Source organism: Dermochelys coriacea, chromosome 1 (genome assembly GCF_009764565.3).
Source record: "Dermochelys coriacea isolate rDerCor1 chromosome 1, rDerCor1.pri.v4, whole genome shotgun sequence".
NCBI classification, from domain to species: Eukaryota; Metazoa; Chordata; order Testudines; family Dermochelyidae; genus Dermochelys; species Dermochelys coriacea.
In genome coordinates, this window is record NC_050068.2 from 2,471,353 (window position 1) to 2,532,300 (window position 60,948).

Sequence of the window (60,948 nt, forward strand, 5' to 3'; positions counted from 1 at the left end):
TTTCTGACCTCCAAGGGTAGCTTTCTTTGCTGATCCGTCCCATCTTCCATTCCTTGTAGGCTTTCTCTTTTCTCTTACTCACCTCTTTGAGAGGCTTGGTCATCCAGCTTGGTCAGCAGCCCTTCCCTAGGAATGTTTTCCCCTTGCTTGGGATGCAGGATCCAGAGAGTTTCTGCAGCTTTGCCTTAAGGCTTTGAGCCTTGGGATGTCTGTGTCTGTTTGAAGCGTGAATGGTTCCCAGCATTCACACTTGGCTTAGCTCAGTGGTTTAGCTTTGTTCTCCATCCAAACTAGCAATGCCTCATACTGATACCACCCTGATATATCAATCCTCACCACAAGGGCTGGCGGCAGGTGGCCCTGCTTCACAGGACGCAGTGCGCGCTGTGGGTAGAGCATTGGACTGAAACTCAGGCTTTCTGCCGAGCCCTTCCACTGAATTGCTGAGCGACCTTGGGCAAGTCACTCCCTTTCTCTGTGCCTCAGTTTCTCCATCTGTACAATAGGGATAATGATACACGCACATACCAAGCAATTAGAGATCTCCTGACGAAAGTGCTGCGTGAGAACTTGGTATTAGCACTCACTACAGCTTGCAGACCTATAGATCACCTGCTGAGTGCCCACACTGTCCTCCTTTGCCATGCCCCCACATGCTCTGTGCCCTCTGGCCTCCAGCAATGCCTTTGGCTGATAGTAATGCAGTGAGGGCAAGTTCTATGTCCCCAAGTTGTGGCCCCCCGGACCTGCTCACCAGCGTGTTCCCTCACTTCAGTGAGTGTCCTCTCCCCATCACATCTCCAGCCGGGGCACCGGCTGCCAGGCCTGCTCTGAACTGGGGGAGAGCTCAGCATAGGGGTTTGCTCAACGAACTCGTTCCGGGCTCCGGCACATGCAGGAGGGGAACCCTGCCTGACGTCTCAGAGGAGGAGGGCTGTGAGGGAATGCGCCAGGCATGGCCGCTGCCCACGCAGTGATCTGGAGAGAACGTGAAGGGAGCTTTTCTGTGGCTCGGAGACCCGTGGGACGTTGATATAACCTCCCTGGTCAGTGCCTTGGGGAGAGACAGGCCTGGGGGGAGGTGGAAGGGGGGTGCATGGGTGGTCAAAGCAGCCAGGCTGGGATTGGATAGTACGTCTACACAGGGACCCGGGCCAGCCATGGGTTTTTTATCCCTGTGTAGATGTAGCCTTTGTGTGGCCTGTTGGCACAGGAGAGATAACCAGCAACCCCCTTATCTCACCAGCGCCACATTCCTCCACTCTCCTTCTTGCTGGCTCGTGCCTTTTGTCTCTTTCTCCGTTTTAATATTAATTATAAACAATAATGAATTGGGAGCACTGGGGATGGAATTCCTCCCCGCCCCACACACACACACCATCGACCATGCAGAGGGCCGGGACAGACCTATGCATCTTATACAGGCCTCATGCCAACCTCTCCTTGCCCGGGCTGGGTTCCTGAGGCCCACGCCCCACTCCCGTGGCCCAGACTGCTGCCTGTCCCCCCGCTGTTCACACAAGTGCAATCTGAGTGTCCGGCCAACACAAGGAGGCTGCTGGATCCTGCCAGCTGGAAATAGACCCTGGCACCAGGAGTCCTGAGTGTTGTCCAGCGCAACATCCCCTGGAGTGGGGGGCGTGAGGATGAGGATGTGACTGGGGGGAGGGGAACAACCAGGGGGACCCGGCAGCCAGGTGCAAGTGAGGGCACCCTCAACTGCATAGGCCACAAAAAACCCTGGGCCAAGGGAGGCATGAAGCTGGTGTTAAAGCCCCCGGTTCCTGCAGCATGCAGTGCCTGGCTGGAAGGCAGACTCAGGATCTGTTTCTCCGCTGGGCTGAATTTCTCCCTGGGGCAAGCTCACTCCTGACATTGGGCTTTACGCCAGATATGCCAACAAGATAAAAAAGTATGGATTGGATGAATAGACAAAAAGGCAGATAGAAAGCTGGCTAGATTGTCAGGCTCAACGGGTAGTGATCAATGGCTCCATGTCTAGTAGGCAGCCGGTATGAAGCGGAGTGCCCCAGGGGTCAATCCTGGGGCTGGTTTTGTTCAACATCTTAATGAATGATCTGGATGATGGGATGGATTGCACCTTCAGCAAGTTTGCAGGTGACACTAAGTTGCAGGAGAGAGGTAGATACGCTGGAGTGTAGGGATAGGGTCCAGAGTGACCCAGACAAATTGGAGGATTGGGCCAAAAGAAATCTGATGAGGTTCAATAGTCCTGCACTTAGGATGGAAGAATCCCATGCACTGCTACAGGCTGGGGACTGACTGGCTAAGCAGCAGTTCTGCAGAAAAGGACCTGGGGGTTACAGTGGACGAGAAGCTGGGTATGAGTCAGCAGTGTGCCTCATTGCCAAGAAGGCCAATGGCATATTGGGCTGCATTACTAGGAGCATAGCCAGCAGATCTAGGGACGTGATTATTCCCCTCTATTCAGCACTGGTGAGGCCACATCTGGAGTATTGCCTCCAGTTTTGGGCCCCCCACTACAGAAGGGATGTGGACAAATTGGAGAGTTCAGCAGAGGGCAACGAAAATGATAGGGGGCTGGGGCACATAACTTAAGAGAAGAGGCTGAGGGAACTGGGCTTATTTAATTTATAGAAGAGAAGAGTGAGGGGGGATTTGATAGCAGCCTTCAACTACCAGAAGGGGGGGGGTCCAAAGAGGATGGAGCTCAGCTGTTCTCAGTGGTATCAGATGACAGAACAAGGAGCAATGGTCTCAAGTTGCAGTGGGGGAGATCTAGGTTGGATATTAGTGTGATGTTATTGACATAAACTGTGATCGTATAAATCATTGTTGCAACCACTGTTATATATTTGCCGCAAAGTTTGTACAAAGGTTGTCATGTGAGGTGTTTATAAAAAGGTTCTGACTTGCTGGTTATGGTTGTGCTATCTGTATGTGTATATCATTTTTGTAGTTGAAGTTATGAATATTGGCTATGTACCTGCATCTCAATGTGTTTTGATTCTAAGTAGCCTCAGTGAAGCATTTGGTCAGCTTTTTGAGAAAGAAATTTGCAAATTAGGTGCCCAGTCAAGAAACACTTAATTGATAATGAACCTTGGGAGACTCCAATCCACACGAGAAGTCTTCCTGGGAAGATTCAAGGTAGCATGTGGGCAATGGATGCTGCCTGTAAAGAACTGAGTCATGCATGGACATGTGACTTGCCCATGTGACTCTAAACTCCATCTTGCTGGGGTGATTTTCCACAGTAAGAACAAAGGGGTGTCCTTCCACAGGGCAGAGGATATAAAAGGCTCTGGAAACCCCTCCATTTTTTCTTCAATCCTGCTTCTTATTTCTGGAGGAATCTTGCTACAAACTGAAGCTCTGAACAAAGGACTGAAAGACCCATCCCAGCTGTGGATGGACTCCAGAGACTTGATTTGAACCTGCAGTTTATTCCATCACTGCTACAAGCCTGAACCAAGAACTTTGCCATTACTGTATGTATTTGAATCCATTTAACCAATTCTAGCTCTCATCTATATTTTTTTTCTTTTATGAATAAACCTTTAGATTTTAGATTCTAAAGGATTAGGAACAGTGTGATTTGTGGGTAAGATCTAACTTGTATATTGACCTGGGTCTGGGGCTTGGTCCCTTTGGGATAGAGAGAAACTCTTTTTTCTTTTCCTGGAGTATTGGTTTTCATAACTGGTCATCCCCATAACGAGTGGCCCTGGTGGTGATACTGGGAAACTGGAGTGTCTAAGGGAATTGCTTGTGTGACTTATGGTTAGCCAGTGGGGTGAGACCTCTCTGTTTGGCTGGTTTGGTGTGCAAAGGACCCCGCCCCTGGGCTGTAACTGCCCTGCTCTAAGTAATTTGTCCTGAATTGATATTCTCAGTTGTGCCCCACCAGGGGCTGTTCTCAGAGGTGGCAGATCACAGAACAAGGACCAATGGTCTCAAGTTGCAGTGGGGGAGGTCTAGGTTGGATATTAGGAAAAACTTTTTCACTGGGAGGGTGGTGAAGCACTGGAATGGGTTCCCTAGGGGGGTGGTGGAATCTCCTTCCTTAGAGGTTTTTAAGGCCTGGCTTGACAAAGCCCTGGCTGGGATGATTTAGCTGGGGTTGGTCCTGCTTTGAGCAGGGGGTTCGACTAGATGACCTCCTGAGGTCCCTTCCAGCCCTAATCTTCCATGTCATGGCTCATCCAGGTGCGATTGCTTTACCTCAGCAAAATGCACCGTGGGGTTTCCCCACTTCTTGAGCCCGGTCTCAGATTGTTCCGAGCCCTATCCAGCGCCCTTCCTTGCCATGCAGACAGGAGTCTGGTGTAAGGAGTGGTAAGGGGCTGAGCTGCTGTCTGATCCACTGGTTGGGCGTACTCCGGGATGGGCTCTTTGGGACAGGGGCAGCGTAGGTGCAGTGCCCTGCACAACAGGGGCCCTGACTTGACGGGAGCCTTTGGCACTTCTGCACTATAAATGATTGATTTCACCCGCTCACACAAGGTGTATGAGGGGGTGGGGGGAGGGTATGCTCCCAGCACACCAAAGTACCAGGGCCATATTCTCATCTCGGTGAAGCTCGTGTCAATCCAGAACTGCTATCCTGATGCTGGATTTACACCACTGCAACAGAGATCAGAATTCCACCCCGACGTCAGTAGTTGCTTGTTCTTGTTCCCATGGGATTCAGCTTCTCTGCAGGTGTAATTCCACCCCAGTCATTCCAGGCCAGTGAAGAATTTGGCTCGGGGAGTTTTTCCACAATGTAGCAGAGTCCGACCTTCCTTTCTCCACCCGGGGATCTACTGCTACAAAGAGCAGGCCGGGCTCTGGAGAGGAGGCGAGTCAGAGATGGGTAATGCACCCGGGGGAGCATTCAGGGGTGTCTGCCCCAGGCAGCTTGCACCTAGGGCTAATTCCATTCTGAAGGGGCTGTTTAAGATGGTGCCACTCCTGCGCCAGTCCGAGGGCCCTCTTCCAAAGAGCAGAGGGGAGAGCGAGGGAGAAGCAACGAGGGAGGGAAGGAAGGAAAGAAAAACAGACTGGGAAATTGACCTGCATCGATAAGGGAGCCCTTGCTTATCTGTTAGTGCATGGTTGGGTGTGGGAAGGGGGCTAGCTAGCCATACAAAAGAGCAGCCACATGGCTTAGAGGATGGGTTCCCACAGGAGCCAGGCAGAGTTTTCACAAGGTGGGAATTAGGGACACAAAACTAACCCAGCAACGTGGGAAATCAGTCCAGGCAGGCGGGTCTCGCAGTGTAAGGCAGGCTTATGGACTGCGGGGGAGAGTGGCTCTACCAGTGCTCACATGGGCAATCTGCTGCCTGGTCAGGTAAAGGGCCCAGCACAGTGGCTTCGTGCCTGGGCCCACATTTCAGAGCCAGCATCCAGCTGGTGACGCACGTTTTACCCAGCAGCAGCCTGACTCCTCCTGCCTGAGCGGTTTCTCCTAGAGCTAGGGGCCAGTGACACCAGGAGAGCACAGGGCTCCGGGCCCAGGCTGCATGAGCCCTGCCTTCCCAAACCGCAGCCGAGCTGCTGCCCAGTGCAGAAACACAGCCCTGGCTGCTTGGGTGTGCGGCACCCCGCCTCGAGACACACGCGGCTCATTCCTCGCTGGCGTGCACCGGGGTGGGGGGGAGGCTCCCCGGCAGCTGACGAGCGCTCGGCACGGCTGAGGCGAGGGTGTGTTAAAGTCTTGGGCAGGGGGCTGGGGCCCTGTTGTACGATACAGCCGCTGCCAGGCGGCCCTGAAGGTCTGTGCTGGCAGCTGGGGACAGCGAGGACAAGGCAGCCACGTTCCCTTTCCCCAGTGCGCGCCCTAGGATAGAGGGAGGAGCAGGAGCCACTGGGATGGCTCTTCACCACCAGACGATGCCCTCGCGGCTGGCTAAGCTTGCATTAGGAGGGAGGGTCTGGCTCCGTGTGGTTGTTTACACCTGGGCGGTCATGGGTCTAAAACACTATTCGTCTGCGTAGAGAGTGTCTGTCACTAACTTTGCACAGGTGCAAATGACAGCGCCAGGCAGGAGGGAACCAGGCCTGTCGTCATTATTGTTAGGATACAGATATTCAGGCTTCAGAGTAGCAGCCGTGTTAGTCTGTATTCGCAAAAAGAAAAGGAGGACTTGTGGCACCTTAGAGACTAACACATTTATTAGAGCATAAGCTTCGTGAGCTACAGCTCACTTCATAGCTCATGAAAGCTTATGCTCTAGTAAATTTGTTAGTCTCTAAGGTGCCACAAGTCCTCCTTTTCTTTTTGAGATATTCAGGCCTGTCTGTAAAGGCCTAGACTCTAAGAATGTAGGTGCATCCTTATCACTTGGCTAGTTCTAGAGGGATAAAAGAAAGAATCGAAATCACTGTCTGCCGGTGCAAGGGCCTCGTCTCACTGCGACAGTCGGAGGCCCGGTGCTCAGGCTAAGATCTCTGGCTAAGCAGCAGGAGCAGCCATAAGCTGGGAAGCGACCGGTCATCTCCTCACATCCCAACCTAGTCACCCTGAAATCAGGTGCGATGGGGCTGTTAGGATACAATCCTGTCCTGATAATGCCCATCGCCTCCAGAGAAAGGGAAGAGCCTAGAAGATGTAAAAGAAAACTTAGTTTGACAGCATCCTGTCTGGCAAGAACTCACTTATCAATAGCTGGGATGTGAAATCCTCATTTCTGTGTTGTTCTATCATCTACCATTTCCCTATTGTTTGTCTGTATAATCTCTGTCTGGTTCTGTGATTGTTTCTGTTTGCTGTGTAATTAATTTTGCTGGGTGTAAACTAATTAAGGTGGTGGGATATAATTGGTTAAATAATCGTAACAATATGTTAGGATTGGTTAGTTAAATGTCAGTAAAATGATTGGTTAAGGTATAGCTAAGCAGAACTCACGTTTTACTATATACTCTGCAGTCAATCAGGAAATGGGGGGGATGGGAACAGGGAATGGGGGTGGGGAAATTGGAATCAGGTTTTGCTAAGGGGAGATATGGGAACAGGGACACAGGTGTAAGGCTCTGTGGTGTCACAGCTGGGAAGGGGGACACTAAGGAAGGAAACTGGAATCATGCTTGCTGGAAGTTCACCCCAATAATCATTGAATTGTTTGCACCTTTGGACTTCGGGTATTGTTGCTCTCTGTTCATGTGAGAAGGATCAGGGAAGTAAGTGGGTGAAGGAATAAGCCCCCTAACAATTAAGCTTCAGAGTCAACACCCCAATGAGCTCTATAGGGCCACCAAAACCTCCTGGCTCACATGCACAAACTGAGATGTGTGCAGAATGCAATGCTTTGATTGTTCCCCTCTCACCTGTCCCCTTGCTGGGTAAAGTCACTGGCAGTAGGAGCTCAGTCAATAATACTTTGTTCTTCTATGGTGCCTTCCATCCACAGATCCTGGCCCCTTGGGAGACAGCATGGCCTAATGGCTGGGGCAGTAGGGAGAGCTGGGAGAACCTGACTCAGCTGCCAACCCGCTGTGGGTTCTGGGTCCAAATCTCTGCATGCCTCTATTTCCACAACAGGGCCCTGTTCAGCACTCGAGGTCTCCAGGTGTTACTGCACTGTAAATGACAAAAAGAAAAGGGAGTACTTGTGGCACCTTGGGGACTAACACATTTATTTGAGTATAAGCTTTCCTGAGCTACAGCTCACTTGATGAAGTGAGCTGTAGCTCATGAAAACTTATTCTCAAATAAATTTGTTAGTCTCCAAGGTGCCACAAGTACTCCTTTTCTTTTTGCGAAAACAGACTAGCACAGCTGCTACTCTGAAACCTGTAAATAACAGTGAATAATACTCCAGATCCCTGTGCCAATCTCAGCCCTTGGTTGGGTGGGCTAAGTTTGACCTCAAACGCCTTGTGATGCATTGCAGGCACGTCCCGGGAGCTTGCAGTCCTTGTGCCACTAGAGGGTGCCCAGACTGTTCTGGGAATGCGAGAGCAACCTGCCGAGGGCTCAGAAACACTGCGGGTTTATTGCATGTTCAGATTGCTGCCCCTGAAAATACTTTCCTCTGTTTTGCAGAGAGACAAAGCAACAAGGAATCCAGAAGCAAGCAGCTTCCTGCCACTTGGGAGGAATATTACAGTGCTCTAGCCAGTCTGGGGTCGATGTGGGCTGGTGGATCGGCACTAGGGAGGCCGGGTAGTTCTTTTGACTGGGAGGAAAGGGAGCAGCAGTGAAGAGTGCCAGACAGATTGCTCAGCCCCTTCTGCTCCTCCTTTGTTCTGCCCTCTACTCGGAAAGATCAGAACTTGGCTTGGTAACGCCACAGCCCATACCTAAGCCTTACGCAGGAGGCAGCGTGGTCTGGCAGTTAGATCATGAAATGAGGACTGCAAATGCCTGATGGTCTAGTTGTGTCTCTGTCACAGCCTCTTGCAGGATGACCTTGGGCCAGCCGTGTCCCTGCTTTGTGCCTCAGTTTCCCCATCTGGGATAGTGGAAGTTGCCATAATGGTAAAGGGCTTACAAATCTACAGCCAAAAAGTGCTTCATACGAGCTGAGCTTTACTAGTGGCATGGAAAACCAGTACGTCACACCGCCCCCAGGCTCTTCAATCATGAAAGTTTTATTCCAGCTCATTAAAACACTGCTGGCATGAACCAGCAAAGAGCATTTCCACAGACACAGAAGCCAACTGGCCCAGGGCCGGCACGATTCCTCTGTGTTGACTCCGCAGGAAAAAAGCACAAGTTATTTGGAGCAGTACAAGGTTGCCCAAAAGACCAGATTCTGCTCTCTATGAAATGGGTGTAAATCCGGAGCATTGCCATTCAAGTCAGTGGGGTTACTCCAGTTTACGCCAGGCTACGAGAGCAGTTTAGTTCCAAGATTGCAGAGCCTTTGAAATTCAGCCCCATGCAAAGGCCAAGGCAAGGTCTGGGCGCAACTTAATTCGGTGAGGGCTTAACATGCCTCGGGCTCGGGCTGGGCTTCTGCCCCAGGGTCAAGCTCACTCTGCATGAAGATTCCTCCCCCCACTTGTCCTAAAATCCCAAGGCCAGAAGGGACCACTGTGATCAGCTCATCTGACCCCCTGTATGACACAGGCCAGAGACTTGACTAGGAGAGGGAGAGGAATTATTTAAGCTCAGCACCAATGTGGACACAAGAACAAATGGGTATAAACTGGCCACCAGGAAGTTTAGACTTGAAATCAGACGAAGGTTTTTAACCATCAGAGGAGTGAAGTTTTGGAATAACCTTCCAAGGGAAGCAGTGGGGGCAAAAGATCTATCTGGTTTTAAGATTCTACTCGATAAGTTTATGGAGGAGATGGTATGATGGGATAATGGGATTTTGGTAAGTAATTGATCTTTAAATATTCAGGGTAAATAGGCCAAATCCCCTGAGATGGGATATTAGATGGATGGGATCTGATTTACTATAGAAAATTCTTTCCTGGGTATCTGGCTGGTGAATCTTGCCCATGTGCTCAGGGTTTAGCTGATTGCCATATTTGGGGTCGGGAGGAAGTTTTCCTCCAGGGCAGATTGGAGAGGCCCTGGAGGTTTTTTTTTTTTTTTTTTTTTTCCTTCCTCTGTAGCATGGGGCATGGTTGACTGAGGGAGGCTTCTCTGCGCCTTGAAGTCTTTAAACCACGATTTGAGGACTTCAATAGCTCAGACATAGGTGAGGTTTTTCGTAGGAGTGGGTGGGTGACATTCTGTGGCCTGCGCTGTGCAGGAGGTCGGACTAGATGATCAGAGTGGTCCCTTCTGACCTTAGTATCTATGAATCTATGAATCTTTGTTACACTAAATACATTGAGCTCCTGGAGTCTATCACTGTAAGGCAGGTTTTCCAAGCCTCTAATCATTCTCCTGGCTCTTCTCTGAACCCCTTGCCAGTGTATCAACGTCCTTCTTGAGTTGTGGACACCAGAGCTGGACACAGGATTCCAGCAGCGGTGGCACAAGTGCTAAACACCCTGGTAAAATAACCTCTCTGCTCCTACTTGAGCTTTCCCTGTTCATGCATCTCAGGCTCACGTTAGCTCTTTTGGCCACAGCGTCATGCTGGGGGCTTATGGTCAGCAGATTATACGTAATAAACCCCAAATCTTTTCCAGAGTCCCTGCTTCCCAGGAGAGAGCCCCCCACTATGGAAGTATGGCCTGCATGCTTTGTTACTAGATGTAGACATGCAAATACTTTTATCCAAAAGAAGATCTAGAATACACTTGATCACAGTTTATAAGCGTCTTCCAGGGGAGAACATACCAGGTACTAGAAGCCTTGTAATGTCCTGGAGAAAGACAGAACAAAAGCCAGTGGCTGGAAGGAAAAGCCAGACACATTCACCTCAGAAATAATGCTAACAGTGAAGGTGACTAGCCGTTGAATCAAACCACCCAAGGGAGTGGTGGGGTGTCCAACTCTTGCTGGTTTCCGATCCAGCCTGCTCACCTTTCTGGGGGACCTGCTTTGGCCAGACACAAACTCTTGGGCTCAATGCAGAAGGAACTGGGTGAAAGTTACTGGTATGTGATATACAGGAGGTCAGACTGGATGGGTTAATTATCCCTTCTGGCTTTAAACTCCACAAAAGACTTGAATGCCCATAAGGCAGGCCGGGGCAACCCCAAAAGTTCCCAAGGAGACCAGGGCTTCAGGATTTTCAGTCAGCTCGAGTGCTCGCAAGGGGGCTCAGCTGCAGCCATCCAGATGTGAGGACCATTTGCAAGAGCGAAATGAAACAATAACGTTCGCCACATTCATACAGCATAAGCGACTGGCTAAGCAGCAGTTCTGCAGAAAAGGACCTGGGGATTACAGTGGACGAGAAGCTGGATAAGAGTCAGCAGTGTGCTCTTGTTGCCAAGAAGGCTAATGGCATATTGGGCTGCATTAGTAGGAGCATTGCCAGCAGATTGAGGGAAGTGATTATTCCCCTCTATTCAGCACTGGTGAGGCCACATCTGGAGTATTGCCTCCAGTTTTGGGCCCCCCACTACAGAAGCTATGTGGAGAAATTGGAGAGAGTCCAGTAAAGGGCAACGAAAATGATCAGGGGGTTGGGGCACATGACTTATGAGGAGAGGCTGAGGGAACTGGTCTTGTTTAGTCTGCAGAAGAGAAGAGCGAGGGGGGATTTGATAGCAGCCTTCAACTACCTGAAGGGGGGCTCCAAAGAAGATGGAGCTCAGCTGTTCTCAGTGGTGACAGATGACAGAATAAGGAGCAATGGTCTCAAGTCACAGTGCGGGAGGTCTGGGTTGGATATTAGGAAATGCTATTTCACTAGGAGGGTGGTGAAGCACTGGACTGGGTTCCCTAGGGAGCTGGTGGAATCTCCTTCCTTAGAGGTTTTCCAGGTCAGGCTTGACAAAGCCCTGGCTGGGATGATTTAATTGGGGATTGGTCCTGCTTTGAGCAGGGGGTTGGACTAGATGCCTCCTGAGGTCCCTTCCAACCCTGATATTCTAGGATTCTATGACAAGAGGTCAAAAGACCACTTGACATACAGACATGTGGTTAAAATCAATTGCTACCCCACATACGGCTCAGCCTGGGCTAGGGGGATTATACCCTGACCTACAGCTGGTATAAGGAGAAGGCCGTGTGATTAAAGCATAGGACCACGAGCCTGGAAGTCTGGATTCTTTTCACAGGTCTGCCCTGGGATTTCTGGGTGACCGGGCAAGTCAGTACCCCACTCTGTGCCTCGATTTCCCTATCTGTGAAATGGAAGTGATCACCCACCTACAACCACAGGGGGTATCCTCCTCTACTCTGGGCTCATTGGCCATGGCTGTGAGGTCTGTGGCGGGCAGGCCATGCAGAGGGGGAGAGAAGTCAGTCTGTCAGACCTTGGCTCTGGTTGGTGGAGATGGGACAGTTTCTTTGCTTTCTTCTGAAATTAGGCCAAGATGCTCACCTCACGGGAGGAGGGGGTGATTTTCAGACAGTGCTGAGCACCCACCTTCTGAAAATCAGGCCCCTTTAAGGTTTACCAAGCTCGGCTCCCTGAAAGTGGAGCATCTCAAATCACCAGCCACTTCTGCAACCCCTGCTCTTACACTCGATAAATCAATCCATTGATCAATCAGCCATTGGAATAACAGCAGCAGCTGTGGGTGAGCAGCAGATTCTAGCTGAGCCCGGGGCCTCTCGCTTTGCAAGCCCTGGGTCCAATTGCTGAAAAATATTTGGGATGTTATGTGACCTCGATTTCTGCCGTGTCAGAATTCTGACACAGCAGGAAGAGCAGCAGCGTTTCCAAGGCAGGGCCTTATCTGGGTCGCAGTCACTTTCCTGTTCGCGCAGGCTTTATTATCACGCTGCCCCAGCCCTGCAGCCCTCTAACCTAGGTGGTGTGTTTGCAGCAGGGGGGTTACGTGACTCAGCAGATCTGGGAGCCAGAGTTTGCAAAGTCATGGCACGCAGCGCTGACACCCTGTGCTGGTCAGAGCGGCTGGGGGATGGGGAGCCAGCGTGCCTCCAGCCCAACCTCTCGCAAACAAAGAGCAGGAATAAATAAAAGATCCCAATGCAGAAGGAGGCGTGAGTTGGGGGCATCACTGGGACGGTCCCAGCTGAGTCTCCTGGCTCCAGAGCGACAGTCTCCCCCGATCTCTTTGTCAAAGTCCCAGAATAAGGTGACCGTCTGGCCTTATGCAGGATGGAGTCGGTGGGCCAGATTCTGTGGTCAACCTCAGCTTAAGTGAGAGCACAGCGATTCCCATGGAGCGGGGTCTGGGAAGAAATGGGACCCTCTGTGATCTGGCTATTCCCAGCAGTCAGAATGATCCTCTGGGGCCATGGGCAGCTGGGTATAAAAACGAGCAACCTTCAGGCCAGTCCCCAGTTTGCCTCAAGATCTAGGGACCACACAGATGGCTCACATCCCTCTCCCATCCATCAGACCTTCTGCAGATGCAGCTCAGTATCTGGGGATCTAGCCCCCAGAGGTTATGAAGGTTTCATCTGAAGAGCTCCTCCTGGAGCACAGAAGACCTGAGAGTTGAACAAGGACATTCTGAATGCTCAGGATGAGACCCTGGGGGTCCCAGCAGCTGTGATGTGCGTTTCAAGGCCAGACCTCGCTCTCAAATGCCTCTTCTGTGGATTGCAGAGTTCCCTTAATTGGTGAGGGCGTCCTTCTGCTAGGAAGTAGTATTAAGGAGCAGATTAAACAAAGAGACCATCGCAGATACAAAAAGAAAAGGAGTACTTGTGGCACCTTAGAGACTAACAAATAGTCTCTAAGATCGCAGATACAATCCATCATCAGACAATTCAGTTAGCACATGAACCAGGGTCACACAGGCAGGGAATCACATTTACCCTTTGTCTTCTGAGAAACTCCAGACACAAAAGGCCAGATCCAGCTATGCAGGGCACTGGTGGAAATTGGGTCGGTGCAGTTAGTGTTTGTCTTTAGGGGTTAGGAGGCAAAGCCTGTTCTCATTTACACTGGTGCTGATCAGGAGTGACTCCACTGGCTGTCTTGGTGTTACTGCTGTCAATCCAGAGTGTCAGTGACAGCAGCATGAGACTCGAACTCCGAGAGGGTCTCATCTGCCAACATGGGTAGCATTTATACTTAGCCACCTAGGAATTGCCAAACCGGGTCAGACCAGGGGCCTTCTACCCCACACCCTGCTTCTAACCATGACCAGCACCAACTGTTCCAGAGGAATAGACAACAGCCCTGTAGTAGAGAATTATAGGCTAGCTGCCCCACAGAGAAAATGATTCCTGACCCCCAGGAATGAGAGGTGGGCTAGTGTCCTGAAGCATGAGGATGTGCGACCTAGATTCACAGAGCTACTTATGTGTTGCAATGCTGAGTGTTATAGCAGCCAACCCTATGGCGTCCCTTGTCAGGTGCTCGGGATCTCCAGGCACTTAAGAAAGGGGCTTTCAGAAACCAACCCCATAGCCCTTCCCAGACTCAGCAATGCAGGTTCCCCAGCCCCCAGGATAGAACCCCTCTCATTGGTGCACATGGCTCAGCCTGCTATGGGGAAAGCTGGCTTTAATGAGCAAAGGGCAGCTTGTGTTAGGGCTGGAGGATGCTGCTCAGGAAAAGGCTTAAGCCCCTGCTTCATGGGAAAGCAAGTGACCAGAGCAGGCAGCCTGGGGGCTCTGTGTCCCAGAAAGGCTGCTAGACTCTCCCAAAGGGAAGCCAGGCTGCGATTCAGTCTGCCTTCTCCATCACGTGCCCCTGGTGCATCTGTGCAAAGATGCAGGATTGGTTGTGTCTAAAGAATCCAGAGACCAGGGAAATAACAGGGTCCCCTTTCCCACTGTGCAACCCCAAATTTACACTGGTGTAACTCAGCCAGAATCAAGGGAGTCAGACCCCCTGGAAATGAGCAATGCGGGGGCGACCCCAGCCCACAGTGGGTAGCCTGTCTGCAGGCGAAGCTGGGCTCTGCTGGCTTGTGAAGCCCCCGAGCAAACAAACAGGCTGAGCCACAGTGTATCTCTGAGGGCAGTTGTGCATCTTGTCCTGACACCTTTATCGAAGCGGACAGTTAGGGCGGAATGGGGTTCACGCTTTCTGGGCGTGTGGCCCGGCCGCGCTGCTCTGGGGAGATAGGGAGGGAGCCAAGAGAACATGCACCCCCCCAGCCAAGACTTCAGGGCGTGTTCCAGGGCGCTTTGCAGCTGATAGTTTGTCTCTGTTGCTAAAGTTGGGCTGAAAGGCAGCTGCTCTGCTGTGCTACACCAACCTGGCAATGACAAAGGGACAAGGAGGACTCTGGGGCAAGTTGCACCAGCTGAGAATCTGGCCTGATATAGCTGCACAGTTCTGAAAAGAAGAAACCTTTCCTCAGACATGATAGAGAAGGACAATCCCACTGGGGTTCCCAGCCTTTTGTCCCCTTAGAATCATAGACTATCAGGGTTGGAAGAGACCTCAGGAGGCATCTAGTCCAACCCCCTGCTCCAAGCAGGACCAATCCCCAACTAAATCATCCCAGCCAGGGCTTTGTCAAGCCTGACCCTAAAAACCTCTAAGGATGGAGATTCCAGCACCTCCCTAGGGAACCCATTCCCGTGCTTCACCGCCCTCCTAGTGAAATATCATTTCCTAATATCCAACCTAGACCTCCCCCACTGCAACTTGAGACCATTGCTCCTTGTTCTGTCATCTGTCACCACTGAGAACAGTGGAGATCCATCTTCTGTGGAACTCCCCTTCAGGTAGTTGAAGTCTGCTATCAAATCCCGCCTCACTCTTCTCTTTTGCAAACTAAATAACCTCAGTTCCCTCAGCCTCTCCTCGTAAGTCATGTCCCCCAGCCCCCCAATTATTTGCATTGCCCTCTGTTAGACTCTCTCCAATTTCTCCACATAGCTTCTGTATTGGGGGGCCCAAAACTGGAGGCAATACTCCAGATGTGGCCTCACCAGTGCTGAATAGAGGGGAATAATCACTTCCCTCGATCTGCTGGCAATGCCCCTACTAATACAGCCCAATATGCCGTTAGCCTTCGTGGCTAAAAGGGCACACTGCTGACTCACCTCCAGCTTCTCGTCCACTGTAATCCCCAGGTCCTTTTCTGCAGAACGGCTGCTTAGCCTGTTGGTCCCCGTGACAGGTCAGGGCCTGGCCTGGGCTAGTTTGAGGAGATTTCCAGGCACCGAAAAAACAACCCGTCGGGTGGACGTTTGGTTATGCTGGTTCTCTGCCCAAAGATGGGATTGCTGGTGGAATCCCATAGGCCTGTGCCCCCCCGCTTGTACCTTGTCTCGTCATTCACGCCTGTGCAGAGTGCAATACGCTGTCCTAGCCGAAGGGTAAGGGTTTTCTACGCCCTTTGCACAGTTGTAAATGATGACACAAGGTGCCAGGAAGATGGGAATCAGCCCAACGAGTAACTGAAAAGTGACTTAATTTATTAAACCCTAAGCCTGCCCCTGAAAGCACGTCCAGGTCTTTAAACTTGCCAAGGGATCGGTTGTCAGCCTAGTCAGGTATTTGAAGGGAATTTGGGTTAGGTCTGAGCACAACCTGGTGAGGCCCTGTGGCCCAGGAATTCCCATGCGGGGTCCAGTCAGAGCTTCTTTAGGCACTGCTTTCACGTGGGCCCCAGGGCCATAGTCAGTGGGAGCTGTGGGTGAAAATCAAGCCAGGTGTCTTGGTGCTGAATAGGGGCTTAGGCCAGAGTTCTCCAAGTTGGGTGCCTGAAGTTAGACACCTAAATAGAAGCAACCCAGGGTTTCTGTTGCCTTCAGTGCTAGGTAGCAGGGTGCAGGATGGGGCCTGTGCATTGCTCCTCTGAGGCTCCATTGCTCTCTTATCGGCCCATCGGTTATTAACAGGTCGTGGTGCAGAGGCCAGCGCCAGCTTCATAGCTTTGGTATCCCCTGGGGTGGAAACAGCCAAGCAAACATCTGTGGCCGTAAAGTCCACAGCACGCTCTGGGCTTCAGTAATAGCACGGGGCTGGCCTGGATCTTCGAAGAACAAGGAAAAAGGGTCACACGTCAGGTCAGTCTTTGTGCTGAAAGAATGTAGCTCCCGTGCAGTGCATCCGTGCCTTCAGCTGGGGGCTGTATTCTGCGCTCAGTGACACCCCTGCAGCCCGGCCGACTGCCGGGGGCAGGGCCTGAGAGTTGCATTGAGTCCTGGGAGCTCTGGACTTGAACTTGAAATGTTACCCTTCCTCCTGCTTTATTGCTGAGCTCCACATACAGTGTGAGCGGCCTAGTGGGGAGAGCATAGGGCTTGGAGCAATGGTTAAAAACTGAAACCTCTCGGCGCTCTTGCTGTAACACAGAGCCGATTCTGCTCCCACTCTGCCACAGGCCTCTCGCTTTTCTATCTCTCCCCCTTCCCTTCAACCCCCCCCCCACACCATAGAAACCGCATCCTTCACAAAGCCGCTTCTCTTTAATGGCACCAGTTAATAACTTAAAAGGAAAAGCCTTGGCCGTGGAAAATTAATCGAAATTGTGATTGTTCAGTGTTTCCCGTTGCGTTAGTCCATGCTGGGTATCTGTGCCGTACTGACCTGGGGCAGACTGGTGTGCGACTGGCAGCCATCTGCAGGTGTAATGCTGATAGACCCCGTCGTCGGAATCGAACCAGGGACCTCTAGAGCTGAGGGCATGAGCCTCTACCACATGAACTAAAAGCCACTACTGCATGGTTTCCGAGGAGCAGCCGTGTTAGTCTGTATCCACAAAAAGAAAAGGTGGACTTGTGGCACCTTGTAGCACCTTAGAGACTAACACATATATTTGAGCATAAGCTACAGCTGTAGCTCACGAAAGCTTATGCTCAAATAAATGTGTTAGTCTCTAAGGTGCCACAAATCTGCCTTTTCTAACTGCATGGTTGTTTGCTAAGGGTGTGGAGCAGATTCAAGCTCTCTCTCAGTGGTCTCGGTGCCACTAGCTGGGACAGAACCCCACGCCCGGGGTCAGGGGTACACAGAGCATGTAGACCACCAGCATTTCCAGGCGTGTTGATTAGCTCGGATTACCTGGCAACTAAATGAGAACAGGACATGAGCACACTAGACAAAGCCACAGAGCCCTGGGGGTGAGAGTGGACAGCAGATTTGATGCGAGTCTATTCTGGATATAAACACAGAGCTACACATGGCTGTGATATGACCGGCTGGTTCACCCTGCCTTACCCCAGCGTTACCAGTGTCACTGCGTTAAGAGGTTAAGGAGACCGTACGTGGGACAGAGCCCTTCTGTTGCAATGGAGGCATATCCAGGCCTCTGCACACTGCATTGAAGGAGATTGTCGGCGAGGCAGCACACGTATCGCAGAGACCCACAGCCGGACCCCGCAGGTGTCAGCGATCTCAGCTCCCATCTATACCAGGCACTCAGCAGCTCACAGGGGCCCCAATTCAGGAAAGCACTTAAGTGTGTGATTACCTTCCAGCATGGGCCTTCCTCAACCAAGGCCAGCACCGGGCCCATTCAGGCCATCCTGCAGACATGGCTAATGCTGATAGCCCAATACTGGTCTGTAAGCCAGCATCACAGGCTATGATCATTAGGAGTGGGAGAAATGTGTGTGTGTAGGTCCCTGCTGCTTGTGCAGTTCTATCCCCAACTCTGTTTGCCAAGCTCCCCTCCAGGATGTCACCCGGCTCATGAGCTGGGGGAAGGGGAGGAAGAGGGGAGGAATGGTCACGTTACCAACCCAGCAATGTAGAACTGAGCAACTGGAGCAACTGGAGAATCTTACATCTGCCCCCCCGCCCTTGTGTTTCTCCTCCTCCTACCTTTCCCCGCTTCATGCCCCTTGCTTGTTGCATCTTAAGAACATAAGAGCTGCCACACTGAGTCAGACCAGGGTCCATCTAGCTCAGTATCCTGTCTCCGACAGTGGCCCAGAGCAGGGTGTCAGGGGAACATACTGAGCAGGGCGACCATGGAATGATCTGCCCTGTCTTCCACCCCTGGCTCCCGGTGGTCAGCAAGCTAAGGTCTCCCCGAGTGTGGAGATGCAGCCCTGAGCCTCTTGGCTACCAGCCAGGTTCCTGCTTGAATGCTGAACAGAGTCCCCATCCCGTAACTGAATCAGACCCCTCCTGGCGCAAATCCTGGGCTCTGGGGCTTAGGCTCTGCGCATGTCAAGGAAGGAGCCAGGGCTTTGCCTGCCTTTTTGTGGGGTGCCTAGCATGTTTTGGGGGCACTGCAGAGATTCCCTGTGACAGTCATATGAGCAATTATTATGGTTACTAATCTCCTTTGTGTGTATTGGCGATGCAAACTCCAGGGAGCAGAAAGGGCATTTCTGCCCTAATTCAAAGCTAAATGCCCCCGTTTCCTTCCCTCACCTCATGTCCCTCCTAGAAGTTTCTCACATTTTGAACCCAAAGGCAGGAGAAAACTCCATTACCAGGCAGCTTTTAACATTCATCTTTGGCAGGGTGTGAGAATATCAAGTCCTTTTAAAGTGCTGCCACAGCTGGAATTCAGGTTAGGAAAATGTCTAATAAATGCTGGATTCAAATGTCTGGGTTGATCTTTGATTTCAGGGTGAGCTGGCAGCAATCACAGGATGCTAGAAATAACAAATGGAAACCCCCTGGTCACGCTGTCTAGTCCCCATGGCGAGTCAAGGATGGGTCCTCAGAGTTCATTTCCCAGTGTGTAGTGTAGCTTTCTTTTAAAGAGTTCAGGTGGGGGGGGAGGCCGGGGGGTGTATGTCCAGGGTTGTATTGAGAAGTGCCTATATATGATTTAACTCTCTGGTTCCCAGTTCTTATAAAAACCGTGGTCCTCTGAAGCCCGCAGGCCTCTTTAGTGTGTCGGGCGTGTGTGTACCACAGAGATGGAAAACTCCAGCAAGCTCTGGCCTGCGGTTTGGAAGATTTATCTGCAATGTGCAGCCGCGGCTCCTTGCGAGTTATCAGCCCGATGGGACGGGGCTGAGCTGTTCTCTGAAAGGGGCCTCTTGAGCCGGCTCATGAGTCCCAAGTGAAAAGGAGGGGTCCCTGTGCCAGCCTGTTGGTTAGGAGTGTAAGTCGGACACAACGTGAAATAGGCCAGGGTCTCATCTAGGCTGATTTGTGCCAGCGGAGGATCTGGGTCAGCGTTTTTAAATGTAGTCCCCAAATGACCTCTGTGAAGAGCCAGATCCTGAGGTCTTCACTGGGCATCATATTTCGCATTCGTTGACTCTGGGCTAAAGCCAGAGAAACACCACAGACACCCAGGGGATCAGCCTGGGAGGAGGCCACCTGAAGAATCTGAAGTGGATTTTTTACCCGTGAAAGCTTGTGCCCAAGTAAATCTATTAGTCTATAAGGTGCCACTGGTCTCCTTGCTGAAATTTTCACTTTCCCCTTGTTTAGGCCCTAAAAACACCTGGAACCACTTGAAATCATAGGCCTGACACTCTCCTCCCCTGGAAAGTTACTTGCACCTGTGCCCCGTGGGTGCAAAACATGATCACGCTGATCTGTCCGGATTTTGTGTCCCATTTTCACTACACATGGTATAAGGGAATGTAGAGCCCAGCCCTGTATTGGAAACTGTGTCAATGGGCCAGATCCTCAGCTGGTGTGAACAGGCGCTTCGCCATCGACCGCGCTGGCGCCCACTGATGCTGCGGGGGAGCCGACACCAGGCCTTTGTCTCCGCCAGAGGGTCAGGGCCAGTCACCTGTCTGCCCTGTTAGTATGGCACACAGTCAACCCGTGAAACCTGCACCATGGGCGAGGGCAGCTGTGACCAGCAGGGAGGGGGGAGTGTTGACCTGGGAAGGTGGCAGGGGAGTTTCACTGGGGATGGGAGACCTGAGATCCTGTCACCTGAGCCAGGACGGGGATGGGGAGGTCATCTCTGCCCGGGAATGGGGACAAAGGCTGCAGGAGGGAGCCTGCTGGGGTCGGGGGGGAGGGTTAGTTTCAGTTTGGTGCTGGGTGGTGGAACGCAGGGAACCCCAGGGCTGGGGTCTAAGCTCCCTGCCCCCCAGAAGGACTTGACTGAGGGGTCCTGGTTGTACCCACAAGCTCTGTTTTGGACTGTGTTCCTGTTGTCCAATGAACCTTCCGTTTTATTGGCTGGCTGGGAGTCGCAGTGAATCCCAGGAAGAGGGGTGCAGGGCCCGGACTCCCCCACACTCCGTGACAGCATCCATTAGCCAACCCCCTGCCAGCAGCAATCCAGGTACAGTCCCCGTCCACACCACAGCCCCTCCACAGGGTCAGTGCTGGCCCCTTGGGACTCACTCTAATGAATCTAGGGCCAGATCCTTCCCCGGTGTAACTGTGTTTTACTCAGTGCAGCTCTGCCAATTTGCACTAGTGGAGGATTTGGGCCATTTGGAGCGGCACTTCAGAGATGTGTGGGGTTTGGGTCGCCCCTCTGGGCAGGGGCGACTTTGCCCCCAATTTACAGGTCCTCTCTGGTCCTAAAGAGGAGACAAGGGTTAAGGGTGTAAGTGCCAAAGTCCTTTGTGACAGCACTGTCTGCCGGGGTCAATATCCCCCTGGGGACAGGGCCCTAGGGTGGGGGTGGGCGTGCTGTGCTGACAGCGGGAGAGTCCAGGGGTGGATTTAGCAATCCGTTGAGCTAGCCCTGGGACCCCGACTTAGCAGATCACCCCCTGCAGGGACTGACGCAGGCAGTGGAGTGGCCTCTCCCCAGCCAGCGCAGACCCCACCCCAGGGCTGACCAATGGCCGTGTCCACAGAGAGGGGGAGGAGCGGAGGCTGGAGGATAAAGGGCCCCGCTGGGGGTCTGCCGCTCAGCTACAGGTTCCTCCCTCAGCTGCATCAGCAAAGGACCCCTCGCTCGTCAGCATGGTGCACTGGACAGCCGAAGAGAAGCAGTTGATTACCGGACTGTGGGGCAAGGTCAACGTGGCCGAATGTGGTAGCGAAGCCCTGGCCAGGTAAGCCCAGCCCCACGGCATCTGCCCCGCTGTCTCCCGGGCTGGCGCTGCAGTAACCCTGCGTCTGTCTCTGCTCCTGTCTCCCTCTCTCTAGGCTGCTGATCGTCTACCCCTGGACCCAGAGGTTTTTCTCTTCCTTCGGGAACCTCTCCAGCCCCACCGCCATCGTGGGCAACCCCAAGGTCCGTGAGCACGGCAAGAAGGTGCTGACCTCCTTTGGGGACGCCGTGAAGAACCTGGACAACATCAAGGCCACCTACTCCAAGCTGAGCGAGCTGCATTGTGACAAGCTGCATGTGGATCCCGAGAACTTCAGGGTGAGTCGGGCTCCTGGGTCCCCCTCTTCGATCCCCCAAGACAGGGCAGGGCCAAGTGGTGGTTCTCCCTTTGGGGCATGGAGGAGGCCACCGGTGAGCAAGCTCCCAAAGGTGCATTGGGCCTACAGGTGACAGACAGAAAGCGACGCTGTACAACCCAGTACAAGGTGCCAGGCCTGGGGAGCAGGCTTAGGGGAGAGTCTGAAGATGGCTGGATCCAGTAATGCAGGTGGAAATCTCCCAAGGCCACCTGGGCCCGGGATCCAGTTTCAGGAGGGATGGAGGGAGGGGGTGGCATGCTCTGAAAGGAGCCGGGGGCGTGATATGGGTTTGGTAGAAGAGATGTGAGCGGGGGGCTAGGGGGAGGGATCTGTGGGGAGAAGGGCATGCTCGGGTGGACCGGCCCCTTTGGTGGGTGCCGAGAGGATGTCCAGGGAGTGAAAGTGCTGCTCCCCCATGATGATCCCAGCCTCACAGCGCTGTGTGCACAACCCCCCTGTCCCGCTCCTTTGGGCAGAGGGCTGATGGGAGGGAGGAGGGAAGGGACTAAGGGCCTGCAGGACAAAACCATAGGGCAGGCCACGAGCGAAGGGCAGATGCCAGTGGAAGCTATAGAGGCGCTGGGGGGGGGATCACCAGGGTGGTATTATAAAGGTGGGGAGATGCCAGCATCAGACGTATACAGCGTTGATGGCAGGGGGTGAGGGGCAGGGGAAAAACGGGGGCCGGGGGCAGGTGGTGGGAGCAAGGGGAAGGATGGCAAGGAGTGGGTGCCAGAAGAGGGGAAGGATTTGGGGGAGAGGAAAAGGGTCTGAGCCAGGGAAGAGGGAGGAGAGAGCTGGTCAAAGTGACATTCCCCTGGTGCAGGGGACACCAGTCCCACTTAAGCCCTAATTTGAGGACTTAAGTAGTGTATAGGCCTTGTGCTGGCCTGGCCCTGCACTTGGGGAGGCGGGGGGCAGGGAGAGAGAGTTCACCTCACAGGAATAGAGGAGAAGGCATGAGGAGTTAAGGTCAGAAAGACACAGATGGGAGAGAGAAGGAGCTGGGGGAGGCAAACGGGTAAAGCGAGCAGAACACACAGATGAAACAGAGACTCTCACGGGGTCCTGGGCTGGGGAGAAAGTTTCGTGGCAGTGCCAACGCAGATAAAATCCCAGAGCCCCAAATTTCATCACCAATCCATCCATCCATCCATCCATCCATCCACCTGCCCTCTCTCTCCCCCTCCACCGCCCCCGCACCAATATCTATGGATATCTCTCCACCATGGTCACTGAGCAGCAGCCCTTACTGCTCACATGTGGCTAGAGAGACATGGGGGTTCGGATCCGCGCTGACCGGGGGGTATTTTCCTCCTTCTCCCCTGCAGCTCCTGGGTGACATCCTCATCATCGTCCTGGCTTCCCACTTCGGGAGGGAGTTCACCCCTGCCTGCCAGGCCGCCTGGCAGAAGCTGGTCCGTGTGGTGGCCCACGCGCTGTCATACAAGTACCACTGAGCCCTCGGCAGGGACCCGCACGAAGAAGACACCCTGCTCCGTTCCAGGCGCACCCATGTGCATGGAAATGCCCTTTGGATACCAATGGCTGTAACAGTCAAATAAAACCCATCCACTGCAGTGGGTCATGGTCTGTGTGTCTGTGTGCATGGTGCGGGATCCTGGGGGGCAGGAGTGGCATGGACAGGGGGGCTGGGAGATTTTATAAACAGGAAAGGGTTTCGCTCAGTTGCTGGTTCGTCTTTCCTGTTTTCTAAGGAGTGCTGCTTCGGGGCTTTCCCAGCATTGTAGCTATTATGTTCTTATATTGGAAACCTCCAAACTGGCCGTAAAGTGGAGTTGTCACCCTCTGGACAGCTCTATTCACCTGTAACTTCTTAAAATATGGATGTTTCCGGATTTAGCCAGTTGTCCCTCATGTACTGCTCCCAGTTCCTCGCCCTTTGTCTGTTTCTATGCCTCTTTGGATTCCAAGCTGGCAAACACGTCCACACACAATTAGCTCTGGGCATCCGGTCATGGAAGCTGTGAATGTGTGAGTCCCCCGGTTCGTTCCCTCCCTCCCTGGGCCGTGGGGAGAACAGGACGGCCTGCTTTGCCCCCAACAGCTGATAACACTTGCAGCTCTGCACTAAGTCAATGACTATGATCAATTCTCATGCTTCAGGGTTTCAGCCTGTCACCTTCAGGGGTCAGGAAGGAATCTCCTTCCCTTCCCCCACGCACAGTTGGTCAGATAAATTTGGTGGGGGGGATGCCTCTCTCTGAAGCATCAGAGATCAGCCACAGCTGGATGGGGTGGACCGGTGATCTGAGGTGGCCTGGCAAATCCTTTCTAGATGCCTGGCTGGTGGGTCTGGTTCACCTGCTCAAGGGACAACTGATGCCAGATTTGGGGTCAGGAAGGAATTTTCACCTAGGTCATTTTAGCAGGGACCTTGTGGGAGGGACCTTTGGCAGGGCCTGGGGAGTGGGGTCACCTTCTGGGATCATCTGGGTATATCTCACCCTAACAATTTGCCACCATTATAGGGGGCCTCGGGCATTGGGGGGGTCCCTGGGTCCATCCTGTTTGGGGCACACTACAGTAAGGACTGAAAAGCTTTAGTCTAGCCCATGTCACTGGGCTCAGTGCAGGGGTAATGGTGGAGTTCTCTGTGTGTGCAGGGTGATCTAATGGTCCCGTCTGGCCATAAGCCCTGTGACACTATGAAACCACCTCCTGCTGAGAGCGGGTGCCAGGCATGTACGTGACATTACACAGCTGTGTCTGCATCTGCAGGATCAGGCCTTCAGGGCTCTGCCCTGTGCTGAGGTGCAACAGCATGGGGTGGGCTGTCCCTGGGGGACACCGGCTTCCTTTTGGATGTTGTCCCAGGTGAATACGGACGCTATTCCCTCCAATGGGGAACTGTGGCCAGATGATCCCAACGGGCCCCTCAGCCGGGAAATCGACGGCTAGAATTCAGGGCCAAACTGGGAACTTAAAAACCTGAAATTTTCCCACCCCCAAATGACTCCGGGAGCTGGGACTTGAAGAAAAACATCTCCAATCAACAAACTGGGCAATAAACCGGAGAGACTCAGCAACGCCAATTCAGCTGGCCCGCGTTTTGAGGGATGCCCAAGTCCCCTACGTGCCACACAAGTCTGGCACCCACCTCAGTTTCCCTGCTCTTACCAATCCTTTCCAGCTTTACTCGCAAAGCAGGAACGCAGGGCTGAGGGAACACAGGGCGCCCGCAGTCAGAGCGGCTGTTTGCACAGAGCGGAAGGCTGCACTTGCGGGGAAAGTGCTGGCCTGGCCTCAGCTCTAACCCAGACCTTGGGCAGCTCACTTCATCTCGCTGGGCCCTTGGGCTCCGTGTGCAAAGTGGCACGTCTTTTCTCCCCCTCCCGGTCCTGCCTAGCTAGAGAGCAAGGTCCCTGGAGCAGGGGCTGTCGACCCGGCCTGGTCTGTGTCGGTTAGATGGGCAAAAGAATCGTGCGCCAACCGACAGAGCCATGCCAGCCAAAGTCCCAGTGTTGACACATTTAGACCGGCCAAAGAGCGCTTTCCCTGGGAGAGCTTGTTCTGTTTGGGGAAGTGGAATAAGCAATGCTGGCTAAGATACTCTTTGGCCGGTATAAGCTGCGTCTCCATTGTGGGGCCTGCCAATACAGCCAGACGAGCAGAGCTCTGCCGGCAAAGGCTTGCTAGTGCGGACAAGGTCTTGCTCTGCATCTGTACAGGGACTGGATCAGCCCTGCTCTTTTCCATGGGCCCTAGTAGCCAGTGTAATGCCCATAATTAACATGCTCCTCGTTGTGGGGTTTGGCAGCAGCACTGGGAGTCAGGGTGGATCGCAACTTCAACAGGAGTCAGCAATGCGATGCTGCTGCAAACAAAGCAAATGCAATGTTAGGTTGCATAAGCAGAGGCATAGCATGCGAGTCATGGGAGGTGATAGCACCGCTCCACTCCGTGCTGGCCAGGCCTCAGCTGGAGTTCGGTGTCCAGTTTGGGTCTCCGATGTATTGGAAGGATGTAGAGAAACTGGAAAGCATGCAGAGGTGAGAGACAAAGAGGATCAAATTGATGGAGTACGAGTCATACGAGCAAAGGCTGAAGGAACTGGGTATGTTTAGCTTGGAGACTGGAGATTGAAGGGGGGACATGACAGTGGTCTTCAGATCTTTGAAAGGCTGCCATAAAGAAGATGGAGAAAAGTTGTTCTCTCTTGCCACAGAGGGCAGGACAAGAGGTGATGGGGTCAAACTGCAGCTGAGAAGATTTAGATGAAATCTCAGGATAAATGCCCTAACTAAGAACAGAAGGATAATGGACCAGACGCCACGGGAGGTCATGGAGGGTTTCCAAAGGAGGCTGGTTCTGCTTGGGATGGGTCAGACGCAACCCATCCTGCCTCATGTCAGGGGTTAGACTAGCTGACCCTGGCGGCCCCTTCTTGCCCTGTGGCTCTATAAGTCTATGATCATACCTGGCTCTCACATTCAAGTCCTGGCAGGCCCCCAGCCCACACAATAATCAGACTACGGAGCATCTGCCAGCCTCCCTGCCCCACCCTGACACCAATCAATCTACAGGGGCATTCCCCACCTCCATACATGGCACAGCCTGTCCCCACGCCCCATCAGGTGAAGGGCTCGGGCCCAGCAGGCACTGACAGGAATTGGGAGCATTAAACAACAGTTACACAATATGAATCCAGTGCTTTCCTCTCGCTGGGGGGCTGGGGGAGTAAGGTCTCTGCATTGCTGGCATTGCGTGGTATAGCCAGCACGCTGTGGAGCCTGAGCAAAAGAACCATAGAAACGTAGGCTGGAAGGGCCCTCCAGAGGCCATCTAGTCCAGTCCCCTGTGCTGAGGCAGGGCCAGGTAACCCTAGACCATCCCTGAGAAGTGTTTGTCCAGCCTGATCTTACAAACCTCCAATGATGAGGATCCTACAACTTCCCTAGTAACTGTTCCAGAGTTTCACTGCCCTGAGAGTTAGAAAGTTTTTCCTAATATCAAACCTAAAACTCCTTGCTGCAATTTAAGCCCATTGCTTCTTGTCCTGCCTTCGGTTACCACAGAGAACAGTCCTCTTTATCCCAAGCCTTTACGTCGCTGAGAACTGTTACCATGTCCTCCCTCAGCCCTCTCTTCTCTAGGCTAACCAGGGCCAGTTCTTTCAACCTTTCCTCATGGGTCAGCTTTTCCAAACCTCTGATCAGTTTTGTTGCTCTCCTCTGGACTCTCTCCAGTTGTCCCCATCTTTCCTAAAGCGCGGGGCCCACAGCAGGACACAGGGCATAGCTGAGGCCTCACCAGTGCCGAGTAAAGCAGAACAATTATCTGCCTTGCCCTACAGGCAACACTCTTGTCAATCCACCCCAGAATGAGATTTGCTTCTTTCGCAACAGCATCATACAGTTGACTCATGTTTAATTTGTGATCCACTATAGCCCCAGATCCTGTTCAGCAGTACGACCGCCTAGCCAGTCATCCCCCAGTTTGTAGCTGTGCCTTTCATTTTCTCTTCCTAAGTATAGTGGTAAGTTTCCCCTCCTGTCATGCGGGAAACCGGGGTTTGATTTCCTGACAGGGAGCCATCTGGAACCCACACACCTCCTGGGTGTGGTGTTCTGTCCCATCAAGTGGCACTGAAACAACTTAGAGATGAATGAGTCTGCTCTACAGCCTTATCTAAGAGCCATATGGCATTTAGCTCCAGAGGTCCCAAGTTTGATCCTGATGACCGGGGTCTGTCGGTGTTACAGTTGCACTTGTCTTTATTGAATTTCATCTTGCTGATTTCAGACCAATTCTCCAATTTGTGAAGATCAGTTTGAATTCTAATCATAGAACTGAAAGGGACCTCGAGAGGGCATCTAGTCCAGTCCCCTGCACTCATGGCAGGACTAAGAATTATCTAGACCATCCTTGACAGGTTTTTGTCCAACCTGCTCTTAAAAGTCCCCAATGATGGAGATTCCACAACCTCCCTAGGCAATTTATTCCAGTGCTTAACCACCCTGACAGCTAGGAAGTTTTTCCTAATGTCCAAACTAAACCTCCCTTGCTGCAATTTAAACCCATTGCTTCTTGTCCTATCCTCAGAGGTTAATCCTGACCTCCAAAGTGCTAGCAGCCCCTCCCAGCTCGCCGACGTCCACCAACTCGATACGCATTCTCTTCACTCCATTATCCAAGTCATTAATGAAATGTAGAACAGCACTGGACCCAGGACTGACCCCGGCAGGATCCCACTAGATACACCCTCCCAGCTAGATAATGAATCATTGACAATGATTCTTTGAGTACCATCTTCCAACTGGTTGTGCACCCACTATATAGTAATGACATGTGACTGCACTGCCCTAGTTAGCGTAGGAGAAAGTCATGTAGGACAGTGTCAAAAGTCTCACCGCAACTGAGATCTCTCGTGTCTACTGCTTTCCCCCAGCCACTAGGTCAGTTACTAAGGGTCCAATTGAAAGACCCACCCTCCATTCCCTTCAGCAGATGTGGGGAGGGAGGGATGATGTTAATTGTCACAGCTTACAACCCCGGGGTTCGGAAGAACTGTTGGTTGCCTGCCCGAGGATATCAGGCAACAGGCTACAGAAGAAGGTTAAGCTGTAGGTTTGTTTTGGGATTCAGGCTACATCTAGCTCCAGTTCCTGTTTCTGGCCCAGGGCTAGTCTGGGCCCAGGCCTGTAATGCAGGCTCTCCCGAGTTCCAATTCTGGCTCTGACACACTCTCCCTCTGTGGACCTGGGCAACTCCCATCCCTGCACTGTGCCTCAGTTTCCCCAATAGTACAATGGGGTGAAGGATCCTGACCTGCCTTCCAGGCAGGGGAGGGTTAATAAATGTGGCTTGGAGGAGACCTATTTTGCCACTGCCTTAAGTGACTAATTTACTGTGCCATTAGCAACAGACGCTGACACAAACACACAGCCCCTGCACCTCACATACCTGCTGGCTCCCCAGACAGCCAGACAGACGCGGGTTCCCGTTCTCAGGCCCTGAGGACAGAGCATTATTGGCCACACTGTGGGACTTTTTGCCAACAACACAAAGAAAGGAAGGTCTTGCAGCTAATGCACCGGCCTGGGGCTCAGGAGAGAGGGCTCAAGTTCTGCTCCAGAATCCTGCTCAAGTCACTCAGTTGCCCCCTGCCTGGATTTCCCACCTGTTCAATGGGCACCACTCAGCTGCCTCCTTCCCTGGAGAAGCAGTGGTTTCTGCAGGGAGGGTGCTTAACCGTGGGCCTGTCTCTGCTCCTGTCTCCCCAGCTAGGCTGCTGATCATCTACCCCTGGGCCCAGAGGTTTTTGACTTACTTCGGGAACCGCTACTGCCCCACCGCCAGCCTCGCCAACCCCCCCGGCGCCAAGGTGCTCAGGTCTTGTATCTATGCCAGTGTGGGATGAACAGCGCACCCACGAGAGACAGCTCCGGGGAACTTCCAAAGCGTCTCCGAGTCGGTCACATGCATCAGTACGCTGCCGGTGCCACCTGTGAAAGGGGCCAGGGGCAGTGCCAGGGGAAGTTGTGGGGAGAGGGGGCCAGACAGGCTGACTGGAAGAACGTGCAGCTTGGAGTAGCTAGAGGAGGGAGTTGCACAAGTGGGAGAAATCAAGAGTGGAGGAGGAAAGGAGGCCGGAGGGGAAGGGAAAGGTGGAGTGTGAGGCCCCGGAGGTGGTTAACCACCAGGGCAGCAAAAAAGGAGGGGGGAAGTGAAGCGAAAGCCAGCGCTGGAGAAGGAAGAGGCTGGAGCCAGGGGAAGTGAAGAGGGACCGAAGCAGCCGGCGGTGGAGCGGGAAGGACAGCAGAGGCCCCAAAGAAGAAGCGAGAGGGATCCGAGGCAGAAAGCTAAGGGGAGTGGAGGAAATGCAGGATCCCGGGGAGTGCCCCATAGGAAGTGTGATGGCAGATCCTGGGCTGTGACAAAACCGCTCCCAGCTCCCGGCATCTCACCGAATACTTGGATAAATAGAGACTAATTCATGTGCTGGGGGGATTTTACCACCTCTCTGGATGGGAGTCCCGAGGTTAAAACCCTCCCGAACAAGCTGAGAAGGTGCCTGAGCCCTTGTGTGACTTTTGCCTCTCCCCGCCTGGGAGGGAGGGCAAAGTCAAGGGGGAAGAGAGAGATTTAAAGGGGAGTGGGGGGCGATTTTCTTCCTTCTCCCCTCCAGCTCCCGGCTGACTCCTCATCGTCGCCCTGATGGCGTTCACTCCTGTGTGCCAGGCAGCCTGGCGAAAGCTGGCTCCATGTGGTGACCCATGAGTGCCACGAAACCCGCCGCAGGGACCCACCAGAGGAAGACAGCCTGACCTCCAAAGGCACAGCCCCCCGCAGGGAAATACCGATGGCCAAACCGTCAAATAAAAACCATCCCCTGCAGTCTGCCTGTCGTCCCTTAGTCTGTATGTGCTGCGGGCCCGAGGGCCCGGGGAGGGGCAGGGGCAGGGGCAGGGCGCTTGGATATTTCAGAACCAGGAAATGGGGTAGCTCATGGCTTGTTTTCTAAGGGCTGGTGGACATGAGACTTCCCTGCACTCTGAAAGTCATACATCCAGCAGGGCAGTACCAGGGAGTAGTCAGCCCTGTCACAACTGAAACACACACACAAATACACAAGCACACACAGAGAAATACAGAGAGAGAGAGAGAGAGAGAGAGAAATGCACACACACAGAGAAATACACAAGCACACACACACACAGAAATACACACAGAGAAATACACACACTCTCCCACACACACACACAGAAATACACACACAGAGAAAATACATACACACAGAGACACACACAGAAATACACACACACACATACACAGGGAGATACACACACAGAGAAATACACACACACAGAGAATACACACACACATAAAAGTACACACACACAGAAATACATACTCGCTCTCTCACACACAGATACACAGAATACACTCTCACACACACACAGAAATACACACACACACAGAAGTACATACATACACAGAGAAATACTCTCATACACACACAGAATACGCTCTCTCTCACACACACACAGAAATACACACACACAGAGAAATACACACTCTCTCTCTCACACACACTGAGATGTTTTAACGAGACAGCGTATAACACCACACAGGTGTCATGGTGCAAGACTGCTGCTGCTGCTTCCTGCGGTGGGGCTGCTCACGTGTGGAAAGTTAGTCGTGCGCACACGTGCTGGTGGAAGCAGGCCTTGGGACTGGGACGGGAGCGCTCCTTCTTTTATGTGTGCACCAGCGCAGTCAGCTTGAGAAAGACATCGTTGAATGGTCAATTTACTACCCACGTAAACACCCGGGGGACGTTCACTGCGCCCTCCCGTGACGAACGCCCCTTCCCCCTCGCCCCTGCAGATTGCCTGCCCGCTAGTGTGGCGATCACCAGGCCCCAGCCCCCTCTCAACGCTCGCTAGGCCATGGTAAGGAGGGGCAGGGGGAGTTTCCGTACCCCTGTGTTGTGCATGCTCTTTTCCGCTCCAATGCAGACACACGGTAATTGGGTGAAAAGACGGAGGACCTGGCCCAAAAGCAGGCCCTGAAAGTATCTGCACGTGTTTAAATAAGTGAATCACAATGAAGACTGTGCTGCCATCTCCCTGGAGAGCCAGGGCCCTGCCTGGGCTGCCCCATCTCCTTCGGAGCCTGACCCAAAGAGTGGGGCAGCCATTGGCTCCCGCTGGCTCTGGATCAGGCTCACAATTGCTGTGTCTCGGGTGACCCAAGACCCGTGCGTGGGGCTGGACGGAGGTGGAAGCAGACGCCTAGTCCAACACAAGCACGTCCGCCCTGTGCCCCCCGCCCCGTCCATGGCTCAGGGCAGCACGCAAGGGCTTTGTCCTGCTCTACAAAGCTCTTTATCAGTGTGGACATGGCTATCCAGAGCCGGCCTCGCAGTGCATGGCCCCTAGACGACTCCATTGCAGAGGTCAGACCCATGTCCCAGTGACCAGGCCCCAGGACCAGAGCAGCCCTGGCACTCTGGTCATCGCTCTTACCCTATCTGGCAGGACGGGGCCCTGGGGCTGGGCAATAAATCATAACTGATCTGACTGGCGACGATACTAATACGAGACCGAGGTGTGCCCAGAGCCGACCGGGTTCAAATCAAGGGGGACAAGGAAACGTTTTCATCCAGCCTTCACCCGGGACTTGTTGCCCAGGGTGAGCCTTCCTTTGAGGGGGTGAGCGGGACAGGCGCAGTCCTTAGGTCTTGGGCTAGACCTCTGCACCACCCTTTGGAAGCTGGATATGGGAGCTGCCTGGCTGTAGCCGGGAGAACAGATGGAGGGGGACCTGAGCTCTCCGGCTGCATTAGCCCCGGGCACTTTGCCCCACAGACCACACCCCAACACACAGCGCCTCATCCCCCAGGCTGCCCTGGGAGCGTTGGCCCCGTGCCCGGCCAATGGCCGTGTGGGCTAAGATGAGGAGGAGCCGTGGTTAGGGCATAAAAGTCCCCGAAGGGGACTCCAGCTCAGCTACTGGTTCCTCACTCAGCTGACGCTCCGAGCAGACCCACTCTCGTCACCATGGTGCACTGGACAGCCGAAGAGAAGCACTACATTACCAGCACATGGGACAAGGTCAATGTAGAGGAGATTGGTAGCGAAGCCCTGGCCAGGTAGGCCGAGCCCCACGGCATCTTCCCCGCTGCTTCCCGGGCTGGAGAAGCTGCTGCTTCTTCAGGGAGGCTGCGCTAACCCTGTGTGTGTCTCTGCTTGTGTCTCCCTCTCTCTAGGCTGCTGATCGTCTACCCCTGGACCCAGAGGTTTTTCTCTTCCTTCGGGAACCTCTCCAGCCCCAACGCCATCCTCCACAACAGCAAGGTCCATGAACATGGCAAGAAGGTGCTGACCTCCTTTGGGTCCGCCGTGAAGAACCTGGACCATATCAAGGAAACCTTCTCCGATCTGAGCACGCTGCACTGCGAGAAGCTGCATGTGGATCCTGAGAACTTCAAGGTGAGTCCAGCTCCGGGCTGACCCCTCTTCCCAGCCCCCTGCTCATCCCCAGAGCATGGCCAGCAGGACCAACTGTGGCCATCCTTGGTTCTGGGGCAGTCACTTGCAGGCAAGCTCCCAAGAGAGCAGGTTCAAAGGTGGCTTCCCAGGTAGTGGCATCAGCACCGCCATACCATCCATGGAAGCGATACCAGGCTTGGATGATCAGGGTCTTCACCAGTGAGGGCTCAAGGGGAAATTCTGAATTGTCTCAGGTTCAGGGACCCCTGTGATGAATCTGCAGATGCCATCTGTGGGAGAGGGCTAAACGTGAGAGGCATTCAGACTGGGAGGGGAAAGTTCTGAGTAGGGAAAGCGTAGAGAGGTGGGCAGCAGGCGAGGGGCTGCGCCCGTGGGAGTGCTTCTCCTATGGGCATGAGGTTCACGCGCGTTGGGGGAGTGGCAGCAAAAGCCTCAAGGGACAGGGTGAGGAAACCACGAGGCAGGCAGGAGAGAGACAAGGAGGGCATGGAGCCATGGTATGGGAGGGGGAAGAAGTCAAAGTGTGGTAACGCGTTCCGGACACAGGCAGGTGGCTGAGGAAGAGGAGGAGTGGAGGCAGGCGAGGAAGGGAAAGGCAGAGAGGGATGGGCAGGAGGTGGGTAAAGTGAGGGCAGCCGGGAGGAAGGGGAAGGAAAAGTGAAAGCAGCTGTGGGAGCAGGAGGAGGTCTGAGCCAGGGGGTGTCAGGAGAGAGACCATCAGCCTGGAGGAGCCAGAAGGACAGTGTATCAGTCAGAGACAGGAGAGATTCAGGAAGAAAGAAGAGTGGGATTTGGGGAAGAGACAACCCAGCCATGCCGGTGAGTGCCAGGAGCTTTCTGGGGTGAAACGCATTTCCAGGCAACTCTCTGGTAGCACAAATTCCCACCTCCCTGAATCCTGATATTGCAGTTACTGGGGGCTGCTGTTTGGATTTGTGCTCTGGGCTGGGTGCGGGAGGGGAGCCTCCTGGCTTGGCAGGTGTCCCAAGGCTCAGAACCTCACGGAGCATTTTGGAAGGCACCAGGTGCCCAGTTTCATGTCATTCTGCAGAGACACGCAGGCTCCTCTGAGCAAGGAGAGGCAGTGAGAAATTCCACTGGCTGAAACACCCGAGTGCCAGAGTCCCCCTGGGGTTTGTAACACCAGTGAAAGAGGATGGTCTGGGGTGGGGTGAGGCTGGCATGGGCCGCTGGGGTGAGGCAGGCATGATGAAATGGAGGCTCAGGCCAACAGTCCATATTCTCTATATAGGGCCCCCAAGAGTGCCCTAGAGCTACAGAACCAGGTTGCTGGTTAATGTTCTTTAATGGGCTCTCCTGGGGAGGGAGGCAAGTGAGCTTATATTACAGAGTGGAAAGGAGCACAATCTCCAGATAGATTTATGAACTCCCAGAAGAGTTCAAGGAGTCCACAAGGCAAATATCCCCTGCACCTGCCCTGAGATCTGCAAAGAGAGAGGTGGGAGTTCGGTGCGGTGCTGACCTGGGGGTATTTTTTTCCTTCTCCTCCAGCTCCTGGGCAATATCCTCATCATTGTCCTGGCCGCCCACTTCGGGAAGGAGTGCACTCCCGCCTGGCAGTCCGCCTGGCACAAGCTGGTCAGTGCGGTGGCCCATGGTCTGAGCCTCGGGTACCACTGAATCATCTGGAGGGACCCACCAGCAGGAGGTCTCCAGCTACCTCCCAGGCTCCCCTGCACCCATGGGAATCCCCTTCTGCGAGTGACAGGCTGTAACAACCAAATAAAAACCTTCTGCTGAAGTCTCCCTGTGTCCGTGTGTACGTGGGTGGGGTGGCTGCCCGGGGCAGCGAGAACCGGGCGGGTGCTTGTAGGTTTCCTAGAGCGACAGTAGGTTAGTGCCTTCACTGGTTTGTCTTTCTTCGTTTCTAAGGACCAGGGCCCTGCGCTCTGAAAACCAGCCTCACAAACCAACAGGGCCAGGGGACCTCCAGGCCTGCCACAAGTGAGCGCACTAAGAGAGAGCGTCTCACACACACACACACACCCCACTAAGGAGCACCTTGGATGAGCAATTGTGTAAGCTGCTCTAAGCAGAAAGCCCACAGTGCATGGGACCCCCTGGGGTATTTCAGTGCACTATTCATTGATTGTCTTTCTAGCAGCAGGAACAAATAAGAAGTACCCCCCCCCGCCCTGTCCCCAAAGGGAAGGTTTTTATCAGCCCAGGCCCTCTGCTGGCATGCTGCTTCTGAGCAGTTTGCTGACTCACACCCACTCAGTCCAGGCATGGGTGGGGGCAGTTTTTAGATAAATGGTTTAAAGTGAGCTATCAAGACCTGGCCAGAGTTGGTTCAGTACATCCCTTGCCAACACCCTTTGGCCATTGCATGGTCTCCTGGGGCCTGATCCTGCCACCGTTATGCATATGAGTAACTTGATGCCCGGGAGTAGCTGCCATCAGGTTCCAGGAGCCCCCTCCCCCAGCCCCTTTGTGTGTGAAGATAATCACATATATAAACGTTCGGACGACGGGACCCGTAGGTTGTAAATAAATGCAAAGTAATGCACACTGGAAAACATAATCCCCACTATACATATACAATGATGGGGTCCAAATTAGCTGTTACCACTCAAGAAAGAGATCTTAGTGTCGTGGATGGTTCCCTGAAAACATCCACTCAATGTGTAACAACAGTCAAAAAAGCAAACAGAATTTTAGAACCATGAGGGAAGGGATAGATAATGAGACACAAAATATCATATTACCTCTGTATAAATCCATGGGATGCCCACATCTTGACTCCTGCATGCAGATATGTTTGCCCCATTTAAAAAAGATGTACTGGAACTGGAAAAGGTTCAGAAAAGAGCAAAAAAAAAAAAAGATTAGGGTCTGGAACGGCTTCCATCTGAGGAGAGACTGATCAGACTTGGACTGTTCGGCTTGGAAAAGAGATGACTAAGGGGGGATAGGACAGAGGTCTATGAAATCATGATGGATGTGGAGAAAGTAAATAAGGAAGTGCTATTTATCCCTTCTCAGGACACAAGAACTAGGGGGTCACAATGAAAGTAATAGGCTGCATGTTTAAAACACAAAAGGAAATATTTCTTCACACAACGCACAGTCAACCTGTGGAACTCCTTGCCAGAGGATGTTGTGAAGGCCAAGACTATAACAGGGTTCAAAAAAGAACTAGATACGTTCCTGGAGGCTAGGTCCATCAATGGCCATTAGCCAGGATGGGCAGGGGTGGTGTCCGGAGCCTCTGTTTGCCAGCAGCTGGGAATGAGCGACAGGGGATGGATCACTTGCTGATTCCTTGCTCTGTTCACTCCCTCTGGGGCACCTGGCACTGGCCACTGTCGGAAGACAGGATCCTGGGCTGGATGGATCTTTTGCTGACTCAGTCTGGCCGCTCTTATGTTCTTATATAACCTGGCGTGAGCGGGCCAGCACTTTCCTTCCTGGCTGCGCAGGGCCTGCTGCTTCCATGTGAATAACCATCAGAGTCACAGAGACATTCTTTACTGTCCAGGAGAACAGAAAACAACCGAGGAAAGTGGCATCCCTTAGCAGCAACATGCAACGGATACCCCCCCCGCCAGCCTGCTTCCCACTACCGAAGGTAGGAGACACTTACGCCTGCCCTCCCCGCCGCCCCCCACGCCAAACACAGTGACTAGACAAAGGGGTGTTTGCCGCCCGCCAGCCGCCTATGGCAGTAGAGGCTATCGAGTTCCCCGACTTCCCCAGTAGGGGGCAGTCAGTGCCTCCTTCGTGCCACGCCCTCCAGACCCCATGCTGAGAACCGCAGTGGGCACATTGGCATGGGCAGGCCACATGAGCAAAGGCAAATGTCTCCCCAGAGGCCATGCGCTGGGAACAGAGTGGCCGGGGCTGGGGGACTCCTTGTGCGAAGAGACCAGGATGCACCCCAGGCTGACTGGGTTTATGGTCCCGGGGTACAACACACCTTTCCAAGACAGCCTTTGTCCCGAATCAATGCTCCCCAGAGTCACACTCCAGTGCCCGGGGCAACCCAGCTTGCGCGATGGACTTTTGTGGGCTCCTGAGTTTCGAGCCGGCCGCTGAGAGAGCCGGACTGAGGGACAGGCCCCGGTAGACAGCGGCTTGGGTAGTTGATGGGCTACCACGTGGCAGAAGGGCTGAGCCGGCCCTATGGCCTGTTGGTTGGTCGTTTTAAACAGCGGGCAGAGCATGTGTGTATGGGGGAGCTTTCTATCCACTCTGAGTGGAGCCAGGGACAGGGGGAAGTTCCCCTCGGCAGAGAGCAGCAGTGCGAGACCTCGGTGCCTGCTTATGCCCCTTTCAGAGGGCTTAGAGAGCCCGTGTGCTGACCCCAGGGCGGGGGCTGGAGAGTGGATGCCCGGTAAAGTGTTCCCCAAGGGTCCCAGGGGAATTGCCGTCCCCGCCCCCCACGACGTGTGTAAATGATTATTGCAGGAGAGCTGGTTTTCTGCTTGCTCTGGGGTTCTTTTGAAGCAGGCTGAATCTGAGGAGCTCTGCCCCCTGGCCCGGGGGCATTGGGCACTGGACACAGGACCAGCGCAAGACTCTGGGCACCAGCCAGCCCCATTCGGAAGGGCTAAGTGGGACTGGACTGGTACCTATCCCTTGGGCCAGCTCCTTCGAGAGCTGCGGGATGCTGGTATAGAGAGCGGGGGCTAGCACTGAGCCCTGCCCTCATCGTGCCCTGGATCCCCCTCCTCGGAGATCACACCCTGCCCAGACCGTCCCTCCCCAGCCAGCGCAGACCCCACCCCAGGGCTGACCAATGGCCATGTCCACAGAGAGGGGGAGGAGCGGAGGCTGGAGGATAAAGGGCCCCGCTGGGGGTCTGCCGCTCAGCTACAGGTTCCTCCCTCAGCTGCATCAGCAAAGGACCCCTCGCTCGTCAGCATGGTGCACTGGACAGCCGAAGAGAAGCAGTTGATTACCGGACTGTGGGGCAAGGTCAACGTGGCCGAATGTGGTAGCGAAGCCCTGGCCAGGTAAGCCCAGCCCCACGGCATCTGCCCCGCTGTCTCCCGGGCTGGCGCTGCAGTAACCCTGCGTCTGTCTCTGCTCCTGTCTCCCTCTCTCTAGGCTGCTGATCGTCTACCCCTGGACCCAGAGGTTTTTCTCTTCCTTCGGGAACCTCTCCAGCCCCACCGCCATCGTGGGCAACCCCAAGGTCCGTGAGCACGGCAAGAAGGTGCTGACCTCCTTTGGGGACGCCGTGAAGAACCTGGACAACATCAAGGCCACCTACGCCAAGCTGAGCGAGCTGCATTGTGACAAGCTACACGTGGACCCCGAGAACTTCAGGGTGAGTCGGGCCCTGGGCTGACCCCTCTGCCCAACCCCCTAGGGACACGGGTACGGCCTTTTCCCTTCGGGACAGGGAGGCATCGCTTAGGGGGAAGCTCCGGAACGGGGGGCGCTTAGATGCAGTGAGTACATAATACTGCAGAGAGCTGCCAGCCTGCCACGAATGGGGTCTCCCCCGAAGAGGGGGAGTTTGCAGTGTCCCATGGTCAGTAATCATGCAGTGAAGGGGTGGGGTATTTGGGGTGGGTAAGGCCTGGTGCAGAGGGGAGCAGAGGTTTAGGGGGAGCAGCAGTGGGGTGGGACTCAGGTGGGAGAGGGGATCCTTTGAGGAAGGCAGGGATTGCCACAGCGTAAAGAGCTCTCCTCCACCCCCACTTCCTCCCACCCTGCGTGAGCCAGAGCAGATCTCTGCTTAGAGCCAGCTGCACACAGCTGGCAGCCTGGCAGTCTGGCTGGGAAATGGCCATTTCGGGATCTTTTTCATGTTAACTTGGTTCAATATTTGCCAGGTTTCCATCACAAAAAAACCCCAACCAGATTGTTTGTTTGTTAAAAATGGACCGTTTTCAGTTTGGACCTTTGAAAATCTTTGAAAAACAAAACAAAACAAAAGGATTTTTCAGCCAACCCAGGTTTTTTCCCCCTCCAGAAATGTCTGGCTCATCCACTGAAAAAAAACATTTGGGTGGTATTTTTTGGGACCGGCACCAGGAAGTGGCACCGGAACGGGTCCCCATAACCGCACTGCAGACAGGGGGCCAGTTGGGTCTGCCGGCGAAGCAGGGGGCTGAGGGAGGAGGTCTATGGGAGAGAATCATTGAAGCAGGGGAAGCCCAGGTGGGTGTAGAGAACCAGGGGAGAAAGGCAGGTGTGGGGTGGTGGGTAGCAGATGAACTAGGGCAAGTGGGGTTGGGGGACGCAAAGAAGCAAGGGGGGGAACGAGGCATGTGAAGGGAACACATGGCTTTGGAGGGAACCCCCCCTGGGGCTTACGTGGGACTTAGACACAGTGACCAGCCCTTGTTGGGGCCCTCTGCACGAGGGAGGGGGGGATCAGGGACAGGAAAAGGACTATTGAAAACAATGCCCGCAGTCTATATGCCCTAGAGAGGGCCCCCGGCTGGGCCAGAAAGTGTCTGACAGGCTCTTGTACCCCTAAGCCATGGCCTGGGCTGCCCTTGGTGTGTTTGAAAAGAGACAAGAGACGAGCTGAAACGATGGAGCAAAAGGTTGGGAGGGGGGTTGGGAACCCTGGCAAACAGGGGTGTGGAGGTTCAAGGGAGTATTTTCTTCCTTCTCCCCTGCAGCTCCTGGGTGACATCCTCATCATCATCCTGGCTGCCCACTTCAGGGGGGAGTTCACCCCTGCCTGCCAGGCCGCCTGGCAGAAGCTGGTCAGTGTGGTGGCCCATGCGCTGGCCCACCAGTACCACTGAGCCTTCGGCAGGGACCCGCAGGACGGAGGGGGCTTGCCTCGCTCCAGGCCCCTCCGCACCCGTGGAAATGCCACCTGGGGGCCGGCAGGCTGTGTCAGTCAAATAAAAACCTTGCACTGCAGCCTTCACCATGTGTCTGCGTCTCTGTGTGCGCTGGGAGGGCTGGGGGGGACCCACAGGAGGTCTGGGGGCAGCTGCTGGTGCCTGCTAACCGGTTAGCTCCTTGTTTTCTAAGCGTTCGTGCAGCCAGAATTCGCTGCCCCCTGAAAATAATCCTCGAGGCCCCACAGCACTAGGTGGAGTGCCCAGGTCTGCACAAACCGAGCCCCGCCGACCCCCTCCCTCTGTGCCAAAACATGTCAGCTCCTTAGGACAGGCTGGCAAAGGGCCTGGCTGATGCTGCACATCAACAGGCCTGACACAGAAACAACCCCAGTTCTCCCTCAACCTGGGGTTCATCAACACATCAATAGGGACGTGGTTACTTTACAGCTGAATTGCAAGGAAAGCCAGCCCAGGCCAGCAGTTCAAGCGATGCACACTAAAAACCCAGCCAAGGGTTCTCAGCTGCTCCCCCGCCCCTCAAACTAACTCACCCCAATACCTGTCTGATGGGCATCCGGCACCCCTTGACCCAGGGGCAGCAGGCACCCTCCTCCCCACCCCAGAGGCAGTTAGCACCTCACCCTCCCCTCTCTCCAGGTCCATTTGCTCCCCAGCCATCCTGAGCGGCGGTCACCTCCCCCACTACCCTCAGACAGGCTAACCCCCTACAAATCCTGTAGGACCCAGGACAGCCTCCAGCCCAGGGGTGACCTCCACTGTGTGGTGTGGGTCATGCATCCAAACCAGGGAATTTTGCAGGGGCCAGGCAGGCTGGGGTCTACCACAGGCGCGTCCGGGCACTTCCTTCTCTGGGACACTGGAGCCAGGTTTTATTTTCTCTCCTCTCCTTTGTTTTAGAGCATCTAGGATTTTTCTTTGAAAAATGATCTTGCAAAACTGCCCAGTGTGTGGACATAACAGAGCCGCTAAGGGGCCAGCAGCTGCAGGCCACAGTACCTGCCGGGCAGGGAGAGGGGGTCAGACGGACAGCCCGCGGGGATGGGGAGAAGGCCAGGCCGTGGCTGCATCTGGTGGTCTGGCTAGCGCTGGAGGGTGGTTGGGCTGTTAGCGGGTGGCCCTTGCTGTCTGCACGGGGGGAGGGAGCTGCTGTTAACGGCACCGGTCCCCCTTATGCTTAGCCCACACGCTGCCGGCTGCTGCCTGACCCCCGGGCTCTGCTCCCAGGGCAGGGGTGCTGAGTCAGGCAGGGCCGGGGTGGGTAGGCTAGCCTGCTCCTCTCCTGCTCAGATGAGGATGTGGGGCTTTGGATGTGGGCAGCTCCAGCCCCTGGGGCAGCCTGGAGGGCATTTGCAGCTGCTTTCCCCCAGCTACCCTTTGCTCCAGCCCCTCAGGCATGGCAGAGGGGCTGGGGGAGTGCCAGGCTATCCAGTCCCACAAGGACCTGGCTGGAAGCAGGGGGGCTCTCCCCTCAAGAATAGAAGAGGAAAAAAAATCCCTTGGTGCAGCCTTCTTTCCTAACTCTCTGTTCACTTTTTTTGGCTGCCGTTTCGTATTGAGTGGATGTTTTCAGAGAACTATCCACAATGACTCCAAGATCTCTTTCTAGAGGGGTAACAGCTCCTTCAGACCCCATCGTTTTATATGTATAGTTGAGATTATGCTTCCCAATGTGCATTACTTTGCATTTCAGCTGCCATTTTGTCACCCAGTTTTGTGAGATCCCTTTGTAACTCTTCGCAGTCTGCTTTGGATTTAAGTAGCCTGAGTAATTTTGTATTGTCTGCATATCCCCCCCCCCTTACTGTTTACCCCTTTTTCCAGATCATTTGTTGTATAGGACTGGTCCCATTACAGACCCTTAGGGGACGCCACTATTTACCTCTCTCCACCGTAAAAACTGACCATTTATTCCTACCTTTTGTCTCCTATCTTTTAACCAGTTACTGATGCACAAAATGACCTTCCCTCTTATCCCATGACAGCTTACTTTGCTTAAGAGCCTTTAGTGAGGGACCCTATCAAAGGCTTTCTGAAAGTCTAAGTACGCTGGATCCCCCTTGCCCTGGTGGTTGTTGACCCCCTCAAAGCATTCTAGTAGATTGGTGAGGCGTGATTTTCCCTTTACAAAAGGAGGAGGCAGAGGGCAGGAGGGAGGGTGGGAAGCTGAGTGGGTGGCAGGCACAGAACGTGGGGAGACTGTGGGGGGCAGCTGGCACTTTCTGGAGGGACCCAGGGGGACCTGGGGTAGGGGACCTGAGGGAGTCTGGGGCCTGTACTGAGCCCACCCCACATTCTGCCCTTGCCACCTCCCCTACTGCCATTCCTCAAGGCTGCTCCTTCCCCGCCCAGGCCCTCAGGGACACAGTGAGTGGGGAGGTCGCAGCCACCGTGTTGGCTCCCAGCCAGATGGAGTGCAGGAGCAGGGCCATGGGAGGGCTGAGGATCCCCGCTGGGCTGCGGGGAGGCGTGGTGGGGTTGCCTGGTGACAGTGACCCACAAGGCCCCAGAGTCTCGGAGCCCCGTATCTTCAGAGTTTGAGGGCCCAGCCCCACCGTGGCAGCTGCTGGCCGAGGGGCTGGCTAGATCCACGGCGGGCCCAGGGAGCTGCTGGCTGGTTTGCTTGACGTCCACCAGGGCCGAGTCCATGGGCCAGGCCGGGCCAGCTCCTTGGCGGTGTAGATTGTCCTAATGCGCAGCCGGCACTAACGCGGCCATTGACCCCGCCCAAGAATTCAGCCCAGTGCTCAGCAGCGGGGGAGCAAAGCCAAGCCAAGAGACCATTTCTGCAAACGGCATCACCCAGCAGCCTCCACCCCGCTCTGTCCCACACCAAGCACGCCATCCCGAGAGCCTCTGTCACCCCCTTTTGCCTTGCTCCCCTTCGATTCCTCTGCCTTTGGGCAAGGCCAGGGTAAAGGCAAACTGGCTCCCTCCTCTCGATGGGGGCTGAGTGGGGACAGGGAGGGACGAGGGGCGAGTGGGCCTAGCTGTTGCCTCGTGAATTTCCAGGGACATCTCTGTCCTGTGTCCAAAAAACCAGGGGTGGTTTAGTGCTGGCAACAGGCCTCTTGGGCGCTGGGGAGGGTGACAAAAGGGTCCTGCCACGGAGCACCACAATGGCCTCTCCCTCAGGAAAGGAGAAGGATCCCAAAGAAACAGAGACTTCCCATTCTGGGCAATGGTCAATGCCTGAGGCTCCCAGCTCTGGGCCAAAGCCAGCAGCGGTCAGGGGGCCAGTGGCCATCTTGGCAAGTGAAAGGATGTCACAGGCCAGCTGGGCAAGTCCCCCACAAGGGCAGCCGAATCTGAGACTCTCAGGCTATGTGCATTTTTTCTCCAGTTTTTAATTCAATTTTACAGTAACAATCAGTCAGAGGATCTTAGACCACACCCATCCCCTGCCTGCAAGGTAGAGAAACAGTATATTCCTAACGTACAGCTGGAGAAACTGGGCCCAGAGCGATTAAGTAACTTCCCCAAGGCCACAAAGGAAATATGTGGCAGAGCCAAGGAAAGAAAGAAGATTTCCTGACTCCTTGTTCTCTGACAGCTAGACATTGCTCCTGTCACCCTGCTGGTCTCACGGGCTTGGCGGAAGGACAGAACCCCTCCCTTTGGAGGAGAGGCGTATAATTCAAAATGATCTGGACAAACTGGAGAAATGGTCTGAAGGGTCTGAAGGGGGGAGGGACGACTGAAAGGGGACATGATAACAGTTTTCAAGTACATAAAAACAGGTTTCACAGATCTAAAAGTGGCAATTCTTCAACAAAAGAACTTCAAAACCAGACTCCAATGAGAGACTGCTGAATTGGAATTAATTTGCAAACTGGATACAATTGACTTCGGCTTGAATAGAGACTGGGAGTGGATGAGTCATTACACAAAGTAAAACTATTTCCCCATGTTATTTCTCCCCCCCCCTCCCCCCACTGTTCCTCAGACGTTCTTGTCAACTGCTGGAAATGGCCCACCTTGATTATCACTACAAAAGGGTTCCCCCGCTCTCCTGCTGGTAATAATTCACCTGACCTGATCACTCTCCTTACAATGTGTATGGTAACACCCATTGTTTCATGTTCTCTGTGTATATAAATCTCCCCACTGTATTTTCCACTGAATGCATCCGATGAAGTGAGCTACAGCTCACGAAAGCTTATGCTCAAATAAATGTGTTAGTCTCTAAGGTGCCACAAGTCCTGTTCTTTTTGCAAGTACATAAAAGGTTGTTACAAGGAGGAGGGAGAAAAATTGTTCTTCTTAACCTGTGAGGATAGGACGAGAAGCAATGGGCTTAAACTGCAGCAAGGGCAGTTTAGGTTGGACATAAGGAGAAACTTCCTAACTGTCAGGGTGGTTAAGCACTGGAATAAATTGCCCAGGAAGGTTGTGGTATCTCCATCATTGGAGATATTTACAAGCAGGCTGGACAAACACCTGTCAGGGATGGTCTAGATAATGCTTAGTTCTGCCATGAGTGCAGGGGACGGGACTAGACGACCTCTCGAGGTCCCTTCCCGTCCTATGATTCTATGATTCTAAGGACCCATTCCCTGTAAGTCTGTGCTAACCGTTCACCTCAGACACCTCGGTTCACCCTGAAAAGTGTCACAATGAGACTCCTAGATTAAGCAGACTAAGCAATTGCTTGAGGGCCCTGAGCACCTCAAGGGGCCCCCTATTCACTTTTTATTGTGTGTAGTGGGGGCCCCCAAAATATTCTTGCTTAGGGACCCAGTGGGCTAGCATCACTTCTGCATCTTTATTTAAACATTGTCAGTGATGGAGAATCCACCACGACCCTTGGTAAATTGTTCCTGTGGTTAATTCCTCATGGTTAATATGCTAAGAAGGTTCCCCTCACCATTAAAAAAATCATACTTTTTCCAGTCTGAATTTGTGTAGCTTCAACTTCCAGCTCTTGGATTATGTTAGACCTTGATCTGCTAGTCTGAAGAGCCCATTATGAAAGACTTGTTGCCCATGTAGGCACTTATAGACTACGATTAAGCCACCCCTTAACTTTCTCAGTGGTAAGATATCTGAAAAGTGCCTGTTTTAACGAATGCCCGGTGGTTGTCCAAAGTATTGCCAATAACAAACAGTGAGACCCTCATGGGGGAAGACTGGAGGACTAGGAGTCAAGAATTCTGGTTTCTATTCCTGCTGCTACATAGGTTCCCAAAGTGACCTTGGGCAATTAGCTTTGTCACTCTCTGCCTTGGTTTCCCCATCTGTAAAATTGAGAGTTGCCATGAAACTTAATTTACTGGGGTTTGCAACACATTTCGAAGTTGTGGGATGACGGGATGGATGGCACACTCAGCAAGTTCGCAGATGACACTAAGCTCGGGGGAGAGGTAGATAAGTGGGAGGGTAAGGATAGCATCCAGAGTGACCTAGACAAATTGGAGGATTGGGCCAAAAGAAATCTGATGAGGTTCAACACGGACAAGTGCAGAGTCTTGCATGTAGCAGGGAAGAATCCCGTGCACCGCTACAGGCTGGGGACCGACTGGCTAAGCAGCCATTCTGCAGAAAAGGACCTGGGGATTACAGTGGACGAGAAGCTGGATAAGAGTCAGCAGTGTGCCCTTGTTGACAAGAAAGCCAACGGCATATTGGGCTGCATTAGTAGGAGCATTGCCAGCAGACTGAGGGAAGTGATTATTCCCCTCTATTCGGCTCTGGTGAGGCCACATCTGGAGTATTGCATCCAGTTTTGATCCTCCCACTATAGAAGGGATGTGAAGAAATTGGAGAGAGTCCAGAGGAGGGCACCAGAAATGATCAGGGGGTTGGGGCACATGACTTACAAGGAGAGGCTGAGGGAACTGGACTTATTTAATATGCAGAAGAGAAGAGTGAGGGAGGGATTTGATAGCAGACTTCAAGTACCTGAAGGGGGGTTCCAAAGAGGATGGAGCTCGACTGTTCTCAGTGGTGGCAGATGACAGAACAAGGAGCAATGGTTTCAAGTTGCAGTGGGGGAGGTCTAGGTTGGATATTAGGAAACACTATTTCACTAGGAGGGTGGTGAAGCACTGGAATGGGTTATCTAGGGAGGTGATGGAATCTCCATCCTTAGAGGTTTTTAAGACCCGGCTTGACAAAGCCCTGGCTGGGATGATTTAGTTGGGGTTGGTCCTGCTTTGAGCAGGGGGTTGGACTAGATGATCTCCTGAGGTCTCTTCCAACCCTGATATTATATGATTCTGTGATTCTTCTATGATTCTATGATTATTTGTCTACAAACAAACTCTGTAAAATTGTTACGGGCCTTTAGAGAAGCACCACTCCTCTGAGTATCAGAGACTGGAAATATTGGCCTCCTGGAGCAGGAGCATGATGAAGTCTGCTTTGTGCTGAGCTCCACAGCCTCATGTACTAGACGCCCGGGAAAAAGTCTGACCATTCTCAGTGGTAACCACATACATGTTTATTCTCCTGGCAGTGAGCCCCTCATCTTAATGGACATAACACAGGCCTCTCCAGCAGGGAATGAACCCCTTAAAATTCCTGCTGATGTTGAATTGATAAAATTGCACAGGCATTAAAGAGATTCGTACTAGGCCTTCATAGTCCCTAGGTGGAGGGACCATCCAGGTTTTAATATAGGATAATATATAGAGCTACTGCCAGTTCCAGTCTGCGCACTCTCCAGAAACATCGGAACAGAGTTATCTTTGCTGTGCAAGAGAGCACCCCCTAAATACAGTCTCCATAACATCCTCAGCTGCAGTACTAGGGCTATTATAGAGTAACACCCATATATATCCTTTGTGACAGGGTTGGGCTAGATGGCTATAGGAGAGTAATAGAAGGCAGCTATATTAGCCCCAGGCTAAGTAGGTCCCTTTTCCCTGGATAAGGTAACAGGGAAGGTTCCAGAACAATCAGCAACCTTCTGGAGACAATTAAGACAGGCTGATTAGAACACCTGCAGCCAATCAAGAAGCTGCTAGAATCAATTAAGGCAGGCTAATCAGGGCACCTGGGTTTTAGAAAGGAGCTCACTTCAGTTTGTGGTGCGCGTGTGAGGATCTGGGAGCAAGAGGTGCTAAGAGCTGAGAGTGAGAACGCCGACTGTTGGAGGACTGAGGTGTACAAGCATTATCAGAAACCAGGAGGAAGGTCCTATGGTGAGGATAAAGAAGGTGTTGGGAGGAGGCCATGGGGAAGTAGCCCAGGGAGTTGTAGCTGTCGCACAGCTGTTCCAGGAGGCTCTCTAGACAGCTGCACTCCACAGGGCCCTGGGCTGGAACCCGGAGTAGAGGGCAGGCCCGGGTTCCCCCCAAATCCTCCCAACTCCTGGTCAGACACAGGAGGAGTCAACCTGGACTGTGAATTCAGAAAAAACGGCCAAGCTGACGGCTGCTGTGGAGCTCCAAGGCGAGCAAATCCGCCAACAAGTGCAAGAACCACCAAGGCAGAGCAGGAACTTTGTCACACCCTCTACAGGGAATTCTTTTCCTCCAGGAATCGCAGCCTCATGGAGCATTTCTATGCTCAAGTCATGAGGCTAGAGAGACTTGGGAATATTCATAACAACACGCCAAGCCATAGGCAATTCACAGTTTTGTTTTCACATTTCACTCTGAATGACAATACGCACACCTTCTCATGAACAATGCCCCTGCCTCTAGTGTGCTGTAGTAAATAGAACCCATTCATTTTTCAAGTCAACCAGGGCTGTTTCCAGGAGAAAACACATCTGCCTTTGAAGGAAGGGGGATTGCGCTTTTGTAAATTCAGCTGTTTTCACATCAAAGATGCATTCTGCTGAAGTTTGATACCCGGTGAAATTCTCAAAGGCCTGCACGAGGGAAGCATCACATTGAAAGTACATCCATTTGTTGCCTGGGTAAAAGCCCCAGATTTGTTCAAGCAGAGCAGGGACTTTTGCTGTCACCAGCCCATTTGTGCACATAATTATCTACATGGATTTGCATGTGCAAATGCAGGGTTTTGCCCATTGTAAGGTGAGGTCTCATTTTGAACAGTGTTCCTCTTGGATGGGGCTTGGTTAAGGTGGCTCTTTCCTGCCAGGGAAACCTACAATGCCAATAGTTTTTCAGGATGTCCCTATTCACTTGTCTCCACTTACCACCTTGCTGGGAAATTTCTGAGTCCCATCGGCTCATATGCCTAGCCAGAGACTCATGGCTAACCCAGGAGCTGGGTGACTTCAATGGAGGTACTTCAATTTACACTGACTAAGGATCTGGCCCTTAGATTTGGTTATGAGTGCAATAGCAGGAAGAGAGAATGGAGGGTCCTTTCCTCACCTGTGCAGGAGCTGGCCACAGTCTGGCTGCAGAATGCTGGGGAGGCAGTGGAGGAAGGTGCCTGCGATGCTCCATGCCTGGAGGTTTGAAGTCAGATTGGGAGCATGGCTCCAGCCCTGTGCCTTGTGCACTAGCAAACGCCAGCAGAACTGTAAAACAGAAGCACTGTCTGTACCCTGAAAAATACCTTCTGGGTATCGAGGCAATTTCTCACGACCCTTCTCTGGAGCCTCAGCAAAGGGAGGTTTAACTTCAGTCTCCAGCCTGTCTTCAACTAGTCAGGATGGTCTCAGCTTTTCTGTGTTTGCTGTCTGTCCTGCCCATTGAGTCTCCCTCCCTCTTGATCTGGCATCTGTTAGGTTCTGTTATAAACTCTCTTGCTGGAAGGTTGCAACATAAGGCTACTTTATGTCTTGGAATTCCAAACAATAACACACAAGAACCTAAAACAGAGAGAGACAAAGAAGGCTGCTCACCAAGGCACAACAAACCTGCCCTTGCTTTAAACTGTCTCTTTCCAGACTGATTCCAGTTGGAAGCAGGACCAGGAACCTGCCCTGCTCTAAAAGTGATCGCTTGAACTTCCAATACAGTCCTCCAGATACCACACCCTCCAGCTCCAATACACGTGCAACAAGTCAGAGCAACCTTTCTTGCAGGCTTCCCTTCCCAAAGTGAACTTGGGAACAGATAGTCTCCACGTGATGGTGCATGGAACCTGCTTGCAGGAGCTGCTGAGAAGGAGAAGATGCTATGCAGGTGTCTGGTCTGCTTCCACAGCACCTGATTGGAACATGCCTACTTCAGGGGTGTTGTATTCCCTATATTGTAAAAAGCTGACTGTTATGTTCATGGCACAGACACAGAGAGTTAGAAACCAAACATAAATACCCTTCCTGAAGATTGCAACTTTACATTGCTTCATTCTTGGAATCCAGAAATCTAGCACACAACAATCAAATACAGAGAGAGACAAAGCAGGCTGCTCCCTAAGGCAGACAGGCACAACTAACCCCGTCTTGGTCCCGGATTGGCTCATTCACAGACTGATCTCTGAGCATCCAGATGATCATATGCTTCTCTCAGAGCCCCCTCACCTGCAAGCAGGACCAGGAAATCCCTTACAACTTAAAGTGATAGCTTGTAATTTTCGATACCCCACACTGATCTCATTTGATGGAATTGGATAAAGTTTCAAACTACACATAGTTTTGGGAATTCTCTTCCTCTCATTTTCCCTACATAATGTTTTATGGGAGCTCATTTTTAAAGTTTCTTTAATAGCTCTTTTGAGTCACCCTGGGCGTAGGGTGCTGCAGGGACAATCGGCTTAGCCCCTGGTGGTCCATCGGGTTAGCACGCTCTTCCTACCATGCCCTACCGTCCTCTCTGGCTGACAAAAGGAAAGGCACTGACGGGCATTGGAAGGGTCACTTTGAGCACTGCTTGTCACCCCCACTCACTTCCCTGTCCCTGCACCAGGGACATGCATTAAAGCAGGAAATCCCCTCCCCAGCTGTCCCATATGGAGTGACTGACAGCCAGTATATCCATATGGCTATAGACAGGATCAACAGACATCAAATTCAAGGGAACCCTCAGCTCCCCAGCAAGGCTTCTAGCAGGGTATGAAACACTCAGCCCTGGCCAAGCCAAGCAGCAGCAGGAAGCTTTCTGAAACTGCTGTTTGTCGTGACATTCTGAGTTCCAAATACTGGGAAATCCGTGGGGCCAGCCCTCACACTGGCCCCGGCTTCATGCTGATTACTCCAGCACAGGACACCTGAGCTGTCCTCTGCTAAAAGCTACTTAGAGCAAAAGTGTCCATGCATTTTGGGTGCCTCTGTTTGTGGATGCCCAAGCTGCAAGTTGTGGAGTCTCATACAAATATATTCTAATCACTTCTCTGCAGGTTCCCACCCTCATCACCACAGTAACTAAGCACATCCCAAGTGCATGTTAACCCACTGTCTGGTGTATGCAGTTTGTCCTTTTTCTCATTTTCTCCCACGGGGGAGAACGGTTTGGGTTTGGTTTTCAAATGCCCATGCTGTTTCTGTTACAGAAGGCCAGTCAGAGAAGTGCACCTCCAGCTTGGAGAGGAAGTTGGGGAGGTTTGGGATGGTCCTTAGTTCCTTGGGGAAATTGTTCCACAGCCTGGCACTGTCCCCTGAGAAAGCTCGGTCTCCAGCATGGATGAGTTGTACGCTTATGGCAGAAAGAGACATTGTGCCAGAGGAGTGGAACTGTTGACCACAATTTTCACCGTGGAGCTTTAGCTGGGCTTTTACGTATGCTGGGCCAAAGCCAGGATAAGGGCCAAGACCTGACCTTGACTCAATATTCTCTGGGGAGCCAGTGCCAGGAGCAGGTCCGATGCAAGCGCAGTATCCCGTGCTGCAGGGTTCTGTACCTGCTGGAGTTTCCTGAGTGCTTATGGCTTCATGACCAGGTATATCACATGGCTGTAAAACAGATGAGAAGGGACAAGGTGAGCACATCCGAGGCCATGTCCTTGTCTGCTAGGTCGGAATGGAGTGCCCTCGACAACTGCAGATGGGAGAAAGTGCTACTTGCAGATGTTGTTACATGACAGCGTGCTGTAAGCAAAGACTCCCGTAGCACTCCTGAGCTGAGACTGAACTGCCTCATTTTTAAGCACTGGGCCACCTGAGTCATATGCAGGACAGGTCGAGCTGGGTGTCACCTGTACATGGCAGGCGCTTGAGTCCATGTTCCCTGACCAGTTCACTCAGTGGAGACATGGAGATGTTGACTAGGACCAAAGAGGGAACTGATCCTTGTGGGACTCCACAAGTGCGGGGTTAGTGGGGGAGGTGCAGTTTCCCATCACTGCTGTTTGGATGCATCCCTCCAGGAAAGACTCAAACCATTTTAGTGCATTCCTCTGGCCGCCTGCCACCTCTTTCAGGTGGGTCAGCAGTGTCCCACGGACAGGCCCAGGATGTTGAGAATGGATGTGTGCCCTCTATCCGCTGGCGGGAAGAGATCATCATTCTGTGTCCTGGCCTGAATCCAGGTTGAAACAGGTCTAGGACAGTAGCTTCAGTCAGATGAGACTGTAGGTGTTGGCCTTTGGCTAGCTTCTCTGTGGCCTTGCTCGGGAAAGGGAGGTTTGAGACAGGGTGGGAGGTGGCTAGAACTGATGTCTGCAGGGTGGGTCTCGTCAGCGTTGACTGAGCGATGGTGTGTTTGAATGAGGAAGGGAAGGTTCTCCTCTGAATGAGGCACTGGCTGTCTCAGTCAGAAGTGGTGCCATCTGTCAGGAGTGGCAAGGGCCAAATTTCCAGGAGTTCGGCTGGGACTCCGTTAGGGTGTCCAGAACTTTGTGGGGAGCAAACGTGCTGAATTCTGGCAGGGCAGGTGGGCTGTTTAGTGGCCTGTGGACGGAGAATAGCTCCATGCCATGTGAGACGCTTTCCTCAGTGCGCTCTATCTCACCGGCGATGAGAAGTAGGATGAGAGTATGTGCTATAATGATGTACACCCCCTCATACACCCTAGCAGCTTCCTGACTCACAGCTGATTAGACCTTTGTCCACTGCAGAACTCTTTTAAATGTTCTCAAGCATGCACAGCCTCAGAAGAAGACACTGGGAAGTGCGAGTCTGAGGGACACTTCATATGCAAGCTCCTTCACTGGAGGTTTTCTAAAGGAGGCTGGAGCCATATGTCTGGGATTGTTTAGACCCAACCAATCTTGCATCTTGGCAGGGGGTTAGACTAGATGACCCTAGTGGTCCCGTCTAACCCTAAGGTTCTATGATTGTATGAAACTTAGATACACCTCTTTTCCATACAAGCCCTTTAAGTTTGGGATACTAGATTGTAAGGCCAGAAGGTACCACTGTTACTTATCTACCTCATGCTTCCTGCATAACACAGGCCAGCGAACACCCCCTGTCAAGGTTCCTTCCCCACTCTGAACTCTAAGGTACAGATGTGGGGACCTGCATGAAAGACCCCCTAAGCTTATTCTTACCAGCTTAGGTTAAAAACTTGCCCAAGGTACAAACTTTGCCTTTCCTTGAACAGTATGGTGCCACCACTAAGCATTTAAACAAAGAACAGGGAAAGAGCCCATTTGGAGACTTCTTCCCCCAAAATATCCCCCCAAGCCCTACACCCCCTTTCCTGGGGAAGACTTGATAATAATCATCACCAATTGGTACAGGTGAACACAGACCCAAACCCTTGGATCTTAAGAACAATGAAAAATCAATCAGGTTCTTAAAAGAAGGATTTTAATTAAAGAAAAGGTAAAAGAATCACCTCTGTAAAATCAGGATGGTAAATTCCTTACAGGGTAATCAGATTCAAAACACAGAGAATCCCTCTAGGCAAAACCTTAAGTTACAAAAAGACACAAAAACAGGAATACACTTTCCCTCCAGCACAGCTTATTTTACCAGCCATTAAACAAAAGAAAATCTAACTCATTTTCTAGCTAGGTTACTTACTAACTTTACAGGAGCTGTAAGGCTGCATTCCTGATCTGTTCCCTGCAAAAGCATCACACCGACAGACCAAACCCTTTACTCCCCCCACACTCCAGATTTGAAAGTATCTTGTCCCCTCATTGGCCATTTTGGATCAGGTGCGAGAGAGGTTACCTTAGCTTCTGAACCCTTTACAGGTGAAAGGATTTTGCCTCTGGCCAGGAGGGATTTTATAGCACTGTATACAGACAGGTGATTACCCTTTCCTTTATATTTATGACACCCCCCGAAGAATTCCTGTTTGATCTAGAGCAGATATTTTTGAAAAACATCCAGTCTTGATTTTAAAATTGCCAGTGATGGATGACTCCTCCCCGAATTGCTGACACTCCCCAAATCCTGAGGCCGGACCAGTGCATAGCAGTAGGGGGGCCGTGGTAGACAGATCTAGCAAACTTTGATAGAGGTGGGATGGCGAGGAATTGTTGGACAGGCTTATCAGAATTAGAATTGAATGACAATTTTCCAAATGTTGAGTTTTTGAAGAAAGTTTTCATTGACTTTCAGGTTTTTCATCATCCAAACCCCTCTGGAAATTGGAGATGAAAATGTTGGTCCATTTTGTTCAGATTTTTTGACCACTAATCACACTTGTTGAAATTTTGATTTTTTAACATTTTTTAACAATTAAAATAAATAGTAATAAACCCTGGAATTGTAATTGACTTTCTGACCAGCTGCTCTACCCAGAGTTGCAAGACCGGCTGTGTAAGGCTGTGCCAGGAAGTGCTGTTTCTCTCAGCTCTTAAAATAAATGCTCATAAGCACTGTAATTCCCTGGACCTTACAGCTGGTTTGCCCTTTGCAACATCACCCCAGCTGAGATTCCCATGTGACTCAGTGACTAGGGCTGGGAATTTGAGCAGGCATTATAAACAGTGACTGTCTGCCCTGCATGTAGGGATGCACAGGCAGGTATGAGGTGTTTTAGCTCTTTGATTCTTCTCTTTGGCACTTCGGGACAATTTAGAAAAGCTTCTAGCAACACATTTCAGTTCAGTTCCAGATCACCTTCAATATATTCATTATAAAATGGCATTGTTTGAAGTTTGTAATGAGGAGCTGGTTTGGGTTTAGAATCTATCTATCTATCTATCTATCTATCTATCTATCTATCTATCTATCTATCTATCTATCAAATTAACAATGAATGTTAAGATCCATGAAAGAGGGAATATATATTTATATGGATAACAAAACAACACTATCTAGAATCATAATAATTTTTGTAAGGGATATAAAACCTCGTGGTTCTGGTCTTCAATCAGTGTCTTACTATTAGGGATTAGATTGAGACCTTCGTGGGCAGGGGAGGGAAGGTAGCTTATCCCACATCTTCCGGGGGGTTCTTGCACTTGCCTTTGGAGTATCAGCTGTTGGCCACTGTCAGAGACAGGAGACTGATGTCACAGGGGTCTGACCCAGTCTGACAATTCCTAGGTTCATTCTGATTCTAACAGGTCGTGCTGCCAAGCACAACCAAGCGAGGATGAAATTATTATGACTAAGGGCTGTCGGTCTTCATGCTTCTGGGCATATGCTGGTTAGTGGTGGGGGCCAGGAAGAAATCCTGCTCCTCTCCTGTGGTACAGCACTGCGCAGTTCCACGCTTTACCTGGGCTGGGATGCACTGCTCACGCTGCCAGGAAAAAGAAGTGAGCACGAGGAGAGAGACGAGTACTATCTCCTCCATCCCCCTTCCAGTGATCCAAGCACTTGAATAATCAGCACTGGTCACTGGCTGGCAAAGGATCAGGGACGAGCTAGACCATTGGGCTGTTGCAGTGCATTAGTGTCTGTGTTTTTTAGTGAACATCTGAAAATTAACCCAGCCTCTGTCTCAGTTTCACACATATTCACCCAGATCAGAACCAGTGACCTCCCAGAGGCAGAGAAGGGCATTGACAGGTGGGGGACTTGAGGCTCTCAGAGGATTTTCCAGCCTGGGTACCAAAAGTCAGACACTGCAATCCATATTTTGGCACTGAAATAAGTAGCCTGATCTTCAGAGCTGCTGAAATTGAGAAGTCAGTGGGAGTTGCTCAGCACGCCCTGGACATCAAACTGGCCAAGCCTGAATTGGGGCACAGCCGGGCTGGAGTTTTTTCAGAAGTGGTGCAGGAGTAAATTGATTGATTCCAAGTGAGCCAATGCAGTCACATGCCCCGGGGTTAAACAATGCCACTTTGCCATTCTTATACATCCAGACCAAAGGGTGAGTGCAGACTGCGAGAAGCTCCAGAACATAAGTCCTGGAAATACTGCAAGCGGTTGGTCTGTCTCTCCCCAAAAGTGTTGGAATGGCATTCTGGAGAGATCCAGCATGCCTTGAGTGCTGGTCCAGATGCAATGATGAATTCCTTGTATGGTAATAGTTGGTAAACATTGATTTTTTAATAACAGTTAAGACAGATAAAATCTGTATCTCTCCATGGAGAAACAGAGCTTAGAGGCTCATAGAAGAAACAGAAGTTTGGTACATGTTCACACCAGACATTTTAATTTCACACAGTCTATCTAGGAATTTATATGGTCTCATCACCATAGAATCTGATTAACTCCCAACTACTAATGGATGTTTGCTTGCACACCTCTGTGAAGTAAATCAGGATTATTAGCCCCACTTTCACGTGGGAAACAGAGGCACAGACAGATTAAGTGACTTGCTCAAGTTCATACAGGAAACCTCTGGAAGAGATGGGAACCAAACCCAGACCTTTTGCATTCCAGGCCAATGCCTTGATTGCAAAACTATCTGTTATCCCCAGGAAGGGGAAAAGAACCTGACTCTGTATCCTGCGTCCGTACACTGTGTCCTGCGCTGCGGAATCTAATCAGAGCTTTGGTTGTATATTTCTCCACTGCTATGTCAGGAAAGGAAGATCTGAACCCTAATGGGGCATAGTCTGTAGGATGGCACATCCGCAGCAGATGGTACCAACCTCAGCAGCACCTCAGGGTTCCTCCTCACAGGCATGCCGGGACTGGAGCATGCACACCACTGCTTTGCTGCCCCTTTCTCTCTCATGTACACTATTGCGATTTTGGGAAACTGCACCATCTTCTTTGTTATGAAAGCGGAGAGATGGCTCCACTAGTCCATGTTCTGTTTCGGCCTCCATGGACCTGGGTCTGACTCTGTCCACGCTGCCGATGGAGCTGTGTGTACTTTGGTTCAACTAACGAGAAATCAGCTTCAGCGCCTGTCTCCTCCAGGTGATCTGCATCCACTCATTTTCCTTCATGGAGTCCTCGGTGCTTCTAGCCATGGCCTTCGACCGCTATGTGGCCATTTGCAACCCTCTGAGATACACCTCCATCCTGACCAGCCCCAGGATTGCTAAAATAGGGCTGGCAATTGTCTGTAGATGTACGTTGGTGCTGATCCTATTAATCTGTTTTCTTACACTTCTGCCATTCTGCAGGTCTTGTGTGCTCTCCTATTCCTATTGCTTGCATCAGGATATAATACGGCTGGCGTGCTCAGATACCACGTTCAACAGTATCTATGGCTTAACTTTAATCCTGCTCATTGTGGTTCTAGACCCGCTGCTGATTGTCCTGTCTTATGTTATGATCATTCAGATGGTCTTAAGCATCATGTCCAATCAAGAGCACGTCAAGGTCCTGAACACCTGCATCTCCCACATCTTCTGATCTGATCTTCTACATCCCCATGGTTGACTTGTCAATCATTTGCAGATTTGGGGAAAATGCCATCCCTGTTATTCATGTTCTCATGGCAAACGTCTACCTTTTCGTGGCCCTGATGCTCAACCTCGTCATCTATAGCATGAAAACCAAACAGATTTGTGAAGGGATCCAAAGGATCTTGTGTCAGAAAAAGGCCTGACCTGGATGTGGCCAGTGGCTTATGTGTTATTCCAGGATGTGTGTCCTAATTCTTCATAGACTGGGTGATTAGATAGATAGATAGATAGATAGATAGATAGATAGATAGATAGATAGATAGATAGATAGATAAAAATGGCACTACTGGGTCAGAACAAAGGTCCATCTAGCCCAGTATCCTGTCTTCCAATAGTGGCCAGTGCCAGGTGCCCCAGAGGGAGTGAACAGAACAGGGCAATTTATCAAGTGATCCATCCCCTGTCGCCCATTCCCAGCTTTTGTCAAACACAGGCTAGGGACACCATCCCTGCCCAGCCTGGCTAATAGCCATCGTTGGACCTATCATCCATGAATTTACCTAGTTCTTTTTGAACCCTGTTATGATCTTGGGCTTCACAACATCCTCCGGCAAAGAGTGCCACAGGTTCACTGTGCATGGTGTGAAGAAATACTTCCTTTTGTGTGTTTTAAACCTGCTGACCCCTAGTTCCAATGTTACGGGAAGGACTAAATAGCACTTCCTTATTCACTGTCTCCACACCAGTCATGATTTCACAGACCTCTGTCCTATCCCCCCTTAGTCGTCTCTTTCCCAAGCTGAAAAGTCCCAGTCTGATTAATCTCGTCTCATACGGAAGCTGTTCCATCCCCCTCTTCATTTGTGTTGCCCTTTTCTGAACCTTTTCCAATTCCAATATATCGTATGATCTATCTTAAGACAGACAGACAGACAGACAGATCGATGGATCGATCTAAGAGAACTTCCTCTGTATGGTAGCAAGTATACATCCTTATAAATCCCCTTGATTTTTATGCTTCATGTGACTGATTAAAAACCAGAGCTGTGCCTTAAAATAATAAGTGCTATTTCCCTCAGCTACTGACTTCAGTTTCCAGGCACTCGTGGGATTATGTGGAGTAGGGCAAGGTGCTATTGTCCTGCTACTCCACCCCAGCCCGCAGTTTCAGAACAGGTGTAGCAATTGCTGCATCCACATACTCTCCTCCTCCTTTGGGCAGGCATAATGCCCCCAGGAGCCCCTGTCTCTTCCACCCCACCCCCTCCCAGCTCCGCGTGGCTCACAGAGCGATAGCAGAGCCCAGGAACCCTGCGTGGGCTGCAGAGATTGTCACTCCCAGTAGGGGTGGCGGGAAAGGCAAGGCAAGCCAACCGCCCTGCACTTTAGCCAGGAGAGGGGGCAGCTGGCTCGTTCAGTTTGCATGAACAAAGCAGAACAGACACTTTTAAGGCATTTGAAACTCCCAGCTCATCTGTGGGTCTCACTCTGACCATAAATGTGAGTTCTTGTCCATGGCATCCTGGCCCAACTTATTGTTTTTTTTAATTATTAAACATTTGTTGAATTTTTTTTAAACCAGTTAGTGAAATGACTCTTTGCAGACAATCAGATCCATAGGCTTTGTAAATGTACAGGCCTGATTCTCCTCTCTCCCTTACCCCAGTTTTATGCCAGTATCCATGGGGTCACGTCAGCCTCGCACTGGGGAGACCCAGGACCAGCGTATTTCAGCTGGAACGCATGTCAGGGCGTGCACTGCGGCGGGGTCAGATCCCACCAGCTCCCCTGGAAGCAGGAGACCGCAGTACAAGAGTCACTTCCCATCAGTGAGAGCATCACGGGGACACCCCATGTGTTGGCTCTGGCTTCCAGAAAGAAAAGGAAAATAATACCAGGCACTTTCCCTCTCCCTCTCGAAGATGGAAGAGCCATTTTATCTGCCCACCCCTGAGCTGGCAGAGGACATGCACCAAAACAAAAACACCCTTAAGTCACCGGTCAGGCTCCCCAGCTGGGTTTATGCAGCCTGCCTCCTCCATGGCATTAGCCCCAGCAAATGTAGCTTAACTGCCCCAGCATTTGGGATCAGGCAGCCAGCACCTGCCAGTCTTTTAACCCCCCCTTCCTACCTCCAAACCAGGAGGGCTCTTTTTATCTACTCCCCCTCTGGTCCCATCAGGCCCAACTCTGCTTTCTTCAGAAGCCAGGTGGGGCATGTTGAGGGGTAACCCAGGGCAGTTACCCCCTGTGTTTTCTAGCCAGCTAGTGGTTAAGGCAACCTCAGTCATTCCCAGGTGTCAGGAATGGCTGATGCTCCTTTGAGTCCCAAATGAGAGTGAGGAAGGAATTGAAACAAACAAATGCTGCAGCACAGACGGACAAAGCGAAAGAAAGAAAGAAAGAAAGAAAGAAAGAAAGAAAGAAAGAAAGAAAGAAAGAAAGAAAGAAAGAAAGACAAGACGATCCTTCTTACTCTGTTCATACCACGTGTGCGCCCAGAGCCATACCACATACAAGACAATGAGGTATGGGCCCAGATCCATACAGGTACTCCCACACCTAAATCCCAGATTTAGGCACCTTAGTCACAGTTTTAGGCCCCACTGGGATCCACAAACACCTGCTCAGCTGCCACCCAACTCTGTAGGCTCCCAAACTCCCTCCATGCTGACATTTATGCTGTGAATGTTCCCTATGAGCCTCTGTTTCTGTCTCTGGACACAGAGATTGCTGCCCGCCTCCAGGCAGCTGGGCAGCTACCTCTCCCGCCTACACCCCAGTGCACTCCACGAACCAGGGGAAGATAGGTGCTCCTCTGCCTTGCTCACCCGCAGGGCCCAATCCAGTATGTTTGCTCAGATGCCACTACTGGGCTGGGTCCCATTCAAAATCTGGACAGAGATGCTGCCAGTGCCCAGCTTATAACTTTTAGCCGAGTGGTTAGGGCACCCACTTGAGATGCAGAAGACCCAGGTTCAGTTTCCCCTTCTGGCTGAGAGGGAGCGAGGATTTGCATTGGGGTCTCCCACCTCTCAGGAGGTGCACCCCAACCACTGGGCTCTGGGATAGGCTGCTATGGGCTTGCTCAGTCTATCTCCCAGTGAAGTTGTTCCACGGTGTATAAATAATTAAATAGTCATTCAAGCTGCGGGATCAGATCCTGGGTCTCCCACAGCCCCTGTGGATGTTGTTATAATAATTGGGCCTACAACCTTACCTGAAATGTGAGCTCAGCTGTAAACCATACGTGGCAGTTCACAGGGTGTCACAGTGACCTGTAATAACACACGTTGATGGGAAAAGGTATGACATGGAGACAGAAAGATTGAATTAGTACAAACAAAAAGGTCTCCTTATCTAACTAAAGGACAGAGTAAAGATTGTGCCTGGTAAACAAGTACAGTGGGGTACTGGAAATTAATGACCCAAAATTGTGTCCGAAATTAGGCCTAATTGGTGGGCAGAACAATGAGGGGAGGGGTGTTCTGCCCATCACTGCCTCTGTAGGTCCTTAAGGAAAGAGATTGGGGGACGGGAAATTGGCCACAGGACCAAGTTTCACCATCATGTCTGCCACCCCCACCATCTCTTGGGACCCCAGGACCTTCTTTGTCTTTGTCTCAGTCCCAGGAGATGTTCTGACCAAACCCAGCCAGAGGGAGGAACCCAGATGATGTTGCCCCTCTTAGCTAATGTTTTCTCTTTCCCCTAAAAGGATAATTATTCCCATCTTTGATACCAGCTAAGAGCCTGTCACTCTCTCTCCAGCTAAAGGGAAAGGGAACAAGGGCTGCTGTTGAAACAAATGCCTTATTTAATACTTTACATGTCAAAGGCTTGAACTGTTTTCCCTTCTTTCTGTGTCTTTAATAAAAGTTTAAAATGGATGTTGACTGGGGTGTTTGCCATGGGGCTGAGCAGGCTGAGATCTCTGGATATGGAGCCCTGAGCCTTGTTTAACGCTGTATAATGCTGGACAATGACAGAATTATGTGACCTCCCATTGATGCCTTGGGCCCATTGATTCTGGCTAAATGAATACAACACTGCACAAGCCAGCTGGCTGCTGAGTCTCCCTTCCTTTCTCACCCAAGGACTATTTCATTTTTCGACCTGCAGAAGAACTCTGTGTGGCTCGAAAGCTGGTCTCTCTCACCAGCAGAAGCTGGTCCAATAAAAGGTATCACCTCCCGTACCACATCTCTCTAATATCCTGGGACTGACACGGTACAGCACCACCCCAAAAAATTGTTTAAGCTACAGAGGAACAGCTTCAGCAGGAGTAGTTGATGGCACCCAAGGTGAGACTATCCCATAGCTCCGTGGCTGAAGCATTCGCCTGAGAGAGGGGATGGCTCCTGGTGAAATCTTTTCACTCCCTCAGGCAGAGGGGGGATTGAACCTTGGTCCTCTCCCACACATATGAGAGCAGTGACCACTGGGCTAACAGTGACAAGGTAGGCCTCCTACCACCACATCTTCCTCTACCCAGTTGGTGTGGAAGGAGGCAGGCATCTGACTCATTCTCCTGAGACACACTGGCACCGCAGCCACCTGACTCCAGGAGCGGGGTCCTGGCTGTGCATCCCAAGCAGAGGTAGGGGTTTAACACCCTGAGAGGGACAAGGCCTGGGACCCACTCATTTATGGGCCTCTCCCATTGGCTAGCTTAGCTGCCACCTAGCAGGGGGACAGTTGCGGATCGTGTTCTTGGGCACTTGTTTTGCATCCTCTGGGGGAACAGGGGGGAGACAGGGCCTAAGAATGCACAGTGAGCTGAGGCACCTCGGTCAGGCTTGGTGGATCCCAGTGTCGTACCAGAGATTTCCTAAGCACCTAAAAGTTCAGCGTTGAGGCCGTGAGGGTTGCAAGGCCCATGGCTGTGTGTGGATCCCTGTTCTAAGTGGCAGGGCATGTCAAAAAATTATAGGGAAAAGACCATGTCCTCAACTGCCGTGATCCAGCAAAGGTAGCTCCATCAAGTACCTGGGAGGGGCTGGCCCCAGGGGAATTTCTGCTCATTTT

At 52.2% G+C, this 60,948-nt stretch overlaps 3 protein-coding genes and 1 pseudogene across 3 annotated transcripts; all 4 read left to right on the forward strand.

Annotated features, from left to right (window-relative positions):
• The first annotated feature begins 21,155 nt into the window (after nt 1-21,155).
• Nucleotides 21,156-23,260, forward strand: LOC119862195 (hemoglobin subunit beta). Its single transcript, XM_038418463.2, has 3 exons — nt 21,156-21,322; nt 21,417-21,639; nt 23,012-23,260. Exons 1-3 carry the CDS (start codon nt 21,231-21,233, stop codon nt 23,138-23,140), a joined length of 444 nt encoding a protein of 147 aa, XP_038274391.1. The 5' UTR covers nt 21,156-21,230; the 3' UTR covers nt 23,141-23,260.
• Nucleotides 23,261-32,135: 8,875 nt separating this feature from the next.
• LOC119856314 (hemoglobin subunit beta-like) lies at nt 32,136-34,424 on the forward strand. The gene is made up of 3 exons (XM_038403693.2): nt 32,136-32,301; nt 32,419-32,641; nt 34,175-34,424. Exons 1-3 carry the CDS (start codon nt 32,210-32,212, stop codon nt 34,301-34,303), a joined length of 444 nt encoding a protein of 147 aa, XP_038259621.1. The 5' UTR covers nt 32,136-32,209; the 3' UTR covers nt 34,304-34,424.
• A 3,055-nt stretch (nt 34,425-37,479) lies between these two features.
• LOC119843109 (hemoglobin subunit beta-like) lies at nt 37,480-39,522 on the forward strand. The gene is made up of 3 exons (XM_038372019.2): nt 37,480-37,641; nt 37,736-37,958; nt 39,268-39,522. Exons 1-3 carry the CDS (start codon nt 37,550-37,552, stop codon nt 39,394-39,396), a joined length of 444 nt encoding a protein of 147 aa, XP_038227947.2. The 5' UTR covers nt 37,480-37,549; the 3' UTR covers nt 39,397-39,522.
• Nucleotides 39,523-50,043: 10,521 nt separating this feature from the next.
• LOC119843476 lies at nt 50,044-56,123 on the forward strand (annotated as a pseudogene).
• Nucleotides 56,124-60,948: the final 4,825 nt, after the last annotated feature.

Excerpts from the sequence above, each read along its gene's own strand:
- LOC119862195 (XM_038418463.2), top strand. The coding sequence starts at position 21,231 with ATGGTGCACTGGACAGCCGAAGAGAAGCAGTTGATTACCGGACTGTGG. Across the intron at positions 21,323-21,416 it reads GGTAGCGAAGCCCTGGCCAG|GCTGCTGATCGTCTACCCCT; the intron begins GTAAGCCCAGCC and ends CCCTCTCTCTAG. Across the intron at positions 21,640-23,011 it reads TGGATCCCGAGAACTTCAGG|CTCCTGGGTGACATCCTCAT; the intron begins GTGAGTCGGGCT and ends TCTCCCCTGCAG.
- LOC119856314 (XM_038403693.2), top strand. The coding sequence starts at position 32,210 with ATGGTGCACTGGACAGCCGAAGAGAAGCACTACATTACCAGCACATGG. Across the intron at positions 32,302-32,418 it reads GGTAGCGAAGCCCTGGCCAG|GCTGCTGATCGTCTACCCCT; the intron begins GTAGGCCGAGCC and ends CCCTCTCTCTAG. Across the intron at positions 32,642-34,174 it reads TGGATCCTGAGAACTTCAAG|CTCCTGGGCAATATCCTCAT; the intron begins GTGAGTCCAGCT and ends CTTCTCCTCCAG.
- LOC119843109 (XM_038372019.2), top strand. The coding sequence starts at position 37,550 with ATGGTGCACTGGACAGCCGAAGAGAAGCAGTTGATTACCGGACTGTGG. Across the intron at positions 37,642-37,735 it reads GGTAGCGAAGCCCTGGCCAG|GCTGCTGATCGTCTACCCCT; the intron begins GTAAGCCCAGCC and ends CCCTCTCTCTAG. Across the intron at positions 37,959-39,267 it reads TGGACCCCGAGAACTTCAGG|CTCCTGGGTGACATCCTCAT; the intron begins GTGAGTCGGGCC and ends TCTCCCCTGCAG.